The sequence below is a fragment of the Pteropus alecto genome, unplaced genomic scaffold (genome assembly GCF_000325575.1).
Source record: "Pteropus alecto unplaced genomic scaffold, ASM32557v1 scaffold155, whole genome shotgun sequence".
NCBI classification, from domain to species: domain Eukaryota; kingdom Metazoa; phylum Chordata; class Mammalia; order Chiroptera; family Pteropodidae; genus Pteropus; species Pteropus alecto.
In genome coordinates, this window is record NW_006438113.1 from 16,830,754 (window position 1) to 16,902,842 (window position 72,089).

The 72,089-nt window shown below is 33.6% G+C and overlaps 1 protein-coding gene and 3 pseudogenes across 2 annotated transcripts in view; 3 read left to right on the forward strand and 1 right to left on the reverse strand.

Moving 5' to 3' along the window:
- Positions 1 to 4,263, forward strand: part of CTNNA3 (catenin alpha 3) — a 1,378,877-nt gene extending 1,374,614 nt beyond the window's left edge. For both annotated transcript variants that reach the window (XM_006915590.2, XM_006915591.2), the window contains exon 18: positions 2,791 to 4,263. In XM_006915590.2, the coding sequence (XP_006915652.1) occupies positions 2,791 to 3,078 (288 nt within the window). In that variant the 3' untranslated portion in view covers positions 3,079 to 4,263. The remainder of the gene's footprint in view (positions 1 to 2,790) is intronic.
- Positions 4,264 to 38,795: 34,532 nt separating this feature from the next.
- On the reverse strand, positions 38,796 to 38,914 carry LOC112482777 (annotated as a pseudogene).
- A 20,423-nt stretch (positions 38,915 to 59,337) lies between these two features.
- Positions 59,338 to 59,453, forward strand: LOC112482771 (annotated as a pseudogene).
- Positions 59,454 to 68,381: 8,928 nt separating this feature from the next.
- On the forward strand, positions 68,382 to 68,500 carry LOC112482748 (annotated as a pseudogene).
- Positions 68,501 to 72,089: the final 3,589 nt, after the last annotated feature.

Consider the following 72,089-nt stretch of genomic DNA (forward strand, 5'->3'; position numbering starts at 1 on the left):
ATGGTTAAGTATTTCAAGTTATATTTACCTAGAAGAATTTTCCATTGAAAGTGATTTGTAATGGTAAAAGAATTTTTGGACCTGAGTTTAATAGTCTGATTACCAAATTTTTCAAGTAAATTAACATTCTGTCTTGTACAGATATGTTTGTGAAACTCAGAAAACTTTGTTCAATAAGTTGAACACAGAGACCCTACTCAAATTTGCCTTCATTTTCATAGAAAGGATTCTATTGAATCTTTCTTTTGAAGGATTTTTTCATCAAAGTAGAACTGAGTAAGGAGACTTAAAATAATTTTTTACAGACATAGAATTATGTGGTTATTCTTCATCAGTAGGTCTGAACCACTGCTTGCTTGGGCCTCCAATAAAATCCTCTACCATTTATTAGGCTTGTCTGTGCCCATTGCTTGTCTGGCTTGTGATTTGGCTAATAGCAGTGAGTTATGCATCTTAGTGCACAGTGTTCTTAAACCTCAAAGATCCTCATAGAATGTCTTAAAGCTTTCCTCCTGAAATAATGGTATTCTTGTAGCAATTGTCCTCATGTGTCTGCAAAACTAGTCTTCATGCTCCCCTAGAGGGATCATTTGTCCTGTTTTTCTGTTTTTTTGTTTTCTTTGAGTCCCCCAGAGGAGAAGTTTTACTACAGCTATTTAGGATTTTAAAATGAAAAGATTTGCCAGATGCTAGCATAGCAGATCACAGTGACATTGGCAGAGCTATGTTGGCTGATTCGATGAGGAAAGAAGACAAGCCAGTAGCCAGTTTCCATATTTTATGGCATGGATGAAACTTAAACATCTCCTTTAGAGACCACTGGTTTATATATACCACTTATATGGTAAAATCAAAAAGAAGTAAAATAAATACAGTCTATACATGATAAGGTTACAGAGTCAAAAGGAAGGAAAAAGAATATAAGTTTTAGGGTGAGAAAGCCAAAGCCACTGGTGGAATCCTGGATGATAGCAGGTCATTAGGACCGTCTGTAGAATTTATGATAGCACAGAGACCCCGGAATAAACCAAATATTTTCATATTTGAAAGTGAAACTTACCAAATATCCTCAATATTAGCCATGCAAATTCATCATTCTGAAAATTTTCTTCTTCCTACGGTGAGATTGGAAACAACGTCAGAATCTAAGTGGGCTCCAGGAAGTTTTTAATGAAAATTGTTAATTATTAAAGATTTTAACCTACAATCTGTCCATGGAGTAATATTAATAACAAATTGTGTTATTCTATTCAAAATCTATTTTTTCTTTTAGTTGTGTACAGATTCATAATGTCTAAGTGTCCTTTGAAATACATATGAGTGCTTCATGAAATCCTTTTTAATGTTTATAAAACATTTGTCATTCCTGTCACACATACAGATTTTACATTCTGGCTTCAATAAGTAAAAAGACTTAAAGATGTGTAGTTGCCAAGTATTACTACCATTCGAATTACACATTTTTTGATATTACCTTTTCAAGGATTTCAGGCTTGGCATATAGTGGAGCTAATTAAATTTTTTTCCTAGGAAGCAGCCAGCTAGACCACTGCCCCAGGCACAAAACCGTTTACTATTTTTTTTTTGCTCATTTATTCTGTATGTGAGATGAGACTCCTCAAACTGCAAAGGTAGAATACTCAGGCCAGGCAGCGACTGATGGATTTTAGTTACTACAGGGCTGGTGTTTGAGTCTCAACCCTGACAACACATATCACAGAGAGGTGACAGGAGAGGCACATCTTCCACTATGAGTTGGTTGTAGATGACAATCTGTCAAACTAAAATAATGGAAGAGGCATTAGTTGAAAAAAACAAATCGACTTGGCTTAGCTCTAAGGTATTTTGCAAGATTCCAGGAATACCATCCCATTTTTCCTTGAGATTATTTTGTGAACAACCCCCAAATCATAACAATTTAAAAAAAGGATCATTTCTTTTAGTAATGTTATTGATACATCTTCATAATTAAGCAATCCTATGTCTTCTTAAAAAACAAAATGATATTTAATAATAATCAACTATTTGGCAGTCACTCTAGTAGGTTCATTACACATTTAACTCCAATAAACATTTTTTTTCCAATTTAATATCTGAGGAAACCAGCATAAAAATGGTTAAGTGGTATGCCCAAGTTACCAAACAGCAGGCTTGGAATTTAAACCCAACTTTGACTGAAAAGCCTTGGCTTTTTCTATTTTATCAACCTGCATGATAGATTTAAAAGTTCAGTATTTATTGAAGAGACTCTTTTAGGTAAAATTATTTTGGAAATATTAATGAAAGTAAGTAGTATATATGCATGTATACATTCATATGTGTGTATGATAATTAAACTATGAATAACCTGAGAGGAAGAATTTTCAGTTGTTGTTCTTGTAAAATTACTAAAACATAATATAGCTTTTATTGTGGACAGTGATGTCTTATAGAAAGGACTCAGTATCATATCTGCAAATAGGAGGTCCATTACAAAGAAAGCAATGACCATCTGAACCTTAAAATATTATATAGAATTTATAGAATCTATTTCACTGAAAACCAAGAGAAAGAAATTAATTTCTCTAAGATATTATCTTAGAAGACAAAGTATGGATCTATTTGTGTATAAACTAAATACTCAAAGATAGATGGATGGATTAATGTAATTATACATTGATATATAAAATGTGGATTAACTCATTTCTGGTGCAAACAAACAAAGTGACTCCTTTTGGTTTTAATAACATTAAATCTCTTTAGATTCCTGGTTGCATTCTTGAATAATAGCTCCTTTTTTTTCCCTTACAGTTGGACAGCGTCACCTCCCTAATCCAAGCAGCCAAAAATTTAATGAATGCTGTAGTGCAAACAGTGAAAATGTCTTACATTGCCTCAACCAAGATCATCCGAATTCAGAGTCCTGCTGGGCCTCGGCACCCAGTTGTGATGTGGAGAATGAAGGCTCCTGCAAAAAAACCCTTAATTAAAAGGGAGAAGCCAGAAGAAACTTGTGCAGCTGTTAGACGAGGCTCGGCAAAGAAAAAAATCCACCCAGTACAGGTCATGAGTGAATTTAGAGGAAGACATGTCTACTGAAACCACTGTTCTACTTGTGTCTATATTACAAAGTCCTGGCTAAACACACTCCTTTAATTTTACACTTAATTAGTGCTGAAAGTTCAAAAGCTTTTAGAGTTAACCCACAAGTAATGTAAATCATTAGAGGGTGAACCAACCTCTGCAACATATATTTGGGATCATGTCATTGTCATTCTATATGCCAGCACCTAATAAGTAATCAATATATGCTTGTTGAATGAATTAAAACTTCAGGTGTCATTCAGCCTTTCTCATCACAGAGAATATCTTACATTCATTACCAAATGAACAGAGGAGACTCTAGTGAGTCTTCTTCATCTGTAATAGTTTGAGTACATTCTTCTTTTTAATTTTGAATTAAAACATTGACGTGAGCTTTTTACTTGGTTTTCAATGGAAACAAAACCTCATAAAATATTTTCCTGTTTAATTTCCATACTTTCTTTACCTGACCTGACCTGACCTGACCTGACAGAAATGTGTAGTTTCTGCTGTAGGAAAAAGAAATATCAGTCTCTAAATATCTGTATCTATTTTTAACTGATTAGGTTAACATCCATCAGAAACTAACTAAGCTTGAGCAGTCCAGCAACTTCCTAGATTTTTAAAGTCAGCCTCAGTTATTAATAAAGCAATTTATTAACTTTATAAAGATTATGATGAGTTTAATGAGTTTAGGGTTCCATTGTGTTTAGCAGTTTTGCACATTGAGTGTTGGGTTTAAATGGGTGCATCAGAAGTCTTATGTGGTGGAAGAGTTATCACTCACTTGGGGAAATGGGATATCTAACTATATCCCTGAGTGAGTTATGCCAACAGATGTGTAAGCAGTTCTGCATGACTCTAAAAATCAATTTGTACCAGCTTGCAATTGTAATTAAAAGGAAAAGGCCAGTTTGGAAAACCTTTGGTATTGAGTAAAATGTAACTGTGTAAATTATACCATTGAACTATGCAGCAGAGTTAATGGCAATGAAACTGGAGTGTTTTAATAACATCTTTTTAAATAAAAGTCATCGAGGTCATTTTATAACTGCTCACTATGCACAATCCCAAGCACTGTGCTCATACCAAATTTGTAATGAACTTCATAATAGTCTCAGATTCTAGTACATTGCTCCTCTTTCTCTCCCTCACGCATGCGCACTCTCCCTCTCTTTCTCTCCCTCCCTCCCTCTCTCTCCCTCCCTCTCTCTCCCTCCCTCTCCCCGCCCCCTCTCTCACACTCTTTGGAAGAGGTAAATTACAGTTTCACATTTTCTCAAACATAGAGTTCCCATTCACAGGATTTTAAACACGCATTCCCTAGTCTACTTTATCAAAATGATTCTATAATTGTAACTGAACTCTGTATGACATTGCCATTAGCAAATTGTTCCAACAACCATGTCGACTCAGTTTGATGAAGTAAAAGTCAAATATGTGGCACCAATTAATGTTAGGAGGACCAGTGTGGGTAAAAGAATGTGTGAATGGTATTTTGAGTAAAATGGTATGGGAAAAGCATTTATTTAATAAGTTGGTATTAATTTTGGAAAAATGTGAATTTCTTTTTATTCTAATGAATTATTTTTTTCTTCCAAATTCTGGGTTTCCTGGACTCAGCATATAAACTTCCTAGGAAATAAAAGCAATAAGCTCCTCTCTCTTCTGCCTATGCACTGACCCACAATAATTATTCTAGACAGAATCCACTCCCCGAAAGAGAAGGCAGAACAAAAAGAAATTAGGAAATCCAGATAACTTGATTTTCCAGAACTATCTAGAAAAATAAGGCAAAATAAGGATTTTTTTGTTGTTGAAATGCCACTATTGTTTTCTGTTCTAACATTAAACAGAAGTGCAAATGTATAATTTAGTCGAGAAAGTAAAATTTAAAATATCACCAACTACTAGACGTATATCTTAGTTCCTAAAGCCACATGCTCAAAAAGCATAAGAGTCTTATTTAGAAAATCTTCTGTTCGTTTGATCCTACATCAGCTTTCCACAAGTTGGAATTTAGAATTGGATGCCAAAAGAACAGAAATAACTTGAAATTATAAAATTACCAAATAATGTTTTTATTTAAAAAAAAAAAAAAAAGACTATACCCAAAAAGAGATGTGAGCAAGGCCTCCTTTTCAAAGTAGATAGATTTCCAGCTTATCTCAAAGTAAATAACTGAAACAAAACTAATAAAAAAAAAATTCACTTGGAGAATATCCCAGGAGTAAAATCTTCTGTAGTAATCAAAGGTACAATAAGAACAGGAGGCATAGATCTGAGAAAGACATCTGTCCACCTGTGTGAATTCCTGCAGTGGGCAACATTTCAAGATTTAGACCAATTCAAACCTGCTAATAATATAAGTGCTTATACACACAAAAATATTAGCAGCCAATATATTAACAAATATTTGCATTATAAAACATAGTTGAATATATCTAATCAGTAAGTATAAATATATTAGATATATTTATATTTAAGGCTTTCTTCTATAAGAGAATGACAGAAATTTAATTAGAGTGATGACTTGGTGGCCCCTCTATACATCTTTTGAAATCACATCACAGAGATTGGTGCTTCTTCCGATGATACATTTGCTTTATCCTGCTAATCAAAACTCATCTTTCTCTATTAGTGACATCAATTTATGTAGAGCGAAAAAAACATCCTTGAGAGGGAGGAGAGGGTTTAGATCACCTAAAAGGATAGTTCCATCCTGCTTAGCCACCAGCATTAACTGTCAAACATTAGACTGAAATCAGAATAATAACTTAGAAAATATCCATGGAATCATAATCCACCAAAAACCCTTCTAATTAGAAAAACTGGAAGGTTTTCATTAGATAAGAAAGGTGAGAAATGTAAATCTCTCTCTTTTATTTATCAAACGTGAAAAGTATTGCATTAAAATATTTGTTTCTTTCTAATGGAATTCTTGGGTACAATTCAATGAATGAGTCAGGAAAAAAATTCAAGTCCTAAATGTCTAAATTAATTTGCCAATTATCCCCTTTCTGTTTGTCTTGTGACATGAGTAAAAACTATGAATATATTAGAGAATACAATATTCTTAAATGTGCCTCTGGCTTTGCAAATCTCTTAATTTACCAGTATTAAAATAAATATATATCCCCTGTAAAATTCCTTCTGTTTAAGGGGTAAGAATCTCCATAGTTACACAGAAAGGCCCACTTTTTCAGTCTGTCTTCCTTGCATATTTAACAGTTTCAAAGAAGTCAGTTTTCAAGTCGTACTATAGCAAGATGGCTAAAATTGTGAACATATAGTTAAGTGCTCAATTTGGTCCTCAAACCCAATAATTTATAATACTCAAATTCAATAATGAGTGGCTGAAATGATTACTATATGAGATGGAGAAACTATTTCAGTGACTTTCTACCCCTTCACTTTTAGGATAGTCATCTCATTTTACCCATCCCTGGTCTAGGTAACCTCTAAACTGCTGATACTTTTCTACCAGAACAATGTATAGTCAGATCTGCTCATCACAATAAGTTGTCTCCAATTAATGTCCTTTCTTCTTGGTTCATGCACCAAAAGTATCTCTCTCCCAGCTCTCATCTTCTTAGGTGTCATTGCTACATACAAACTAATAAATATATTCTACAGTGTTCTAGTTAAAACTATGAATTTTAATTCCCGACAGCATTATTCCTTGATTGTTTCAAGTCCGGAGAACATTCTTATTCTTTCTGGTGTCAAATGCATACTTCCATGCTAGGAATTGTGGTTCCTGTGGGACAGATTTCTGTATGGTAGTGTCAGAAAGAGTAGGATGAGATCTGAGACTTTTCTTTGTGATATTTATCATTCTCTGGTGAACTCATTGCAGAATTGCCATCCTGTTTCAGTATCATTTTAACTAATTCTTTAGGTCAACAGAGCAGGCACCAGAATATCAAGTTGAATGAAATCTGTGCTTTCCTTTGTCAGCTTGTTTTCTGCTCAAACCACCTGCCTATTACATCGTTAGGAATCAAACAACCATTTTTCAGTATGGAAAGTCAGAACTATTAGTTTGACTTGGTCAGAAAATTTAAGAACATCGAGTGAAAGATTGCAATGTGCATATTATTTTAATAATTCATTTTAAGTAAACTAGGAAAATTTCTGTAATCCAAGAAATGCATATTCATATATCATTTTTATTTATATATCACAAACCAGAAATCAATACTTAAGTGAAAATTCTATAGCATTTCTTTTGTCATTTCTCTTTGCCCTTACCATTATGATCTTTAGCGTTAGTACTTTGCATGTAACAACCAAATAAACAAGGCAGGCCTAATGACAAAAGCATCTACACACAAAGTAGTTTAAAGCTTTTATTTCTGCCCTTTGGATCTAATGAGGATGTTGATAATTCAGGTGTATGCAACTGAAGATGTCCTTATCAAGGCCGTAATACATCCTAGATATCTGAATGAGAGAGGTAAGAAAAATTAAAATATTAAATGCAATGCTTTTGCCATTTTTAACCAAATCACACAAACAAGAAACAATTTCTATTAAAGCAAAAGAATAGTTTACAACATTAATCATTTTACATGTGAATATTTTTTTTTTCCTACCAGGATAGATAGGATCTATTCCTAAACACTTCAAAAGAAGATAATACTAATTGAGAAAAATATTTCCAAATGGAACCCAACCTTACCAGAATTCTGTCTACAGGCAATAGATGATTTGTAGAGCTGACCTTTATGTGTATCTTGGAATGAGATGTCTCATGGCTGCAGGCTAGCTTGTGGCATCCAGTGATCCCCATTGGTTTATGGGAACAAACACAAGGATTAACTTTCGAAATGAGGTTGACAAGTTGGAGAAAAAACAGTAAATACAGAACATTTCTAAAGAAATATGGGTAAGAAAGTGGCAGAGGTAGGATTGAGAGTAAGAAAGGTAGTTGTTGAAGCAGGCACCTTTTATGGCCAGAGGAAGGAAGAGTCTTTGTTTCTATGAGGATTAGGGAGCTTCCTCTTGAGGAAGATTCTAAGGATAAGATGGGGCAGTTGTCTTTGGTGGTTTGGGTGAGGTCATGTTGGATGCAGGAGGATGAACTATGTAACAGTTGAGAATGATTTAGTGATACTGTTTGCAAAATGAGAAATAGAAATTCAGCCAGTGTTCTAGGCTGATACTGGGTAAATTTTCCCCAATGTCAGAACTAATCAAGATAATCATACATTCACATATTTAACAAATATTTATTGATCAACTGTGATGTTCCAGGCACTGCTGGAGGATAACAAAACAATGATCCTTCCCTTTATGTGCCAGTTCTGTGTTAAATACTCTTACCTTATTTAATTCTCTCAAAAACTCAAAGGGATAAACATTACTAGCTCTATTCCATAGATAAGGAAACTGAAGCTTAAAGAGGATAAAAATCTTGCTCAAAAACTCACTGACTTTAAAATTGAGTTTCTTGCATTCTAGAATCTAAACTGTTAGCTATCACACAATCCAGACTTCCTGGAAATGAGATTGGATTTTTCAGTTGAAAATGACATACAAATTTAAAATGCTGGCTGGCTTTCTATATAAGAGCAAAAAAAATTGAAACTTTAAAAAGTTATTATTGATCCATACCTTATTCAAAACAGATAAAAGACAGATACATAATTAGCTGCATATTCTCACCTCTAATAACTGACTGTAAATTATCCAATATACAAAGAAATATTTTATCTATGTGATCTAAAATAAGATGAAAACCCTTTTATTAATAAATTACTTTTATTACCATAGAGGAGAAATACTCAACAAGAATGCCTGTTGAAACTCATCTTCAGCATTGATTGGTGAAAAACATTTGTTGGCATCATTTCTTTCCTTTTTTATTACTAATTTGTGTTTGTGGGATTTTAAAGGTATGGATCTCTGGGAAGTGTTCATCAAAGATTATTGAAATACACTACAGTTTCCTTGTATTTCAAACTAACTCCAATAATAGCAAATATATGTTTCCTTCTTTATGGAGATCACAAATGTATGCAGTGTATGCCTGACTGCAGGTGACTTTAGTCCTTTAAGTTTATATGATCCTTCTTCTTGGAGCCAGCTGAAGACTATACTTTTTTTTCTTGTCCATGTTACTGGATAGGCTTCTCTATCTCCTGCCTGGGGGATGGGTGGGTGATTAAATGACTTCCTAATCTGCCTTACAGTGGAGCCACAGGTATTTCATCAAACTAGGAATATGTTTATTTGCAGTCTTCACTTTTAGGTACCTTGCAGTCATGATGGTGCCCGTTCCCAACTATAAGAAAAGGAAGCGGTAAAGAATGAAATTCTCTTTGAAAAAAGGCTGTTTTTTTAAACATCATCTCTAAAAATCTCTTCAGTGTAAGATATACAAAAGGCATTTAAATGGTTTTAACAGAATGGTTTCTGTATTTTCATTTTCAATGAGATGTTTTCTATTTCTAAAATTTTTTTTACCTTTGCATTTTCAGGAAGAATGCTTACTTTTAGTTCTGGTTCTTTAGTTTTGAAGTCAGGTAGCATCTCTTTAAATATTGTAAAGCCCCCTTTTAATAATTAAATCAAAATTCAAAAGCCTACAGATAACTTTTTTTTTTTTCTATTTAAATAGCCATATGTTACGCAGTCTCAAGTCAATCCTCAGCATGTCATACCAGTTTCTCATTTTTGTGACTTATCTGAATCTCTCTGTAGTAGTCACTGGTAGTCTAGCTTGGACTAATGGATTTCCTTGACCTAGGCTTCCAACATGAAATTTGAATTAGAGTGTTGATTAATAAAGCAAAGAGCAAGTCTGTGGTAGTAGTTTATGCTCTCTGTTAAACAGAACTTTCCTTTTTCCTGAGGCTTTGAACCTAAAATTAATTTTAAAAATACCGTAGAGATAGCATGCCATTATTTGCCAAATTATGCCATTATAACTATTAAGTGTTGGTATACAGTATGTCCATGGGAATATAAACACGAGAATTTCAGCAACTGTCTTGCCAGGTCAAGCTGTCCTTTCTATTGGTTTTGAATTTTTTCCTTGTGTGGTACAATCCCTCTAAAGAAAATTTCATTGGGACTAAATGACAACATAATGATTTTTCTTCCACATCTATGGCTAACAAATCCCTGAAAACAGAAGTAGGCATATGTTATACCCAATTTAGCATCTAATAGTTGAGACTTAAAACAAAATTTTCTTGGACAAGTTGAGTGAGTAAATATGAGTTAAAATATCCAATGAAAGATTTCCTGCTTTCTATTTTGATTATGTTTTTAGTTCCACAGCAACTTGGCAAAAAAAATAATAATAATAATTACTTTTTGTTATGGACTTTAACAAGCAGCAACTTTGACAGCTTACACTTAGAGACATTGCTGAAGGCAGTATGAACATTATAATTTAGGATGAATGCAGATTTAAATTGAGACAGTCTGAGATAAAATAAAAGTAAGCAATTGATAATAGTCATGTTTACTGCAGCAATACCTTAGGAGCTTAATTTTAGTGGTGTTTGAAGTGTTTCAGACCACCTTGCTTTGTACATCTCATCCTGCTGTACAAAAGGCAGAGTGGGGCCAAGTGAAGGCGATGGGGAGGTCACTACTGTAATGAACAATTCAAAGCACTTTAATGGTTTGGCTATAGATAAACTTTGGCAAAAACACTTGTGGATCTTTCTGTTCCATATTTATCCTTAAAGTCAATTTCACTAATCAATAAAAAGGAATTATTTATCCAAGAATAGAAAAACTCTTTGATACCTTTATGGCATTGACATAGAAGCCCAAATACTCTTTGAGGTTCTGTATCTTCTGGTGTGTGTTTAACTAAATTAATGATTTTTTTTTCATTGTGTTTTCAATTTATTTCACAGATGTAACACTGGTTTTGTTTTGAAGTTCTACATAGTATCATTGAAACAATATTTTATTTCAACTAATGTCACTCTGTAGTATATTAATACTCTGCTAAACTGATAATTAAACCATGTATGTTAAAGCAATAAAAATGAAAAGATTGGTTATGCATTTGATGTTTACCTTCAGTGGTATGTGTTCTGGGTGGAGCAAAGAAAAGAAGGTTAATAAATTGTTGAGTAGTCTAACCAGGTGCTTCTAGGTATCGCTTTCATTTTCACTGTCCTTCAGTTATACATAATACAATTCAGGGAGGGTGCTTTTAGAAACTACTGTATGCACACAAGTAACATGAACACATTCGATATAATTAAATTCTTAGTTTAAATGAACATTTTTGGGGGGTCCTATAGGGCATCAGATTTCTGACTCTAATAGTCATGTCTATGTAGTGGAAGAATTGTTCTTTAGCATAGAACTTTATAAAAATAACCAATAATGAGGATTATTCACAATAATTATTGAAAATAATGAGACATCTGAGAATGTCTCAATATACACTCCATAGCGGGCATGGCATACCACTGCCTCTACCAATATTTCTGCATCAAAACATTGGTAAGTTCTGAAAATCCAACTTGGCTTCCTCATCTCTACATTGGCAATAATCTTTTTTCAGAGTGACTCCCACGGGGACAGTTTCTGGATACTCTTCCAGGCATACACACTGTTATCTCTTCTGAGACATTGTTCTCTTTCTCCAAGCCTCTTACTGCTTCAGAACACTTATCGCTAAATCTCAATTTGTCACTGTACTTTCTCAAAATGCAGTTTGTAAGTATAGAGTCTTTATCACTTAATTCATACGAAAGACCATATTTCACCACATTCAGTTCTGCCAGACACTAGCCGAGTCTTTGTTAATGAAAATGCCAGCATGGGGTTGCCTTTCTGTGTCAGTATTTCCTAAACCCCAGGAGCCCATAGTTGCTCTGGCAGCAGTATTCTCTCCTCGTAGACCTTGTTAGTCATGCTAGTTCTGGGGATGGAAGTGGAACTAAGAGCACTCTTGGCTAGAAGAGTCTGAGTTGATGCCCTGACATTTCCTGGGCAACACCATTAAACATCCCGTCCAAGAGCAGTAATTCAAGGCTCTAACTTTCAGTCACATATTCAATATCCTGTGGCTTGCAAGGGTAAAGCTGCTGTCCTTGATCGACAAGTAGCTCTGGCTTCCTGTCCTGTCTGAATCCCCTGTTTTTGAAGAGAAGAAATTGTTCCCTTGAGGTATGTGCTCAGGGAAGGGAGTTCTATGGAGTGTCAAATCCAAGAAAGATGGCAAGGGGAGGGGTGTGGATAGAGTGGATAATACTCAGGTTTATACCAAATTGCCCTTTTTTGTCTGGGTTATATGGAGAGAGCCTAGATGTATAGATCTGTGACTTTGAGGTGGAAGAAATGTCCTCACTCTGCCATCTTTCCTGTCTTCTCACCAGCCCCTCTAGTTGTTGGTGGTGAATGTTAGATGTGCAGATGAAGTCTACATGTCACTCCCTTTTATAACAGTAGAAAAGAGAAACTTCTAACCACTGGCAGACCACCACTTAGGCCAAAACCCAAGGGACAATATGGGCTATCCTTTTCCCTTAGTCGTATGCCCACTGCAGGCATTGATCCAGAGCACGTGTGGGCAGAGAACTAACAGAGGTTTGTTATTGTTTCACTTTATTCAGCTTCACAGGAAGCCTTTGCGACAGTGCTGGGGATCCACAGATAGGTTCTGGAATGTCTTCATCCTTCCATTAAATGCTTATAATATTCCCCTATACACTGGGATAGTTCATTATGTGGTAGTCACTCTGAGGCTTATTGCTCTGAGACTTGAATTTAGAACTCCCTAATGTTGTACCAGACCCCCATGCCAGAGAAATGTTTGAAATCCTTAGCTCTGTTATGCTCTAAACTCTTTGGAGCAGTGATCATATTCACTTTTCTATCTCTAACCCTAGCACAGTGATTGGCATAAGGGTAACTCAACTAATATTTTTGGAAATAATGAGCAAATTCATTGATGAGTTTATTTCAAATGAGTGAATAAAGAACTCCACTGCTCTGTGATTTAGTCCCTCTCTGAACTATCTAACCAGAAATTCTGAGAGTATGATAATTCTTAAGTTTGCAGAGGCTAGTGTCAGGGACAGAATTTGAAAACTCCTGATTTTCCCTGCCACTTTCCAAACCATCGTCAGTGACTTAGATAAATGAAAATCACTGGTGAGGAAATGCCGACAGGTATTTCTCACTCATTTGAATAAAACAAATGAGTGAAATAGTCAAAAATATTTCTTGAGGGACTGTTATATGCAAAGGTGTTATGAGTGATATAAAGAGTGTGAATGTTTGGAATGAAGAGTTAGGTTTATTGAGTTAATTAAAGTAAATAGCAGAGGAAGGAAAATTTAAATGCAGCTTATGACAATCTCACCCAGTATGCAAGAAAGCAGTGCAAATTTCAAGATTCAGGGGGAACTTTGTAGAGTTTCTTATAGGAGGGTATGGTTTAGCAGATTGGAGAAACATAACATTCTTGGGGGAAAGACATGGGCGAAGGCGCAAAGGGAGAATTGAGCATGTTACATTCAAGAATTGACTGGCTGGAGTGAAGTGTATTGAATGGCAACAGTGGGGTAGAAGCTTAGGAAGATAAAAGTCAGTTAGATCACAGAGACCTCAATGTCAGGCTAATGTGCTAAGGCTTTAATTTGTAGAGATAATATCAGTGTCACCTGGTAAGCAAGTTCTTTAATACAAGTAGTTATAAGATGACTAGTTAGTAAAATGCAGGATTGATAGGGTACTCAGGGTGAGAGAAGACATTAGAGGAAATTGGTTGCAATTATCTTGTATGATGTAAACAAATGCCTGTGTAAAATTATAGTATTAGGGATTAAAAAATATTCTCAAAATAAACTGGCAAACATCAAACAAACTGACAGTAATGATTGCATAAGAGAGATTAAGTGTCCAGTGTACTTTATCATATTAAATCTAAACAACTATTTAAAAAAATAATCATATATTCTTCAGTAGATAATGAATATGTGAATACGAATAATGTTTATTAAGTATTTGCCAAGTGCCAGGCATTGTGCTTAAACATGCTAGTTGCATTATCCTTCTCTGTTGTTCAACAGTTATTATATCCTACTCTCACTTTATAGTAAAGAAGGCAAAGGCCAATTTAAATAACGACAAAGGTCACCACGCTAGTGAGTGGCAGATATGGAATTTGAGCCCAGGGAGTCTGAGTTTAGTTTCCGTTCTCTTTAATATAAATGATTCTGCGAGAGTGAAACTAGTTTTATTTTTTACTATCTATTCTTATGGAAGACTTTTCATCAAATATCTGAACGTTCTCAGTTTCACCTGTGAGACGACCAGATATAAACAGACTTACATCTGTTAGTTTAAGTATTAATCGATTTTCTTAGTCTGATCAACTTCAGTCCTAGTGACGATCTGAAGAGTTAGATTACAAATGATACAGAAAGTAGAGTTCTAACCCTAGGTCACTTGGCTCAGTTTTCAAATATCCAGAAGGTTGAGAAAGACTACATAGTTTTTGCCCTACTCTTTGGTAAATGTAAAAACAAGAGACACCCACAACATTCAGTGCTTCTTCCAAATTTTTTTGATGTATCCCTGACCATAAAGTAAGGCACTCAGAAAATGAGACATAGTAACTAAACAGCAATCACAAGTCGTAAGTTCTAAAACTTTGAATATATTTTTTCTTTGTACAATTTAATAATCCATGTTTATTTTTAAAAAATATATAGTTCATTTTATTATAAAGGCAATTTCATATTACCCTGTAAAATAATGATGATCAAGTAGGTAGTTTTACGTTTATCCTGTGCCTTCACATACACTATGAGATCTACTGAGATGGCCATATCTGATTTGAGAAGTGCAGAAATAGCTCAGATGTGACTCTGGGTGGCAAGATGGCATCATGGCCCAGAGCATGGACTCTGGCATCACCCTGACTGGTTTGCATCTTGGCTTTAGTATTATCAGTACCAGCCTTCTTGGGCAAGTTGCTAAACCTTTTGTTATCTCAAAATTCTCATTCATAAAATAGAGATGACATTTCAGAGTTAAATAAACAAAACAATGGTGTGTTTTATAATCAATGCCTCTCAGATCCATGAATTATGATAAATTTACTATATAGGACTATTATGAGTATTGAATGAATTATAGTCCATACAGTATTTTGAATGCTGCCTGACAGAACATAAACACAATACAAATTTTAATTATTGTTATAATATATACAACTTACAATCTTCAAAATTAAAACGATACAGACTTCTGAAAGTTTCTTTATAGGGAGAACACCTGGAGCTAGAAAGTGTGAGCCAATTTATATTAACTCAGTCAACAGATATTGAAGACCCATGGGAAGGATATTCTAGGGATGCAACAGTAAAAACATTCTTTCCTCTTAGAGACTAGCAGAGGAGATAGGAGTTAATTAAATAATGTGTTCAAAAGTACCAATATATATCTTAGATAATTCCCACAAAGGAGAGGCACACAGGTGCCATGAACCTAAAATTCGGGCCTTTGGGTTAATTAGGGAAATCTAGAAAGGCTGGTCTGATGAAGTGAGACTTAAGCTGAAATCAGAAGAATGAATAGAATTTACTTGGTGAGATGGAATGGAAAGAGCGTAATAAGCAGAGTATGAAACTTTCATGGAGGAGGAGCCCTGCACACACACTGCACTGAAAGCAGGCTTGGGGAGAGCCTGGAAGTCAAGTCAGCTTGTGGGGAGAGGAAGTCAGAGGAACAGCCAGGTACCAGTTGGCCATGTGGGGAATATAATTGAAGGACAAGGCAAATTCTGCCCTTATAATTCCCCAAAGGGAAAACAAGGCAAGAGGCAGGACCTTGCCATTGTGTCTCCTCGAGGAAGCTTTACCAATGCTCAGAGCCCTTCTTCCACCCTCATGCCAGCCTGACACATTGTTTTCTTGGGAGGGAAAAATGGTCCTAATTTGCATTTTATAACCAATAAAGTACATGGCCTTCTATTTCTGCCATTCACTTTGTATAATATGACAGAATAGTTCAAACCAAAGAGGAAGTACAATTCCTAAGCTACAAGTTGTCTGTGTGAGATGGGTTCTCTGTTTTGGATTTCTTCCTTGGCTCAGTGCTCTGTTCTATCCCTGCAATCTCCTCTGCTCGTCTCTGTACAAGGGTTCTCCTCTCACAGATGGCCTAGAAATACGATTTCTGGTAACCTTGTGAGAACACTTTATAGTCAGATCAAATTAGAGTTGTTTATCCTTAGAAAAAATTTATAGTGGGTGGTCCAAAAGGGAATGACTTATAGATCTTTATTATGAGGTATTTTAGGGGAAAATAGAAGAGAGAGAAGAATAAGAAGGAAGAGAAGATTTGTGGGAAATTTAGTCTTCCGTATATAATTTCCATTATATATAACCTTCATTATATATGTAAAATCTCCATTGCATGTAATCTTCATCTTATATATGATCTCCATTATATATAAATATATATAAAATCTTGATTATTTTTTGTGTGTATACATAGATACATTCTCAATTGATTATAAAAATGAAAATAACAAATAGCTCATAGATTTACAGTGCCCAGTTAGAGGATTAATCCTGGACTGTCCTTTATTGGAGGAATACTGAACAGTGGTTAAAGGAGCAAACTCTGAGAGTGATAACCCAAGTTTGAATTACTTAATATCTCTGTTATTATGTTTCCTAATCTGTTAAATAAATACATTTTAGATTTGTGAGAGAATTAAACAAATTAATATACAGGCATACTTAGGAGATATTGTGGGCGTGGTTCCAGACCACCACAATAAAGCGAGTCACAGGAATTTTTGTTTCCCCAGTGCATATAAAAGTTATATTTGTACTATACCGTAATCTGTTAAGTGTGCAAGAGTATTTAGTTTTAAAAAAATGTATATACCTTAATTTAAAAAATACTTTATTGCTGTAAAAGGCATCATTTGAATCTTAAGTGATTCGTAATCTTTTTGTTGATTTGAAGAGTCTTGCATCAGTGTTAATGTCTGCTGACTGATCATGTTGGTGGTTGATGAAAGTTAGGGTAACTTCGGCAATTTCTTTTTTATGTATATATTTTATATTTTCAATTACAGTTGACATACAATACTATATTAGTTTTAGGTGTACAACATAGAGATTACATATATATATATAACTTAGGAAGTGATCACCCCGATAAATCTATTACCCATCTGACACCATACAAAGTTATTACTATATTATTGACTATATTCCTTATGCTGTACTTTATATCCCCATGACTCTTTTGTTACTACGAATTTGTAATTCTTAATCTTTTCCCTTTTCTCACCCAGCACCCTAATTCTCCTCCCATCTGGCAACCATCAATATATTCTCTGAGTTTCTTTCTATGAGTTATCTATGAGTTTCTTTCTTGTTTGTTCATTTTTTTTCTGTTCTTTAGATTCCACATATAACAAAATCATATGGCATTTATCTTTCTCTGACATACTCCACTTAGCACAATACCCTCTATGTCCCTGCATGTTGTTGCAGATAGCAAGATTTTATTTCTTTTTTCGTGGTTGAGTAATACTCTATTGTATATATGTATCACCTCTTTTTATCTATTCATCTTTTGATAGACACCCAGGTTGCATCCATATCTTGGCAGTTGTAAATAATGCTACAATGACCATATGAATGCACATGTCTCTTAGAAGTAGTGTTTTGGGTTTATTATAAATACCCAGAAATGAGATTACAGGTCCTTCGTTGTATATTATTATAGCTTTTGTTTTAGAGTCCATTTTGCCTTGTGCAAGTCTTGCAACCCCAGCTTTTTTTCTTTCCCATTTCCATGAAATATCTTTTCCATCTCTTTACATTCAGTTTGTGTGTGTGTCTTTTGATCAAACTGAGTTTCTTGTAGGTAGCATATGTAAAGATCTTGTTTTCTCTTCCATTCACCCACCCTATGTCTTTTGATTGGAGCACTTAACCCATTTATATTTAAAGTAATTGTTAATAGATATGTAATTTTTATTATTTTATTATGCATATTTTTTATCTTTTTTTTTTTTTCTTTCTTCTTCTTAAAGAAGTCCCTTTAATATTTCTTGTAATACTGTCTTGTGTTGATAAACTCCTTTAGCTTTTTCTTGTCTGGGAAACTCTTTATCTGTTCTTGATAGCTTTGCAGTGGAGTTCAGAGTGAGCGAGTCTATCAGCAAATAAGTTTGTACATGGGCCTTTTAAGAGGAGGGCCTGGAACTCCAGCAGCCCTCTGTCTCAGCCACAATCCTCACTGGTTTTCACAGCCAGAATTTGTGGGGACTTCTCTTCCTGGCACTGGAACCCTGAGCTGGGGAGCCTCATGTGGAGCTGGCAGCCCCTCACTTCTTGGGAGAATCAATTGGCCTGTTCCATTTCTCCTCATCTCCTACCTGTCTCAATGTCACTTCTCAATGTAATTTTGTTTTGTTTCATTTTCTTCTGTATAGCCTTAGTCATACGACTTCTATTCAGCTATACTTCAGGCAATTCTCAATGATGGTTGTTTTGTAGTTTAGTTGTAATTATGATGTGGTAATGAGAGGAGGCAAGCAGTGTTTACCTCTTCACCATCTTAATCAGAATGTTGTGTCAATATATTAAAATAAGACAACAGTGACATTTGCCACATTGATTCTCTTCCATCAGCAAACAATTTCTCTGTAGTATTCAATGCTGTTTGAAAGCATTTTACCCACAGTAGAGCTTCTTTCAAAATTGGAGTCAATCTTTCAAACACTGGTGCTGCTTTACCAAATAAGTTTATGTAATATTTTAAATCCTTTGCTGCTTTACCTTGCATCTTTATGTTATGAAAATGCCTTTTTCCCTTAAACCTCATAAACCAACCTCTACTGGCTTCAAACTTTCTTCTTTAGCTTCCTCACCTTACTCAGCCTTCATAGAATTGAAGATAGAGCCTTGTTCTGGATCAGTCTTTGGCTTAAGGGAATGTTGTGGCTGGTTTGATCTTCTATTTAAACCACTGAAACTTTCTCCGTATCTGCAATTACGTTGTTTCACTTTCTTGTCATTCATGTGTTCACTGGAGTATCACTTTTAATTTCCTTCGTGAACTTTCTCGTTGAATTCACAACTTGTCTAACTATTTGGCACAAGAGGCCTATCTTTTGGCCTATTTTCGCTTTTGACATGCCTGCCTCACTAAGCATAATGATTTCTAGCTTTTGATTTAAAGTGAGAAACATGCGACTCTTCCTTTTACTGAACGCTGAGAAGCCATTGTAGAGTTATTATTTGTCCTGATTTCAGTGTTATTGTGTCTCAGGGAATAGGGAGACCTGGAGAAAGGGAGAGAGATTGGGGAATAGCGGATGTTGGTAGGGCAGTCAGAACACACACAACATTTATGAATTAAGTTTGCTGTCTCAAATGGGCATTGTTCGTGGTGCCCCCAAACAATTACCATAGTAACACCAAAGATCACTGATCACAGATCACCATAACGAATATAATCATGATGAAAATTTTGAAATATTTTAAGACTTACCAAAATGTTACACAGAGATACAAAGAGAGCAAACGCTGTAGAGAAAATGGAGCTGACAGACTTGTTCCAATGCAGGGTTGTCAATTCAAACTTTCAATTTGTAAAAAACACAATATCTACAAAGCAAAATGAAACGTAGCACAGTAAAAGAAGATATGACTATTTAAAAGCACTTAAAACACATTACGTATAGAAAACTCTATATATCTATTAACTTTTTTTATTATTATGGCTCAACCACGGGCACTGTGGACTCAATAAGAAGGTCTTTTGTTTTATGGCTGTTTCATTTTTATAACTAGCATCAATGAAGAAAAATTATTCAATTAGTCTGTTGTAATTTAGGAATATTTATTGTCCACATGCTAAATACAAAACAGTATGTTAGATGCTTTTAGGAATATAACTTCATTGACACCAGACTCTTTAAAGTAAATATTATTATAATCTCCATTTTATAGTTGAGAACACTAAGACTCAGAGTTTAAATAAATTACTCAAGATAAATGGTAAGTAGCAGAAGAGTAAGGTTTTCAGCACAGATGAGACATACTTTTAAAAGACTCTGTATAGCATCAATGATTAAGAGCTTGTCTTTGAATCAGGCTGGGTACCTCCTCAAATTCCTAAGTGAAGACAGGAAATTTATTTCATGTCTCTGAGCCTTATTTTTCTCCTCTGTAAATGGAGATACTAATAACTGCCTCTTAGAGTGGTTGTAACAATTAATTATGCACATAAAATTAATTATACTTATAAAATATTTAATGCAACACCTGGTCCATAGTAAGTGCACAATGAAAAGCAATTAACATAATTGTCAAATATATATTACATAGTGTATATTATAATACGTAAGGGGTGTTTGTATGTCATAAACCTATTTTGTCATCTCCTACTTTGCTAAAATCTCTTCTTGCTTGGCTAGAGTAGTAGTTTTATGGCCCTCGGCAGAGCTTCCAAAGTTATTGTAATCAACATGCTTTTACACATAATCTACTAATATGTAATCAAAACAATTCTAAAATGGAGTTCAAGTTTGTAGTTGACTTTTGATGAGAAACTGGTAGACAAAATTGTTCTGTTGCTGTTGAATAGTTGATATCTTGCTCTTCTGCTTTTTCTTTTTGTCTTCTTTGTCTTCTAATTGTCTTCTTTTCACATTTACATAAAAAAATGCAACAGCAGGTAGCATTATTATAGTCATCATTTTCATGATCATCAACCTCATCCCTACACCAGCCATTACAGAATAGATTACTCCACACAAGCTATGATGCTACATGTTTTATATACCTTATCCTGTTCCTCACAAAAATCCCACTAGCCAAATCAGGTAGTGAAAAAAAAATTGAGGATAACAGAGAGAATAAACTTACCCCATATGATTGTGACTAGTGATGTCATAGCAATAATATTCCAATGTATATATTTTAACTTTCAAATGCTGAAGGAAGTCTACATAAACTAGTATCTATGTCTTTCTAATAGCTGGATTTCTTAAAAGCAAAAAACTGTGTTTTTTATACTTTGTAAATATCCACAGTAGTGTTGGGTATTTAATGACTGTAGGTGGCAATGACATATTTGAACTATCCATTACCAAGCAGTTTATTGATTATGTTGTCCATACTTGCTGGGATTGTTTGGATGGCCCCAGTTCTCCCACTACTTCAGAACACCTGCAGCAAAGGCAGACATTTTAAGTGTTCACTGAATGTTAATTAAACAAATGAGTAAATGGATTATGTTATATTAAGTTCCCGCTGCACTGATATAGCTGCAGGATCTGTATATAAATGACACTTTTAAATAATTGGTGCAATTGAGAATGAATTAGCCAATTCTAGAGACATATAGCCTTAGTGTTCTCAAGACATAAGGAGAAAACACAATTCAAATACCATTAGGTCTTTTAACATGAGATCCCATAATTCTCAAATGTTCGGGGAGATCCAATAAAAAAGAGTGGGTACCAGAAAAACCATGGAAACACCTCTTTTTATTAGAACACACTTAAGTTTTGGATTACAATGTTACAGTGACAGAAGAATTCCAGTGAGTTTTACTAATGAGAAATATGATGATTGCTGAGGCCTCACTGAAGGCTCATGCCCTGAAAACACTTTAATTTTATGTTTCATTTTCCAAAGCTCAAATACATTCTTTTACAGGAAGAATGGACCCATCACAAACTTTGTAAAAACTACTGACTGTGAAAAAAAAAAACAACAAGTCTCCCTTTTTAGCTTTCAAAAAATAAGATAAAATTTTATTCTATGGACTCAAAATTATAAGTCACCATATTCTTGATCACAAATACCCAAGTGGTATTCCTTCCTCACTAGGTTCTCGAGAGAGCCATATGAAAGAGTATATGTGGAAGTGGTTTGGTAAAAGGAAAATATAGTCTTCACTTATAATAAATCTGATGAGTGTTTAAAGTCTGCCTAAGAGAGTATCACCACCTAGACTTCCTTTTTAGCTACAGAGCCCTGTTTTCAAATAATATCAAGTGTGACTTCAATATAAATGATAGATGAAATGTAAAGCTGCTTGAGTTAAAACCAAAAGGCCTTCACTTTGGGGCTTCCATCATCTCTCTGTTTTCTCAGAGGCAAGAGGATGCACAGAAGATAAGATACCCCAGATATAGGCCATGGTCTGTAACCTGGCAGCTATCTGCCTCTGTTTATAATTTAATTTGCCTGGGTTTTAAAACAATTTGAATTGGAATGCCTTTAGGAAGGTCAAACAATTCTTACCCCTAGCTACTCAGACTATCTTATATTGTAGTACCCAAGGATGATGCAAACATTTATTAATATATTTAAATTTGGGCACTTTTTAGACCTTTTGCAACTCCTATGCTTTTCAACTTGAATTACTATTAAAGTGGCTACTTTCTATTTTTCCTTCTGGAAAGGATTCAAAGGAAGGATAAAGATGAAGCTTTCTGGAAATGGATTTAAAAAAAAAAAAAAAAAGGTAGTAAAGCAGAGGAAAGTCCAGGAAATATACCTGAAGGACTTGCTCACTGAGTTTGTTCGGGGAGTTGTCTGTCTTCAGTACCTTGATTGAGAGAAAATAAGAACAGTCATAGGATACCACGTGATCCAATTAGTTTTCAGAAAAAACTCTGTCCCTTATCAACAGCATAGCTTACATCTAAATTTTGTTTATGCTATTATTGTTTCTTTATCATTCATCATCTCCTGAGAAATTCAGGATATTAGATACAGGAACAACCTGAAAATCTTTATACTGATTTTCTTCATTGCTTTTAACCCAAGGCTTTGTGGAGAATTGGTAGTTAGGTAATGTTTGCTGAGCACCTACTATATGACAGAAAGCATGACAGGGACTTGACACAGATTATCTTATTTGATCTTCATACTAGTATTATGTCCAATTCACTGAGGTTCCTAACTTGACTATGATCACAGAGTTGATACTTATCACGTCAAGGATTTAAATTCTCTTCGGCTCCATAGGTTGTGTTTTTCTTGCCACTTGAGTGAGTGTATCTTCTTAGCCCTTAGCACAAAAACTCCTCAAACTAACTTTAATTCTTCTTTTATCATCTTTCATTTTTCCAATTGGTTTTTCTTTTTTTCTGTTAATATTAATCACTTTTTTTTTTCTATCTATTTGTATGGGCATTTTCATTCATTTTGACAAATCAGCATCTAGACCTCTTTCAATATTTGGGGCTTCCACATTTTTTGAAGTTTGACATGAAAAACAATCTTCTTCTAAAGAGAGAGAGAACTTGTTTATCTAGACTTTCCTGAAGTTAGGCACAGACAGTATCTTTGGTTCTGGAACCCAGATACATGCATGTTGGTCTTTGTTTCAGAAGCTAAATGCAACAGAAACAAGGGCCTAAGTGTTTGCTTTCTGGTGGAGGTAGTGAAGGCAGAAGAATTTTCCACATCAAACCAAATTTAAGATGTGCATTTGACCTTTTCTCCCATCTGCTTAGCAAAACTTGGTTTTCCAGCTTTCCCATTGATTTGAGGTGCCCGATATATTTATATTAACTTATTTTAGACTTGACTTGTCCTGAGTCAGCTTCTGTTAAAACTTCTAATTTGGACAGATATAGTATTTTCATAGCCATTGCAGTCAATCAGTGGTAGTTATCTACAACAAAATCCACGTACCCTGAATACACACTACACATGCAGGAGCACATATATGCATACATACACACAGTATGCTGAAAGTCACCAGATTGCTAAATGAGCACCTAGACTTTACCGCCTAGACTTACTCAGTATTAAATGCCTACAAATACTATTATTGAAAAATTACATCAACTCAATATGCAAAAGATTATTGTGGCTCCATTTTATTTCTATGTGAAGTCTACTGCTAACTTTTGAGTCATTACCAGTCCTATTTCTTTACCAACAATCTCAATTTCTTAGTTTTTATAACCTAGAGAGTCATATGCCTAAAAACCTCTCTACTCTTGTCCGCCTTCGGATGCCTTTTTTTCCACTTCCTTTGCACATGATCTTTATATCATGGCCTCTTGATTCCCCTTAAAAAAAAATCTTACTCCAAGCTCACCTACTTGGGACTCCCAGTTCTACTAAACCCCAGCTTCTCAAGTATTTTGTTTATTTATGTTAGTGTTCAAATACATAATACTATCTACATAAAAATTTTAACTGAAAAAACATATATATAATCAATTCTTGATAAAGTGATGCCATAAGTTATAAAACTATTAAAATGTATTGTTTCTTTCTGTGCAAGTATTATACATCCCCATCTTGTTGAACTTGGAAGTGACCATTCAACTTACTTTGATAATGAAATGTGAGAAACAGTGTCTATTTCCAGGCATAAATGTGTCCTTTACCAGAGGCTTTTTTTTTTTTTTTTTTTAATGTTCTCTGTAACATAACTCCAGCCATGATCCAGAATAAGAACTGCTACATCAGCTTGGATATTGGAGTGAAGACAGCTTGTAGCTCTATATATAGAGCTATGCTTATACATGCATCTCCTGAACAAAAAACAATCCTTCCTTGTTGTAAGGCTCTGATATTTTAGTTTTGTGTATTACCTAACTATCCAATAGCAAAGTGTTTCACTCCTCAAAAAAGATAAAAATGTGGTCAAGCAAATAAAACTATTTAAAAATTATTCTTATTGACATGAAAATAAAGATGTTAAAACCGCAAGGCAAAAAAAGCAAAACACTAAAGTATGGAAGAAAAGTAAATTTTTACAGAGAAATAATGAAAAGAGAAAAATGTGCTACCCCAAATCCTGTAGTTAATTTGAGATCTAACTAGTTAATATGAGATCTATGCTACTGAAAAATGTAAGGGGTGAATACTTCAGTAGACTTTCATATTGTTTTAAAATGAAAAGTAAGTTGCAAACAAATCAATTTGTTTTAAAGAAACAAAGTAATTGTTTTCTTTGTCACTGTTCAAACAATCTGGATTCTCAAAAATTATTTAGAGATAAATTATTTTTCCATCACAATCAGATTTTACCTTTAAGCATTAAGGTTAAAAAAAAAGTCTTTGTCAGAAAGATATAAGTGATTTTATTAGTATTTATTTTTTAGGGGGGCGGTTTATTTTATTTATTTATTTTTAGAGATGGGGGAACTATGGTACTGACAAGAAACACCATTCTTATAGCAACAAGGTAGAAAAAGAGTGAAATTGTAATTCTCAGATCCCCAAAGAACTATGTATCAAATTCTAACCATTTCTACGAAAGCAGAAAGTAGGGGAAAAAAAATGTGTAAATAGAGGAAAGTGAGATTCCAACATGAATTATAAGAAAAACTTAAGTCTGCTTTTCAGTTTATTTTAAGAAGAAAACTCTGTTCAACTAGCTATTCTCTTCAGCGATGTCTAAATAACGAAAATGGTAGTCTAGACCAGTGGTCTCCAAACTTTTTAGCAACAGGGACCGGTGCTCCTATGAGACTCTAATGCCTGATGATCTGGGTGAAGTTGAGGCAGTGATGATAGTACTGGGGAGTGTCTGCAAATACAGATGAAACTTCGCTGGTTTGCTTACTCTCTCGCTGCTCACCTCCTGCTGTGTGGCCCGGTACCTAACTGTCCACTGACCATACCAATCTTTGGCCCAGGAGTTGGGGTCCCCTGGTCTAGACACAAGGAAATCATTATCTTCAGTATTAAACATCTGTTTTTCCATTTTTTTTCTAATTAATATAACTTAGGTCCAAAATTTGCAAAAATTGGGATAATTGAAAAAAATAAAAAAGAAAATGATTCTACTACCCAGAGATAACTTCTGATAATAAGTTGGTCTATATTCCTCAAATGTTTTATTTATTTCCATTCTCTTCTCTACTCCATTTCTTGAAGAAAAATGGTTATATATGATCTTTTGTAATCATTATTTTTCTTCTAACAAAATATCATGGGTAATATTTTAATGTATGACAATATAGTTTTACAACATCAATGTATATAACTGCATAATCTATTATATATTTAAACTACCATCTATAGATTGACTTGCCCCACGAATTTGGAAAAGAATGCTTAACTTTAAATTTTGAAGAGCCAAATGAATTCATCCTCCGTTTCAAAGTAGTTGTTTGAGCATATTTTGAGGACAGTTCAATCATGGCTTTCCTTTTTTTTCCTTTTTCTTTTTCTTTTTTAACCTGGTATTAGGAACACAAGGATAAACTGAACAAATATGTTGTTTTGATCATTTACTCATTTACTCTTTTATTCAAGAAATGTTTATTGAGTGCCTTCTGTTAGTTGTGTGCTATTCTAGGTGTTAGAGATAATATATTTTATTATTTGTTTGCAATAAATACAATGATAAAGTTTTATTTTCAATGTGGCTGTCAGGGAGAGATAGGCAATAACAAATATTTTAAATGTTGATATCTGAGAGAGGAGTCAAGAAGGAAAAAGAGAGAGATGTGCCTATTTGAGAGAAGAACATTCTAGGAAAATAAAGAAGCAATGCAAAGGTGCAGAGATAGAAGCTTACTTGGCATGGAAGCCAGTAAAGTTGAGGTGGGGAGTGAATGACAAGACTGAAAGAGATGAGGTCTAGGATATTAGACTGTACAGAGTGTTGTAAGACTCTAGCTTTTTGTCCTGATTAAGAAATAATTCACCAAAGATTTTGGTGAATTAATTTGACTTATATTTAAAAAGATCTCTCTGAGTACAGTGCTAAGAATAGACTGAAAAAAGACAAGGGCAGAAGCAGAAAGGCAAGTTGGAGGATTAGTTTAATAATCCACATTAGACACTATGGTGTTTGGACCAGGTGAGAAAAAAGAATTGCTGATAGGATTTGATGATGGTTCACTTGTGCATAGTGAATGCATTATATAACACAAGTATCATCTCAAGTTCTTTGGCCTGAGCATCTGAAAGGTCGAACTGCCAGTTTACTGCTTTCAAAAGGCAATAAGAAAGAAGGTAGATAAGGCTAAAGGGGGTCAAATATATAGTGATGGAAAGAAATTTGACTTTGGGTGGTGAATAACACGATGCCATATACAGATGATTTATTATTGAATTATATACTTGAAATCTATATAATTTTAATAACCAATGTCACTGTAATAAATTTAATTTAAAAATACACATATACACACAAAATATTTTTTAAAAGGGGCAATAGGAGAAGAATTCAGGGTAAAGATCAATGGTTCAAATTAGGACTATATTTAATTTGAAGTAAGACAGGCTAAAAATATAATTTTGATATTCATCAGAATATCAATAGAGTTTAATACCATAAGATAGAATGAGATTCCCAAACAAGCAAATATAGTTTGAGAACATTGAGCCATCAGCCCTTCATCTTTGGAAGTTGTAGAGATGAGCCAAAACCAGACAACAATGAAAATGATGTCTAGAGAGAGAGAGAGAGAGAAGAAATTGTGGTGTCTTGAAAGCTAAATGAAGAATGTTTTCTAATCTAAATATGGAGGGATAATAACATGTATTAATTTTCCTAATAAATTAAAAACTATGACTACAGAGAAAATTAATTCCCACTATGTAATAAAGTGAAGACATTAATTAAATAAACATAAATTGAGTACCTGCTGAATATCAAACTCTCTGTTATTAGTATGGAAAACCAGACATGGATAATATCTGGTTCCTGCTCTCAAAAATCTTAAAATTGGGAGTCATAAATAGATATCTTAAAAAAAAGAAAAAAGATATAGAGGACAAAATGTGACAGTGACTAGTTGAAAGTGAGAAAAAAAGTTATCCCTCAACCTTGGAAAGGATGCATGGTTTAAAATAGATTGATCTAAGAAGGCTATATTAAAATGTCGAGTTATGGTTTATAGTCTTAGGAATTTAGACAGTTGGAAGAACAAAGGAATATGAGTTTAGTCATAAAGATCAGTGTAAACAAAAGCAGAGAGCGTTAACACACACAACACACTCACGGAACAGTGCAGAGGAGCTATGTTAAACTTTCCCCTTTCTTCATTCCTGATTCACTCTTGAGTCCTTTCTCATTTTTGTCACAAGCCACATTTGAGTTAATGGCAATAAAGTAGGATGTGATCCAAGAAGAAATTTATGTAGTAACGGTCATTCTGAAAGTTATTGATAGCCTTATCAATGTTGTGACTGTATTAAAACCAGGGAACAGAACTCAACCACCACAAGAAGTGGAGTCTTTTACAACAGTGTCTTTGAGATTTATTACAATAATTTTTAATTTTCTCAAATATTCTTAACCTGTGATATGAGATCTTTGGTTTGAGAAACCTTATTATTTAAAGCAATATTCAACTCAACCATATCTGAAACATAGAAACATCTACCTAAATGAGATTTCCCCTGAAGCTTCACTAAAAAAATTATCTATTTCAGAGACTGGCTTTGCAAGGTAACTCAGAGAAAATTTTTGTCTCCATTTTCCATTCTGCTTCCTTCTGATTTCTCCTTGCCTCTGTTATTATAAAGAGATTATACTTATTTGGATAGAGATACCACATATAGATTGTACCAAGAGTGATATCACCTGAGGGGAGGCCCTGCTACTGAACAACTAAAGCCCTGCATATTGTTCATGTGGCCATTGGATGTCATCATTGTTCTGTGTAACCTCCTGAGTAGTTTTGTGGCAGGGAACATTATGATTTAAAGGCAGCAATATGTTTATGGCTTTGATGGCATATTGGTATACCTCTCAGTTAAACGGACTGGAAATAGTAACAAAATTCATTTTTATTAGGCAGTATTTTAAGGTATCCAGTAATAATGCTTTCTATAAAAAGCAATTTACATACCCTGAGGCAGAAAATGCGAATTTGACAGACTGTCTTGAGATTAAGCCAGTTATTAATGCAAATAGATCAAATAATAAAATAATATGGCCAGAGCTTTTACTACTTTATTTCTGGTGATTGCCTTGATCTGGGATATATGATGCCATTTCCAGAAATGTGATTCTTAGTGTTGAACATTTTGGGAAATGCAGGTACATCCAAAATGTGTTTTTTCCCCCCTGTTAGTTTTAAACTTTTCTAAAGGTGTACTAGAAAAAGAAGGAAAAAGGTAAACATCTAGCTTGAATAGATACTATATTTCAGGTAAAAAGTTTAATCAACTCATGGATATTTTTTTTGAGCTATTAGAGAATATTAATGTTTTCAAAAGCTATAACTTTACATTATTTTAGAATTATACAAAATAATGCATTATGGTATTGGTATAAAATAATTCAAACAATATTGAAGTATTTAAACTAAAAATCAAACATTTTCTTTAACCAGATACAACCACTATTTTCCTCTCATCTACACATCCTATATGTTCCTTTTCTTTTTAGAGGAGGCTATTGTTAAATGTTTGTGTATGTCCTTTAGGATCTTTTCATAAATATATTTGTATATTTTTCTATAGAAATTTAAAGTTATTGTTTAAGGCATTAAAATATTAGCTTGTAATAGTTATTGCAATGTAAGTGCAGTCGGTCTATTGGCAGAGAGTGAGTAGAAAAATGATATTAAGTTTATCTTCACCTCATGTCTTGGTTACTTAGGCTCGGAAATAAGATTTATAGTGTTATTAGACTTTATAAAGAAACACACAAGTTATCCCTTCAGGTCTCTCAAGGTCTTTATAAGTAGCAGAGATATATATAAATACAGGAGATTCAAGTTAACATTGACCTTTGGTTGGCCAGGAAGAATTTACTTTATATTCATTAGGGAGTGATAGCATATTAGTGGAGTAATACATTTTGATTTCTTTTCCTCACTTCCATTGATATTAGATTTCTTTTTAATTGTTATTACACTTTTGTTGAGCTAAAAGGCTTTAATGAAGACTAAGTATCTCTGATTCGTATTTTTTTTTCAGTAAATAAACCATTAGATTACACATAGAAGGTCAACAGGGAACGAAGTTACACAATCCTGCTCTGCCTTGAACAGTATCTGTTGTAAGAGATTCACAATGTAACAAGTGCTATCTCTAGTTAGAGAAAAAAATAACAATGTATAAACAAAAAATATACAATATTTTTTGAGTTTGAATATTCTCAAAGGAAAGGAAGGTGACATTTTAAAACTATTTTTTTCCCAAAACATTGAGAAATGGATTGGATATATTAATTATATATTTATAACATTTAACTTTTTTTCAGTCATAAATTGTTATTTCTGAATATTTTGTGCAAAGAGAAAAGGACACAGGTATGGGGGAAAAAAGCTCAAGAGAAAAGAGAAAGGATATTGAGTTTATTCATTCTGGAGAGAAGCAACTTGGAGAGCAAAGTAAATATGTTCTTCACACAACTGGAGACTTCCCGGAGAGAGAGAGAGAGTTGCTATTGGGAGCAAGGTTTCTTCCAACATGACCTTTGCTGGCCAGGAGGACAATTAAAGGAAGACACGTACTTATTTCATAATTAACTAAGGACAAGGGATCCACTTTGAAATTTTGCTTAGAGACCTACAAAGAAAATTTTCAACCGTCAACACTGATAACAGAAGAAGAGGAAAAACACTTTTATCCCAATATGAAAAATTCTGGTTATAGACCATGGTTTAAAAATTTATCTGAATAACAGAGAGAAAGAAGTTGTACAAAAACAAGACAAATTGAATGATTGCATCAGTCTAGGGTGGTTTGGTAACAAGAATGAATTTTTTCTTAAAGTCTTACCATGTCAATAACTTGATACCAATATTATTTCAAACAACTGAAAATGGAGAACTAATAGTTAATTATGGGAAGAAATAGGTGGGTTGCCTGAATACTAATATCTGTTGACAACCTTCTCAATGTCCGTTCCATTCTGATGCACTTAAATAAGTTTCACTCTGACATGTTTTGCCAGCTGACCAGCATCCCACTGCATAACTTTGACTGTGGACCTCCTGGCACCATGTACCTGAACTGCAGATAAGAGATGTCTTTCTCAGAGCTTACTGGTTGTATCAGTAAGGATGATTCACTGAGCTCTCTTCTGAGAGAAGAATGAAGATACTATAAGCCAAGAATGGTTATAGAGCATATGGTTATTATCATTTTATAGGTGAGAAGACTGAGATTTAGTGAGTAGACTACTATGAATTCACTACACAAATTTTCTAGATGTCTCAAAGTAAACAACGCTTGCTATTAGTCACAGAAAGTTGTTGGAATGAATTGCAACACATTTTCCATTTTCTCATTTAGTAACCAGAGAACTTATTCCACAACAGTTTGCCATTTGTCACTGTTCCACCATTATTATAATATTTAGTATAATCATAATAACCAATTAGGCCTTAGCCTATGCAGTCAGCAATGTAGAATTGGAAAGCTAGAGATATATCCCATCACACTATCCTTCTCCTTTGCCCAAACATATGTTTTAAAGTTGAAGTAACTTTAACATGAAAAAAAAAAAGTGTGTATTTTGAGAATGAGTATGCCAACTCTAATCTTGAGGTTTCTTTTTAGACCAACTGTTTTGTTGGTTAATGTTTTAATGAGACATTAACAGACATATTTTCTGAAAATAATATCTTATCTATAATCAACTTTCTCCATTGAAAAACATCACAAACTTCTATACTTTTGCCCTGCTGAAACAGATGGCAAGCCAACTGTCAACAACATTTTTTTTTTCAAAGCACAGAAAAGGAGGCAGAAGAAGAATAAAGGATGCTTGTTCTTTGTTATATGTCTTAATTATATTTCCAAAGTAATTTTTTTTCATGTTGAAAAGATAGTACTGTAAGATTCCTAGAACTCAAAATGAGAAACACTGCTTAACAGAATTAAAGATGAACTTGCTAACCATTTGAAGAGTCTAATTTAACTAATTAGCGAGTTTTGCAGCTATCTACTTTCCCCTTCATCTATTCAGTTTTAACTTGAAAACATTTTTCCCCAGAGATTCTCAATGATTTTATGCATCCTGATGTTTGATTACCACTGTGACTCTAAACTTCTAGATTAATAGCTTTCAACTTGAGTTTCTTAATGACCTAAAGTTTAATGAAAGATCCTCAGTGCTATATCAGGGGACAAGAGGAAGACCAAGAAGGAGGAGGAGCACTACATTATTTGTCTTTGATGAAAACAACTCATTTTTATGTTTTATAAATTTTGTTAAAATTCAAATATGAACAGTACAAACCAAATGGCTCTATCCTTTTTAACTTTCCATCATTGTAGTTAATTTTCCTTTTGGTTTGCCATGAGACATATGTAATATACAATATCTTTCATTTGATGAGGGAAAATAAAGGAGCATTTAGTTTCTTTACCCATTTGAGGAAAAAGAGACAAGGCCAACAATATTCTCCTAGGGTTGGTGTGGTACTGAAAAAAGGAATCAAAGAGGAGACTCTCTTTGGAAGAGAGAGTACAAATCTAAGAAATAATTAAGACTACTTTTAGCAATCTTGTCCTAGAATTTGTCCTCCAGAAAAAATCGGTATGACCAAGCCTTCGAAATGTTTACACTATGTTCTGTTTTAAAAAGACCACGGTAAAGGGATGCATTATGAGTTGAGATGTGGAGGCTAAAGAAATGCATTAAAAAATTAGTCTAGGCAATAAAATGTAAAATCTCTTAATAATTGCTCAAGTTAAAAAAGAAAAAAAAAAAAGAATTTACAGAACGGAAAGGCCAGAGGCCTGAAATAATATGAGAGAATTTTACAATTGGGTTGTAAAAGGTAGTAAATACATGTGTAAAGAGAACATTAAAAAAATCCAGGTGGGGATGAAGCATGTTCTCTCCTTTTCATACTAGAGATTTCCTTCATGCTCAAGAATATTGCAATAATGGAGAGAGATTAAATTCAACTCCTCTGAAACAAAGAGTGGGAGAGTTTTTAAAGGCTGAGGTGAGCTAATGGAAAAATACTGGAAGATGTTATGGGAGAAAGTTAGTTAATATGATTAGAACATTTGTGTTGGCTAATTGGTGCTGATCTAAGTTAGGCTCCTACTCCCCCACATAGACTGGGAGATAGGGGTCATATCTTTCTTGATTACATTTTAAAGAGATGGCTCCCAGGTCCTTGACAAAGGTTTATGTAGGTTATAAAAGGGTTGTGAGAATATTTACACCTTGTAGGGACAGAGAAAGGATTTACAATCACATTTTCTTAAGTGCACTAAGAAAAAGTAAGTCAAGAGCTTAAAGTCAGGAAGAAAGCTGTCTAAAGTTTAATCACACTGAGGGGATCTTTAAGCCCTCTTGGTTACCCTTAAGACTAAAGTAGCCAGAAAAAGTGTTATTTTTCTGACCCATAGTATCTCAAACTTGCTTCTCATAGATTGAAAATGTGTGTTTATTTGTCTGTCTTTTCAACTAGACTAGCATTTCTATTTCTGTCAACTATTCCAATATTAAATGGTGAACTTATATTTCTCAAAAGTATGTTAATCAATAATGAGTGTTTTGACTACATTAAGTAATGGGGAGGAGGTGAAGGAAGTGACTTCTTAGAGAGCACCAGAGCACCAGCAAACAAGGTGATGGCAAAAGCCAAGAACTCCATCATGTCTCAGCTTTTCTCAACCAGACTGTGTTGAACCACAGAGATTGTGGATAGGGATACTCAGCCAGTATTCTCTCAGTTTAATTTTTAGGGTACTTTTTCTCCCCCCAAAACAAATGTGCAACTTGACTTCCACAAACTTCAAGAAAGGAAAAACCACAAAGATACATTTTGGACACAAAAAAGTGTTAGGGACATCCTTTGGAGATTTTCCTAGAATGTTTACCTTGTAGAAAAATAAATACACAAAGTTCTTTGTTGTATATTTAAGAGCAAACTGCTCTTTATGGAATACACTGAAAGCCTGATATTAAGTAAAAAGAGAATATGGTTTACAAACTTGATAGAGTGGAAAATGCAATGGGCATGGTGCAGGGGTAGTTAGTGAGTGGGTAAGGAATGGGCGAATGCATAGTTAAGTGGGTAGAAGATACAACATTTTAAACACAGTTTGGGTAGAGAGTTTTTTAATGTATTTCTTGTAGGGAATTTTATTGCAAGATTTTTTTTTTACCACATTGAATAATTAAAATATTTAAGACCTGAATCAAATAAGATATTAAATATGGTTATAGTTGAACTTTAATTTTCCAGTTATTGAATTCATTCAAAGTAGATTTTCATAATGAAATTGAGGTCATGAAATTTGGTGATAAGAAATTCAAATTAACAACAAAATGTAGATTCTACTTCCAAAAATATAGTTTTTCTTTGACATCTCTTGTTCTTTTTTTTTTTTTAATGTCACTTGAAGTGGAATCACTGAGTATCCTACTCAGTAATAGATGTAGCTGGCTTCTGTACAAAAAGATAGAATTGATTTGTCTGTCTATTGCAGCATAATTCATTTTTCAGTTTAAATCCAGCTTCCCCATAATGTGGTTTCCTGAAGCTTCTCAGGGAACCATTGGTCCATAACAGTAGAGTGCTTCATTTGGATAAGCTGTGAGTCATCTTACCCAGAAACTCAAGATTAGACTCTTATATTTTAAAGACCAGAAGATGTAAGAAAATGCAGGGTCATATGACCTCAGAAGTTTTTTTTTCCATATTAATGTTTAGATTAATAGATTTCCATAAATAGATTTCTACCTACATATTTTCAAAGATATGTGGGTTTAACCTTGATTATAATTGTACGATCATTGTCATTGTCCAAGAACACTTAAACACTCGTGTTCTGATACTTAAAATAATCTATGTGGACCTAGAGGGAATAGTAGCAATATGATTTTCCAGGTTTAAAGTTCTGGTATGTTCTGAGGGAGTATCAAAAATGTATAAACTCACTTGACAAATATAGAAGAAATCATGTAATTGAAATGGCTTAGAGAACAAGGGAGTGAGTGAGCTTTTTCACTTATCTAAGATATTTGGTGATTATATTTTCAGTGGTGTTATTCTGACTCAAAATTGAGCGTTGGGGTAAAGAATAATGTTTCTTCTAATGATGAGTAGGGTGACTTTCAATTAGGGTATCATAAGCCTGGAGTAGAGTCTATCAACAGATTCAAAGTAGATTAAAATGAGCATCTATTAAAACTACTTTTGATGACATAATATTATAAAATAAATTAAACATCATTTTATCTCATTACAGACATTCCTCTTACTCTGTTCTGATTTAGAGAGCAGAAATTGAGTTAAATTAGTGGGAATGACATCAGCAAGATAGCAGATTAGGAAGTTCCAACCCTCATCCTCCCACAGAAGCACTAATTTAATAACTATAAAAACCGAATACATTTATGAAATTCCAGAATCAAGTTAAGAAGTTTTAGTACCCTAGATGACTACAAAACTGACAATAGCCACATTAAAATGGATAAGAACAGTTTCATTTTACCTGTGGGAGTCCTTCCCCTTAGTCAGAGTAGCTCCGCACCAAGAGAAATCTCAACCTGCAATTTCTCCCTGGAGTGGGGAAAGAGAGAGAGAGGTGAGCATCCAATCTCAGGGCACTGGCAAAGAGACCTGCTATGGTCTCATCTCACCCAGAATGCAGAGAGAACTTGCATAGTTCTAACACCCTAAACAGCTAAAAACAAAGCAAAGGAGCAGGCAGCTTTCAGCAGTTGATGTGGCTCTGCAAAACTGAAAGAAGGTACATAGTCTTGAGAATTCTCATTTAGGAGAAGTGGAACTTCAACCTAATGTCCTAGAATTTTAGTGCACTGTCCTAAGGAAAAGGGGAGGGTGGCTTTGGTAGTAGCATGGCTCTGTGATATTAGAATACATTCAATTCTGAATTTTGTACATCAAGAGGAAAGGAGAGGAGTTGAATGTTAAAAGGGGCAGGTGGCTTATCATGGCCAACACACCTCTATCTTACTGGCAAAAGGCACACAACCTTAAGACTTCTGTCCCACAAGGAAAGGAGAGGAGTAAAACATGCACATCCACAAAAAAGATTCAAGAAACTACCAGAAACTTTAGCAAGGCTAATTGGTGAAGGTCTTTCTTTGTTTGAGTCAGTCTATAAAGTCTCAGACATGTGTGTTTCTTCAAATGCACAGTCACCAACACAAAGCTAGTATTAATAATGACAATCACACATTTATGTGGCTGTTACTGTGCTAAGATGTTTTATATTAATAAAGTCATTAATAATAACAATTCCAATAGAAGTGTTTATTATTTTTAATCTCTAATATGTAGCTAAAAATACTGAAATTTACCCAGATTAATGATCCTAACTAATAAGGACTAAAGTAGAGCCCACAGAGGTAACAAGCCTCAGTAGCAATAGGACATAGTAAATGTTCAGGATTATAATTATTTATTTATTTATTTATTTATTATATTTTTTACCATTTTATTTTCCTCTTTATCCCTGCCCCCTCTCTCCTGGTAACCTCTAGTCCATTGTCCATGTCCATGAGTCTCTGCTTATTTGTCTTGTTCATTTGTTGCTTTTAGGTTTATATACCACTTATATGATATCATGTGATTGCCAATCTTTTCTGTCTGGCTTATTTCGCTTAGTATGATTATTTCAAGGTCCATCCATGTTGTTGCAAATGGCAGTATTTCATTTCTTCTTATGGTTGAGCAATATTCCATTGTATATATGTACCACAGCTTCTTTAGCCAATCATCTATCGTAGGACACTTAAGTTACTTCCATACAGGATTATAATTTTTTAAAGGGCCTTCTTTCAAGGTGAACTCCACATGCTTTAAGCTGGGCCTCAGCCTTTTCCAAATTTAATAAGCCAATCTGCGTATTTTAAAGGCCCAGAACTGAGCATAATTCCTCAGAGTGAGGAGGCTGGCCAGATGTCAAGCTATTTTCTTTTCTCTTTTTTTCACATAATGAACATAAAGTGGTTATTAGGTGTGGTGATTAAAAAAAAAAAAATGATTGCTGGATTTTTTTTTGATCTCCCTTCAATCCCACTACCATTCGCTCTGTCCACCACTGGATTTGCTAGACTCTGGAAAGTTATCTGTTACTCATGCAGTAGGCTAAAGATTATTATATAATTCAAATTTCCTGTAAGTTTTGTAAATTATCTGTGACTTTCTGGAACAATTCCAGTGATGAAGATATGACTTTAGTCAGTATATTGGGTTGAGTTATATTCCTCACAGATCTTTCTATGACTTTGATTTCTCATAGATTTTTCTTTACCTGGGCTGCTGCATGACTGTCCTACTCTATAATGTTCTAAATCTTCTTTGAAAATGCTGAGACATCTGTTCAACATGGAGCCTGAATAATAGGTTGCAGACATTCCTAATATCACTTTAGTGTCCCTTTGTGCCATTGTCCATCAGTTGATTGGGGTTCTACTTCTGTCAAAACTATAAAAAGAAAATAGCAGACAGTTAATTTCTCCTCTTTTTTCTCATCCTCTAATGCTTAAGGAGATAATGAAATGAACATTTATTTTCAACTGAAGCTCAGTTGAAATGCTATGATATTTTTGGTGACTTCTCAAGAGAAATGGGAAATGAGTGCCACCTGTTTATGATTTGCAATTAGAGAGATGGCACTTCTCAGATGAATCCTACTTAAATGTCACATCTTTTATTTGGTGATGAGTTGTTCTCTAGGAGAGCAGTGGATGCCTAATTGCACGTGATGACCATGATTCACAAAATTCATTAGTTTTATCTGCCTTCACAGTTAATGCATGACAGCCCTGTCTGTTTGGACCAGGGGTTCATGCAGATATTAAGAAGGCCTCAAAAAAGAGATTGGTTGCATTGTCGGTAGGTGAATTATATTAAGGAGGGAAGGCTTTTTGACTCTTGCTCTCCTTTTCTCTCCCAATGAATGAATGGTTAGGCTATTTTTAGATTCCTTTTATTCCTTTAGCTTATTTCATCTTCATCTCTGAGTTGGAGATGACAGAAGAGGTGTACCTAGCTTTAATTGATCCTTTTGTAATGCTTTCCTGAGAATTGGTTCTCATCTCTCTGCATCTACTCAATCAATTCACTACTTATCCATAAATGCTTTTCCTTTGGAGTTTTGCATTTTGATACATAAAACAACAGTGACAAAACAAAAACACAAGAACAACAACAACAACAAGATTTCTTCAAAGTAAACTATGGCTTTCACAATTTTGGTCTCTAAAATGGGCCTTTGCTGCTTGCTTTTAAAGTCTAATGCTGAATGTTGATTTTTTCTCTTTGTCTTCCTTCTGTGACAATAATTATGTCTGAGATCTTGATGCTCAAGGCAGAAATGCAATAGGAAAGCATGGTGCACAAGAAAATTTTAAAAATTGCTTACTAATAGTTAAAATAATATTTTCATATACTATTAATGAACACTCAGGTAAAACTTACCTCTTTCTAAACTTTATTCTATGTCTATCATCAATTTAAAACACATATCTATATGTTATAATACTATAATCTCTAAAATTTTTTGCATCACTCTTGCAATGTTTCACTTTTTTTCTATATTTTTATTTTTCTTCAATTCCGTCTTATATTCTAACCTGAGTGTAGCTATATGGAAGATTAGGACAAGAATTTACATAGACTCTTCTTACTGAACTTTAGAAGTTATTCATCAACTTCTTTCTAGAGTTGAGAGGATAAAGATTTATCAATCTATCTATTGATTGATTGATTGATTGATTGATTTTAGGTGAGGCAACTCTTGGTTGACCTCACAGATTGCAAGGATGCAAGGACCTTGTCAGCTTGCAATCTCTTATCATTTTACTTTTTATGCTTATATTACCTAGTCTTCTTAGACGGTCTCCCCTCCAAGTACCAACCAGGTCCAACCCTTCTTAACTTCCAAGATCAGACGGGATTGGGAACATTCAGGGTAGCATGGCCGTAGACAAAGAGGATAAAGATTTAGTTGATGTCTACTATGCCAAATATATATTTTTAAATTTTTATTAGGTATAAACTATGTGCCAGAATGGGGCACTAGGATACAATGGTAAATAGACATAGAGCTTATGTCTTGAACTTTATACTCTGATATAAAGTATTTCTGAAATGCCATAGGCTGCCCCTTCATAAGTTTGGAACAATATTACACTGATGCTCTAATGTATATAGTGAACTAGAACAAAAATACTGAAAGAAATGTTTAAATGCTACTATTTATTTCAAAGTATAGGTAGGCTTTTATTATCTGGGTAAAGTGATAATTGGAAAGAACACCTACAACTGAACCAAATCAATGTCATGATGGATTAGAACCTTATTTCTAAGATGCTAATTCCCCAGTAAGGTTCCTTATTCCTCCAATTTTATACGAAAGCTGTAATATCTAGGCACTTGGGGCTTGAACTTTCTAATGTGATGAGAATCTAATTTTCTTTACAAACATTGCCAAGATCTGAATTTAAACCTCAATATTTCAGCCAGTAATCTATATCTAAACACCAGAGAATAATCCACAGCAATTCAGAATTAGGTAAAAGAAAACATTTCAAATAATGAGTGGATTTTTGCCAATATAAACCCAAAGTGATTATCTCCCTTGGCCTCTTAAATATTTAACCTACCCAATTATGCTGTAGCCACAGAATAAATTTAGTGAAAAGCCAAATGATTATGTGTGGGTCATAACTATAAAGTAATGGTACTTGTTTATTGTAAGACTTTTGAGAATTTTACTTCAGTTTGTTTTTTTTTTTAAAACGAGAATTAGAATTTATTTGGCATGACATAATGAATTTAGAAGATTTTGATCACGAATTACTTTTCTCCCACTTCTGTAAAGATGGGATTTAATACTTCTATAAGAATATTTTTGCCACACTCTGGCTGTATGAACCCAGGTAAATCACCTGCTTTTTCTGTGTCTTCAGTTGCTCAATAGAAAAACAAAGATATACTACTTAGTTCAATCTTACTGTCACAGATACTAAGATGATTAAAGGTCATGTGAAATGTCATTATAAGTTAGAAATTCTAAAAAATAGAAAGTGATGGTACAATGTAGAGTAGAATTTCCTTTTTGTGTGGACACGTGTTAAATAATATCAAGATAGGGATATGTAAAAGTTAATGTAATGAAGCTTCTGGTATCAGCTCCAACATATAAAGAATTTGGAAGATATCACTTTCATTCTTAAAACCTAATTTAAAATTTTTCTTAAAGTCACTGTAATCAAGATAGCATCCTACTGGCAAAAGAATAGATCGGTTGATCAATGAAACAGAAGAGAGAGCCCAAACAGACTCACAAGTATAGTCAACTAATTATTGATAATGGCACAACTGTATTCAGTAGAAAAAGAATCTTTTCAACAACTGGACTTCTCAATATACAAAACAATCAACCTAAACAAACACCTCATACCTTATACAAAATTTGACGTGAAAAGAGACCTAAATGCAAAATGCAAAATTATTAAGCTTTTAGAAGAAAACATAGGGGAAATATGCATGTAATTGGGTTTGAAGATGAATTACTGGTACTTAAAGTATGACCCATAAAAATAAAATGGTAAGTTGAACTTTAAATTTAAATTTTAAACTTTTTTTATTTAAAGAAAAAAATGCTTGCTTTAAAAAAAAAGAAAACATTAAGAGACTAAAAATACAAGCTACAAACTGAAAGTGTTTGCAAAACATATATTCAAATATTTGTATCCAGAATATAAAAAGAACTCTTAGTATTCAACTACAAAAAAACAATCTCAATAAGTAAATGAGTGAAAGCTCTGAATAGACACCTCACCTTTAAAATATACAGATGGACAAATGGTTATATGAAAAAATGTGCAACAAGTGTTACTATGGATATGCAAATTAAAACAACAAATACAACTGCAAATCTATTAGAATGTTAAATACTAAAACTTTGGCAATACCCAATGCTGAGAAACCAGAATTCCAGTCTTAACATTGATTAAGCATTTTTACTCCTAGCTATTTATTTATCGGACTAGAAAACACATTCACACAAAAACTCGTAAATAGTCAGAGAATTTTTGTTCATGCTTGCGAAACTATGAAAGAAATGATAAATTTCTTTAATAGTTTAATGACTCAGCAAACTGTGGAACTTCCACTCTGTGGAATTCCACTCAGTGAAGAAAAGGAATGCACTTTCAATTCATACAACAACATGAATAAATTTTCTATGTATATTTCTAAGTGAAAGAAGCCAATTTGAAAAGACTGTATATTGTAGGATTCCATTTATATAACACAATGGAAATGAGAAAACTGTACAGACATTTAGCAAAAGAGCTTACTGATATTCCTCAAAACTGTCAAGGTCATGAAAAATAATGAAAATCTGAGAAGTTGTCACAATCTAGAGAAGCCTAAGGAGACATGACAACTGCATGTAGTACCTGGATGCAGGCCTGGAACATAAAAAGGACATTAAGTAAAAACTAAGGAAATCTCAATAAAGTGGAATTCAGATAATAATAATGTATGAATATTGGTTTATTAGTGTGACAAATATACCATAGCAATAGGGAAAACTAAATTCAGGTACTTGGGAACTCTCTGTAATATTCTTGCAACTTTCCTGTAAATGAAAATCTAAAATAAAAATTAATCAATGACTTAAGAGAAAAGTTAATGTGATGGGACAAAAATTAACAAGTCATTAAGTCATGTCAACCAATATCATTGTCCTCATACCCATGCTAAATCTTAAGTAGGTTAAGAAATGATCATTATAAAATACAGACCCTAGGCAGAGCCCCAGTCTGATGTGGTAGGGAAATACTGAACTCTGAAACATCCTTCTTCCACAATGCTTTGTCCTTGCTCTTAGCCTCAGAACTTCTGTGGATGACTAAAGTTCTCACTCTGTACAACCAACGTTTGCAGATTATGAAGAATAGAAAAACATGTTTTCATGCCGCAATTGCTTGGTCTCTTTTCTAGGCCACTGCTGTATTTTGTGAGGTCAGGGGGCTTCTTATCTTTCAGGAGGCTGCCAGCACTGAATGCTGTATACTTCTCATCTGTGTTTCCCTTTGTCATCACTCTAACATAAGCTTTCAAATTTACTGTCTAGAAAAAACCTAAATATACTTAATGATTTTCATTTTTTGTCAATGTCTCCTTAGGAGGAAATGTTCTGTGTCAGAAATGTTGAGGCTGATACTAAATTTTGTTAATTCACACGCTTTACTGACACGACACTTATTTAGAGTGTGAAAGAACTGTCACATGTAAAGAGTATGTTCAACTGCAAAATTCTACAGGATTCTGTTAAAAATAGTCTAAGGGTGGAAATTCTTCTGATCTTGCCTGTCATATAAATTTACAAAGTTGCTATTTGTTAGAAACATGAAGTCTGCTATGAAAAAATACAGAAAGGACTTTGTGTTTACTCTTATGTTGGAATTTCAGCAAATTGTGTTTTATGTGAATAGTTCCCAAATGAAGTTTTGAAGAATTATTCATAGATAAATATTTTGCACTCTTTTTTCTGGGTTTTGGTAACATCAAATGGAAATGAGTCCCAGAGAATAAAAAGATAGAAAACACTCTGGGAGTGGGGTCATGGCCCTGGCCATGGGTCAAAGGAGACTGCTACCACCTACCCCTTTCTTGGAATGTTTCACAAAAATATCTTTTACTTACATTACTGTTGGGGGACCCCAGGACACTTAATCCCAAGTGTATTTCTTAATGATTAAGAAAGCACTAGGAGAGATCAAAAACCCATTCATAAATGCCTTACATTTGAACAGTACAGAATAGATTCTTATTTTTATATACATATCTTGATTCGTTATTACAAACTCATCTGGTGAGGTGATTCATACTATAATTTACACTTTACAGGAAAAGAAGTTAAATGAGACCTTTTCCCTTATCTTCTGCTGAGAAAAAAGTTTAGCACTCTATCAGGCACAATCATTCTTAGTTGGCCTTTACAGAGTGATAAAAACTGATGCCTTCAAGAAACCCTGTCGCAACTGTCACAAGTGGGTTGCTTATCAGCATACCAGAGAGCAAACAGTGTTTAAGATGGTGTCAATGTATTTCATTTTCCCTTATGTCTTTAAAAATGAGTACTCAATACATGATGAAAATCCAATATTTGAATAAGCAGAAAATTTTAACTTCCCTGTCCCTGCCTCCTCTTCTCCAAATAAAACAGTTAAGAGAGTGCTGATTGAATTATTGAAAACATCTTTTGACAAAAGCTTTAAGAATTGATGGTAATAGACAATCCTTGGATGAAGAATTCATGAAAATTATACTACCGAGGTTATTTAGTATATTTCTTAGCTTAATAAATTTGTTTGGAGGGGTATAAGATTTCATGACCAAAGAAATAGCTTTAATATCTTATTGACAAAAGCCTAGTGAATAAATCACAAGTGCATATGCTCAGTTCAATTTTGTTTTTAGTACTGAAACTTCAAGAAATATAATAATCGGATTGCTTCACTCAGTGCTGGAACAGGATATAAATACAGAGTAGCATGAAAGCACTATCAATGAAGCTACGGAAACTTGTTTGGAATGTCCCCATGTCATTTCACACCACATAAAATAAGTACAGCAGAATTCTGTTTCTTTTTACAAATCATTGACTCTATATTCCTAAAGTTCTCTAATGGCTAAAGTTTAAAAATATAGTAAACACCATTCCCATATTTTCTTATATAATAATTGAATAATCACACCTCACAATTTTGTGTTAATGTAATTTTTACATCTGAAATGTGTATCTAATGAACTGAGACTCTTGTTTTAGTCCTGAAAATTTTAAGTAAAACTTAAATTTATTTATATCCCGATTTGTTTCTGATCCTTAATTTAATGTAAATTAATTGTGTGACATTGGCAAAGTTATCTATCTACTTACAAACTCACTTTATATATGAAGATATACTGTCACTGAATAGTCTTGTTTCATGAAAAGATATGCTACCCTTGGACTAAGGTTAAGAGCAAGACTCCTACATAGCATCCCTTCATTACCTGATTCTTTATCACAAGTCTGTAGGGTATAACTTGAGGAAAATGCTGTGTCAACAATGTGGAATGGGCTCTTAAAAAGCAAACAAACAAACAAACAAAAAAACAACTATAAGATCGCTCAGGCTCTTTAATATCCTATGCTACTTTTTGAATCAGAAAGAGAGCATAGAGGAGAAACTTCTCCTAAATCAAATCATTCAAATGTCTCAAGTGTTTCAAGTAGCATATTTCAGGACTAGTGTTCATAGAACATGTTTGGAAATGTGCTTTGTTGTCAGTGGTCCCTAATCCAGGCTGCTTATTGGAATCACTTTGGTAATTTTAAATCACTGATCCTGTTCCCACTCCCACAAATTCTAATGTAGCTTGGTAAAAATGTGACTTGAATATCAGATTTTAAAAAATCTTTGCCAATTGTTCTCTTGCGCACAAAAGATTGAGAACAAAGTCTATCTTCTCATCCTTCCCTTCAGTTTCAAAAGGGCTTTCCTCATTCCCTCTAAAGTTTACTGTGTCTCTTGAACCCAGAATCATCCCTTCCTGTCCTCTTTATTTACACCTCCCCCTTCCCCCCCAAAAAACTGCTTTAATTTTCAGTACCAGATATTGGAAAATCAGATAGATTTTTGATAATATCAATCTACAAGACCAAACCAAGAATCCTCTTTTTACTAAGTACCCTTTCTTCCTTTTTGCAGGTCATAGGTAGTTTTACTATCTTATTCTTTGCTTGATTCTTCTGTGTTTTGTTTTTTTTTTCAAGCACATGCAATTCTGCTCCATCATGTAAAAATCTTCACAATGTCTCTCATTTTCTTGCACAATCAAACTTTTGAATGAAGCATGCACTTTTTCTGTCTCTATTTTATCACTCTCTTTAAACCTTGCCATCTAGTTTTCATTCCTAATTTTATTTCCAATATTTTTTCTTTTTCACACATACCCTGTAATCCTGCCTCTATCCTCTGTCTTCTGATTCTCTTTTTTATTACATTAATATATAATTTTTTTTTCAGGCAAGGCAATCCTTGGTTGACCTCATAGATTGCAAGGACCTTGTCAGCTTATAATCCCTTATTTTTTATATTTTATATGCCTACAGCAACCTAGGTCTTCCTAGGTTACTTTAATATACTTTGGATCATGCTTTTTCCTTGATACTTTTTTGAAAAACTATTAAAATTTATTTATTTTATTATTTTTTTATTTCTACAACCTATTCTTATTGTTTCTGAACAATTTTACTAATTGTGGATGTTTATTAAAAAGAAAGTTCTTAGTCTGACAACACTTGCATCTAAACATTGAAATGCACTAGTTTCATACTTATGTTTCCTTTGGAATATAATTTTCCTTTCTCTCAAAATGATAGATTATAGGAATAAACACTTTTAGACTCTCTTTCCATCTAATTAATTTAGTATTTTCACAGAGAGATAAGAGTTTACTCTTATTATTAAGCATCTGATATTTATTCTAGGAGCTGCAGATTGCTGCATTAAGAAGACAGTGAGAGCTCATCTATTCCTTCTTTGTGCTCCATCTATTGCCAGCAATTATGTGATGAAGTAGGTCTGAAATCTTCAATGTCATCAACTATAATATCTCTACAGATGCAATTCTTTCCACCAATGGTGATTGAGTTCTAAAACTTGGGAGACAGTAAGAAGCCCTTTACTTTGATTGTTGATCCAAACTACATTTTCCAATTTAACTTGATCAGATGATCTTGTTCTTTTAGAGTAGTTAGCCATTGATATTTGCTTGACCAGTCTAAAACTAATGTATCGGTCCCCAATTTTTATCCATTCCGAACATAGTTCATTGGGTTTATTATTTATTGGTTATAATGCAAAGCAAGGAGAAATGAGTATGAGACTGACTCTTATACCTCCCCCTACCACTATATAATATTGAGGAATTGTCAAGAAATCCATAGGAATAAGCATAGACACTGATTTTAGTTTAATAAAAGTTCTGTGTATGGAATCAGGTGTTGGTACAGCTGCTGTAACTGGCTTTAGCAGTCCTAGGCCAAGCAAGAAATAAACTATAGGTTCAGTAGCTTCTTAAACTGTTACCACAGATGTAACAACTATAGGCCTGAATGTTCTGCAGGCTATATTGTCAGAAAATTTTTTGGTTAATTTCCAGGTAAAGCTTACTTCAAAGCAAGCAGAACGTTACTATATAGGCTCTTTAAGCATAGTCAGCTGGAGCGAATTGTTTTACTTGTTTTGTATTCTCTACTTTTATTATGCCCTCACCTGAATGCAGATAATTATTTTCAATCACACGCACATGGCCTAAATTTTATTCTGTTTATTTCATAAGCTCTGATTATACTTATTTAATTCAGAGAGCTAGACTACAGGTTAATTATATGAAAATAATAAGTTTCATTAACAAGCAGATAAAAATGAATGAAGATCCTTATTATATGGAAATATGTCATTTTTTTAGTGTAAAGTGGAGGAAAAATTCAATGTAATTCTATGAAAATAAAATCTATGAAAAAAATGAAAAAAAGACAAACCCAGATCTAGGTGCCGTTTTTTCAGTGAACAATGAATATTATCAATTGAAATCCAAAAATGATCTTGCCAACCAAAGAACATGGAAAAAAGAAAGAAAAATGAAGTCAGGCACGTAGTTGTCCTGATGGAAGGAAGTTATTTTATCTTGAGAAAGATTGAGATCTTAGAGACCAGAGTATGTATGCCTGTATGTATATATGTATTTATGTATCTACCTACCTACGTATTGATAGATAGTTCGATAGATTGATTGACCAATCTATCTATAATCTATTTATAGAATATGAAAAGGAGATCTGTTTTATAGATTGATCTAAGAAGAATAGGAGGTAATTTAGCTGCAATTGGCTAGGATGGTCACTGGAGCTAAAAGCAAACAAACAAAAAACTAATGAAACATAAAGAGAGAATCTCTGATGCCAAATCGATTAATGCCTCCGGAGTAGCTGAGACCTGAAAATTTGTAGAGAAGAGTCCTCCTTAAGTTATTAATCAGAAATCAGTTATATTGAAAAGGGGTCAAATATATGGTGAAGGAAAGAGATTTGACCGTGAGTGGTGAACTACTAATTTGTACTTCTTCATCTCTTCACCTTTTTCACCCAGTCCCCAAAACTCCCTCTCCTCTGGCAATCACCAGTCTACTCTCCGTATCTGTGAGTCTGTTTTCGTTTTGTGTGTTCGTTTATTTTTTTTCCTTAGATTTCACTGTAAGTGAAATCATATGGTATTTATCTTTGTCTGTCTGACTTTTTTACTCAGCATAATATCCTCTAGATCCATCCATGTCATTGCAAATGGTATGAGTCTTTTGTAGTGAGACATAAAAGAATGAGTTTTGAATCTTTCAAAAGCATACACTGTTCAGATAAATTTTATCACTTTTTCACCCATAAATGCTTGATTTTTACTTCTTTTGCCATCTCAAGCTGTTATTTTGAATATATTTAATTTCCCAGGTTATGCTCTCTTAATAACTCTATTACTTTAAAACACATTTAATCATTATAAAATTATTACACATTGATTTTCCAGGTATTTTCTATTCAAATTTGTCCAAATATTGAGCCATCTTGTAGTTAATTAAATCATTGAGGAGCTGTTTTCCTTCTTTTATATATTTTATTTATTTATAAAACAACAAGGATTTCTTTTTTTCTAATTAAATTTTTTTGGGTAACATTGATTAATAAAATTATACATGTTTCAAATGTGCAATTTAACAAACATAGAAAGAATGTCAGAAATAGAAAAGTGCCTTTTGGTAAACAGTACAGTAATCATTGTTTCAAATAAGAATCATCACTGTATTCTAAAATTAGTGAGCAAAAATATGATAAACAAGATATTTGCTTAGTCTCAAAATATCTTCCCACAATATATTTAATAATAGAAGAAAAAATATTAACTTTACAGTGGAATAACCTGGCACACATCACTTTAGCCAATTACTAAAGCTAGCATCACTAAAAATGACACATATTTAATATAAAGTGCCTCCTGATGTGATATAGGAAGGTCATAGCTCGGAACATTACTCTGTGGCATTCTTGTTAAAAACACATTACCTTTATTTAGTCACGAGGAAAAATCAGCCAAACTCAAACTGTGGACATTCTACAAAATAATTGTGCAGTATTACTCAAAAAGTGCCAATTCCATGAAAGATGGAGAAAGACTGAGGAACTGCCACAGTTTGGGGACAACTAGATACAATGTGAGGTCCTGGACTAGATCCTGGACCAGCAAAAAACATTTGTGAAACAGTGCAATTTGAAAAAAGCTCTGTAGTTTAGTTAATAAAATCATATTAATTTTATGTCCTTGTTTAGATAATTGGTCTGTTGTTATAGAAGATATTAACATTCACGGAAGACAAATGCCTGGAATATGGGGATTCATTGTACAATTTTTGCAACGTTTTGAATTAATGTTAAAATACAAATATAAAATTAATAGATATCTCTTTGGACTATTCACTGCATCCAGAATCCATCTCAAGAAACCAAAAAGAATAGATGACAGAAGTTTGATATCAGAGAGCAGAAATTTGTTAACATTTTTGTCAGCAATTGAAAATACTTGCAAATTTGTTTATTTTCACATGACAGTATATTTACTATTTCTATCATCTACTTAAAATTACTTCCTTTTTAGTGTAATTTTATTCTAAAATAATTTTCCATCAGGGTCTTGAACCTGCAAATGTGCAATAAGCCCAGTTGAAATGCTATAACAGTATGTAATTAAAACTTGTTTTTAGAAATTAAAAGGAATAGTTTTTATGCACTGTTGAAACCTCTTTGACTAACTCTTATCAAGCCTTTAGATGTTTTGCATAAGGAGTTTATGAATTCATACTTATGGCATAATTAGCCATAAAATAATTGGTTATTATAGATATATTAGCCAACTCTTCTATCCCTAATGCTAATATGACATCTATGAGAAGAAATTATAAATCTAAACATAATAAATGCTTTCCCCAAATTGTTCATACTAAGGAACCATATTTGATGTAAGCTTTAAAAAGTTACTTTTCCAATTCCTTTCAACTTTGCTTGAATCTTTTTGGGGCTTGTCCCATGCCCTCATGATGACTTGGTTGTTATTTTTATGACTTTCTAATAAATTTTCCTGTGATCTGATTGCTGGTAGCGAAAAAAAATAATCACTTTTTTTTACAGATAAAGTTAAGAATTCTGTGTTCTGTGACTATTGCTTGCATTCATATACAACTTCTTAAAGCTGAACTTCCTTCACATTCTAATTCTTCTGAAGATGTTTCATGATCACCTTTATACTTACTAATTTATAGATTGTTTATGGTGTTATGGCAATTGTAATCCTGTCCCCATTAAAACAGAGGCATATTTGTACTTATTCATCTTAGCTTATTACCTGTCAATGAATTTTTTACTCATATCGTCTGGTTTTACATAGAACACCACCAGGTTAATATATATATTATTCACTTTATCATTCAGGATTGTCTCTTGCTGCGAGTAATAATAATAATAATAATAATAATAATAATAATAATAAGGAGGAGGAGGAAGAGGAAGAGGAGGAGGCGATAGAGGAGGAGTCGGAGTAGGTGAAGAAGGAAGAGATATAAGGGAGATAATAAATAATGAATTTACTTCCCTCCCTCAAAGGTATTTAATTTGTCTGTTTTAAATAAATTAAAGAATGAAAAAGCCAGTCCCTGTGGCTATGTCTTTGATGTCAATGAAGATACCACTCAATCCTTAGGCAATTAAAGAAATGGGATTCATAAAATGGTAGAAGTCAGAGCTCTAGAAAATGCAAACATTTCCCATCATATTAAAGATACAAATTTAGTTTAAGTTGAAAAAAACAAGGCACCTACAAAAATGTTTATGGCATATTAGGTAATAAATTTACTAGTGCAATTATAGACTAATAATGTTTGCTCTATGGGTCAGCATGAGAATTCATGAAGCATTTCTCTGTTTTGAAGTTGAAGGTAACAAGTAAGATGGTTTTAGCTTTCTGAAGTTACCTGCAATGCATTTTCTCACAATTTGAAAGAAGATTTTGATTTGGACTAGTGTGAAAGCACATTTTGAAGCAAAAAATGGCCTTCAGGTTTGAAACAACCAAATTTAGACTGACTCTTACATGTTTTTTATGTAAGCTTTATTGATATGTCATTTTTATCCTATAAACTTGTGCATAAAAAAGACTTTAATGTAAGAATAAAAACATGTTAGCCATATTTTAACAGTTCAATAAAAAGGTAATGCTGAGTTAATTTTTTAGTAGGTGTATTATTTTAACAGGAAAAAAGAAACATATTTCCCCTGACTAATTATTATTTACTCTTTTTTTTAATGCTCTGTATGTTATGACCTCCAACTAGATTCATGTTTTTATATTCTTATAAGTTTATTTCTCTCTGTGAAATATCTAGACATGTTTCCTTGGGGCATCTCCCATAAGAGATGGCAGAGAGTATATTTTTTAGTGTTTTATTCCTTTTTTATTCTATCATCTACTAAGGAAATTACACCCAGTGTCCAATAAACTATTAAGCTTCCACATTTGGTTTAAATAATAATATTAAAGTAAAAGAGGTTAAGAAATAATTTAACATTATTTATCTTTACCATAATTTCTGTGGGGGAAACAATATTTTCATCATTCAAACTGTTATTACATATGAATGTATTTCTAAGAATAATAGGTCTGCTTAATGCTTTTGATTAATAATAATATTTACTGAGTATTCACTGTATTTGGGGAACTGTCATAAGCATATTTCTTAAATTATTTCATGTAATCATCACAAAAAACACACTAGAAGTTCTATTTACAAAAAACGTAACAGAGAAATAAATAACTTGTTAAGGTTTGATTACCCTCTGTCATCTCTCCTTCTCTATCATATTTTTTAAATCTCAATACTATCCCCCAGGGGGAAACTAAAAACAACTGCATCTCTTTATTTCCTTACCAAAAATGTTTTCTGATGCTTTACTGGCAGCCAGCTCTCAGGTATACTGGTATCATTTTTTATATTAATCACTTTATGAAGAACTTCTGTAAATGAAGAGAGTTCATTCCCCAGGAGGAAATTTGGAATCCAGTTACTAATATTGTTTACATTGTAGTACTCAAAACACAAATTAATAGAAAAAGGTAAATTATCCAATGATTTGACCAATGTCATAAAAATTTTAACTTGCTCCATGTAATAGTTTTAGATTCAAATCAGAATGTTGCAACACAAAAGGTCAAAAGTGCTCTTAAGGGAAGGATATTTTTGTTTCAGTGGCCTCATGAGTTCTAGCACTCTGCCATTAGCTATAACTGACATATAGTCAGTTCTCTTTTCAGTCATGTCTTTAGAGGCTCAATATGGCAACTAAATTACATAAAAACAGATTTTTTAAAGGTGTACATCGTGATGATTTAATATATGCATACATTGAAAAATGATTACCCCACAATCAATTAATTCATCACTTCCCATAGTTCCCCTCATTTTTGTTTTTGTTTTTGTTTTTGTTTTTGGTGACAATACAAGATTTATTCTTGTAGCAAATTTCAGATATACATGCAATATTACTAACTGTAGTCACCATGCTGTATGTTAGAATTAGTGACATGTTTTTGGACTCAGGAACTTCCTTAAGTTCCTACTCTCTATCTTCTGCTGAGTCATTGTACTCTTTCATTGACAATTCACTTCGTAATTTTGTTTTTCCCCCCGATTTTGCTTTTGGGGTTTAAATTCCTAACCTAAATTAAACAATCTAGTTTTTTGATAAGCAATTCATTTGTACCTGGATTGGCTTTTCAATTAATTCTATGGAAATGATGGTCTGCTTTCAGGCAATTTCCAAAAATCACTCAGAGACTCTGCTTTATGCATGCTTCTCTAGATATCTATTTCTTGGTCGCTATGGTTACATAGCTTTGAGTAAAGACCACTGATCATTCCTTCTCCTTCACAGGCCCCTGCCCTGTCTTCCATTCTTAGTCTATTCTTATTCATTCTCTGCACATTCATAGGCAATTTTAGTCCTTTTTATGATTATGAGTTTGATTTCTATGCTAATAACTCTCAGACCTATATCTGCAGCTCTTTTTATTTCAGCCTATATACCCAATTGTCTGTTGCAAATATCCAGCTAGATTGTTATAGGCATTCATCCTTAATCAAGATTCAAATCAGGTTTCAGCTCTTAGAAGATGACTGTATTCAATACTGAAGCTTTATTAACTGTCATCCACTGTACTCCTATTATGTCTTATGAACACCTTTGCCAAACTGTAGTGAGTCATGGTTATTTGTTTCATCTGTTAATCTCTTACGGGATTGCAAGTTCTCTGTGGGGCAGAAACTTTGGCTGAATCGAGCTTGCATTTCCAGCCTCAGGTAGAGTTTCTGCAATATTTTAGGTAACAGATAAATATAAGTAGTTTATTAGAAAGTTCAGGCCTTTGAACAATGAACTAGTTTTCCTTGGAAGATAAAGTGTGTTGCAGTTAAATTTTAGACAACTACTTTCCAGAGAAAATATAGACCTGGATTATGCATAAAATTGGAAGTTAGACTATATAAACTATAAGATCTATTTTATGCCTGAAACTTTATAAATCTATGATCCTGTAATGCTTTGAAAAAAAATTACGTAAAATATAAAAGTTAACTTTTTTTGGCATTGTATCCAAAGTTTCTAATTAATAATTGTGCCAGTACTAAATGCACTACTTAATTGCTTAGAAATCAAATTACATTAACACTAGCAAAAGCTATTGAAAATTGGCACAAGTACCATCAACAGATGAAGTATCATTTAAATTAAATGCTTCATTTATTTCATTATTTTAAAGTCATCATATGAGTTTAGAGTAAATGAACACATAACTTATGACAATTTACTTTTGGCAAATATTTGGGTCTTCTAGGGACAGAATCTGAGTGCATTTATTATGAAATATTGAAGAGCAACCTCCAATTTGGCTTTATCCTTAATGTGTTTTACTATGTTGACAAAGCAGGATATTTGAGTTTATTACAAATTGAGAAAAGTGAGGTGGACATATTTTCGTGCTGAGGCAAAATGCAAACTCAAATTCAATGGCTAGAATTTATATCTATTTTAAAGAAGAAAAATAAAAATTCAGTTATTTGCTTAATGTCATAGCAAGGAAATGACAGGAATTCATGTCTTTTTTATTTATGTCATTATTTATGTATTTATGACTATTTCTCTTCAGTTGAATGTTTGTTTCTGAAAGGATTCTGTTAGGCCATATAGCCACAAAGGAGACCACACCTTTGTGGTTTTCTGCACATGAGTGAGTGTTAGCATGTATGTGGGTGGGGTGGAAGTGAGTATTATGAGGTCGAAATATTAGGTGGATATACCACAGGTAATAAACTGATGGATAGAGAAGATGGTCAGAGTTTGATTTTTTAAAAGAAGATTAGTGTCTGTTCTTACAATTTAGCTTCTTGTTTTTCTCTATCCCTTCTCAGCAACATAAGATATTGGCTTCCTATCACATCAGAAATGTAACAGAGAGAAAGCTCTCACACTAAAGACAGAGAGTAAAGGACTATGCTCTCTGAAACATTTGTAGACCCTCAAATTGCCTCTGAGTTTAATTGCCTTGGATCTATAACTACTTCAACTCCAGGACCATTTTACAAGTTCCTATGGACTTTCAAGGGTAACCAGGTAATTGTGACTTAAGATGTAATCTTCTGAAACTTCAAGGTTTGAATTTTGCCCAATAGTAGTTCTGGAGCTAACCGAAGAGCCCTGAGCCCAGCAAAATCACATCATGTGGATAGGATTACCCAAACCCTCTCAATTCTCTTAAAGATTATGAAGATTACTTCATTTTCTCAGCATTCATCTTCCTTTTGTTTTCATCTTCTCCTTCTTAGACATAGAAAATTGGACTAATGTAAACTCAGAAGTATCTCAACCACAGGCAAAACAACATTCATGAGGGATTCAAGTTGATTCATAGGGACTGTTATTCTATAGTTATAGTTTTACTCAAAGTCTCATTCTTTTGTACATGTGCATATTATATTTCCAGATAATACTTTCACAATTAATATTTTCTTCATGTAAGCTTGACTACAAAAGTTGTTTTGAGAAATTACTTTGTCACTGGAATGTTCAATACTGCATCTCTTTTCATCCACAAATGCACATATACTATAGCTAGTTAGGCATTCTAATGACTGTGTTTCTCTAACTGTAAGAAAGGCATCTTTTCTCCATTTAATTAATCAAGCTGAACTCCATTTCAAGGGGATGAATTGTATCATCATGAGGTTTCAATAAATTATAAATCTTTCAATGGTTAAAGGCAACAACATTTCCTAAGCTTAACATAATGGAATTGGGCTAATTCATTCAGAGTTGCATTCGCTGGGACTGAGATATGCTTGCCCTCAGGCAAGTGGCATGAATTACTAGACATTTCTTACAGAGAAAGAACAAGGTAGAATTAGATATCCCTTTCCAAGTTCCGACTTAATGTTTTTGCTCTAGATCTTTAATAATCGCTAATACAAATTGTCATATAGGGATAAATATTGAAGTTGAGTTTTCAGCTGATAGAAAATATATACTGAAACACTATCTAGATATTGAGAGAAGAGTCAATGACATAGACAAAGCGGATTACCTTCTGAGAGACTAAATATTTGGTTAATATATTTTCTTTAAAAATCCATTGTTTTCCTTCATTGAAAGAAGCCAAGTCAGCACCGAATTTGGAGTGCAGGTCATGTCGAAACATTATAGTGTGATGCCATAATAATTCATATAATTTGAGAGTTTAAATCTTCCTCACAATCTCTGAAGCAACTGGGATTTGAGACATAATCAACTTCTATATAACCTATCGGAATGTTTAACTCTACAACTACTACAATGGTTAACTACTACAATGGCTATCTGGATTGGATAATTTAATATTTGTATTTCTGACTAGTCACTTGAAAACTTGAAAATGCATAACTTGAAGTAGCTTGTCGTTTTTTGGGGGGGTGTAGATATACATTGTGTATGAAGAGAAGACAGTGGGAGCTTAGTCACTGCTTAATATTCTCATGTTAATGTGACTTTATATCCTCCATTATTATTCATCGGGATCTGAAGGAATATCTTGAATTTTCTGTTTACTAAAATTAAAATTTTTATTGCATTTAATAAGAGACATTATATTTGATAATCTGTGAATTGTCAAAAGATATTCACTTCAAATTCAATGGCCTCCTATACAATATATAAAATTATAAAATAAATATCAACATATTACAGACAGAACATTAATTTGGTACAAGAAGACCATGATTCAACTCAGCTTCAGTACTCTTAAAATGTGTTCCATGGAACAAATGCTATTTCTTCAAGAGGGTAGAAACCTGAATGCCATTTCTTGACATGTCTTTCTCCCTTATCTCCCACATCATTGCTAGGTCCTGAAAATTCTCTTTTCTTTTCCAGCTTTATTGAGATATAACTGACATGTAACATTGTATGTTTGAGGTGTACAATGTGCTAATTTTATACACATATATTGCAAAACAACTACCACCATAGCATTGACTAACATTTACATCATGTCACATAATTACCATTTAATTTTTTTGTGGCAAGAACAGTTAAGGTCTATTCTCTTACTAATGTTCAAGTATATAATACAGGATTATTAACTATAATTGCCATGCTGTACATGAGGTCCCCAGAATTTATTCATCCATAATGGAAGTTTGCACTCTTAGACCAGCATCTCCTGATCTCTCCCACCTGCAGCCCCTGAAAACCACCATTCTAGTTTCTATAAGTTCAGCTTTATTACCATATAAGTAATGCCATGCAGTATTTATTGACTCTGTATTCCTTTGACATACCCTCAATCATGTGTGTGTGTGTGTGTGTGCATGTGTGTGTTTTCTTACTCTGGCACTACATGATGTTCCAGTCTCATTTTGTGTATTTTCTGCCCCAATTCTAAAACACTATTTCTCTGAGGAGTGTGGCTTCTTTTAATGAAGAATTCTATCCATTTTATTGATCTTGATTATAACCAAGATCAGGGGGTGAAGTTACTGAGGCACAGTTGCTTCTAGGTCCACTCTACTGACAGAGCAAAGAAGTAGATGTATTATACTAACCTATGTGTATACATGTTGTAGCCACTCTACAGAAACAGACTCTATTCCTAGCCAAACTTTGGTTTGGATGTTGAGAATGATCAATCCACATATATACTAAAAGGTATGAAGATATTTATTATTTCACACAATGAGGCTTTCTGGGGAGGGCAAGGTGGCTCCCAAGCAAATCTAAAAGTGACTTAAGATAACAAGTAATGAAGACTGGCTTGGGGTTTTATGATGGTTAGTGGATGTAGGTAAGGTATCCTGCACATGGTTGAACTTCCTAGAACTTGCCAGAGAGGAAATGTCTGGATTTTTTTAACAGCTTACACAGATGTAGGGCAGAAGAGGCATATGTAGGAATAAACTCATATTCTCTTAATATAGATACATATGGTTACACATAAATATATTAATCTATCTGTATTAAGAGAATGAGTTCATTCTGATGTTCCTAATCGATTACCACGTGCATAGTTCCAGCACCCTCTCCTTTTTTATCTTTAAACTCCCAACTCAGCAGTGAGAATCCTGACTCCCATCAACTGCCATATATTTAATTCATTGTTCTGTTCCCATATATATGTATAATGGCTTCAGAATTGTTAACAACTGCAACCATGAGAAACAACTGTATCAACTAGAATACAGTGCTAATGTGTATTTCTTTTTGTCTTAGGTTTTGTTTTATAATATTTACTCATTTCCAAAGTTTCTTAGACTAGAACCTTATTCCCATACCCACATTAGTGAGATTGTTTCAAAAAGCTTCATGTTTGCTGTTGCAGTACATACAAAATATTTTCACTGTACTAAAAGAATCTATTGTGTTTTACCAATTCAATTTTCTCCTCACACACAATCCCTGTTTACTATCTCTATAGTTTTGTCTTTTTTACGTCATATCATATAGTGTTTAGACTTTTCATACTATCTTTTTCTACTTAGTAATATTAATTTAAGACTCATCTATAACTACTTGCGGCTTTATACATCACTTATTTTTATTACTGAATAATGTTCCATTAATCTAATGTGCCACATTTAGTTCATCTATTCAACTATTAATGAACATATCGGTTGTTTCTAGTTTTTGGTGATTATGACTAATGTTTTCATAACCATTTACAGATAGGCATTATGGTTTTTAATTTTCCTTTCTTGCAATCTTTATCTGATTTTGGTATCGGGTAATGCTGGCCTCATAGAATAAATTAGGAAGTGTTGCTTCTGCTTCCATTTTCTGGAAGGCATTGTAGAGAATTGGTATCATGTCTTGCTTAATAGTTTTCAGAGAATTCCCTAGTGATAAGTACCACATGGATCTGATAATTTCTTATTGGAGGTTATAGATTATTTTGCCGTGTTTTTCAAGAAATTGGCTTACTTCATGTATGTTACCAAATTTGTGGGCATTAAATTGTTCATAGTGTTCTTTATATCATTTAAATTTCCATTGAAACAAAACACTAAAACGTCTCTCCTCTTAATTATGGTATTAGTAATTTTAATCTATTCGCTTTTTCTTGCTTATTCTAGCTAAAAGTTCACTCATTTTATTGATCTCTTTAAAGAATCATATTTTTGTTTTATTATTTTTTCCTCTTTTTGATTTTACTTATTTCTGTTCTAAATTTTATTATTTTTTTCTTCTTCTTGGTTTAAATTTAATTTGCTTTTCCAGTTTTCTAAAACAGAAATTTTATTTATTGATTTTAGATGTTTAAAAAATTCTAATATATGTATTTAATGCTAAGTTCTTTAAGCACTCCATTCCACAAATTTTGTAGATTACACTGCAATTTTATTTAGTTCAAATAGTTAAAAAAATTTATCTTGAGACTTCTTTTCCATAGATTTGTTAGATGAGTGTTGTATATTTTCTAAATATTTGAGGATTTCCCAGCTATATTTATTTTATTAATTTTTTGTTTAATTCCATTATAATGTGAGAACATACTTGTACTATTTCTAGTCTCTTAAATTTGTGAATGTGTGTTTTATGGCCCAGAATATGGCTTACTTTGGTGAAAGTTTCATTCAGCTACAGAAGAACCAAGGGAAGACTTCCTGCAGAGAATTTATCTCAGTTCACCTTGAGCATCAAAGTAGGAGAATCAAAATAAATATTTTTTATTTTGACCTGGTAAGAATCTGGCTTTCATTCAGCATCAGAGGTGCTGGGTATTATTGGGTTAAAATCTGTTGATAGGAATCTGTTTGATTTGTCCCTCAGTGAACTGGTCCATCTCACAAAAAGATTTTCTGGTTGCCACTAAGTAATAACCTCTCCCCAGGGAAGCCTTCTCTTCCCCGAGCTTCCAGACACCAACATCCTTCCATATGTTCTGCTTTAGTTGGATGCAGCATCTTATAAATGAAACTTATGTTGATTTTATTGTTATTGCTGGCCAGAACATGTTTATGCTTATTGAATTTCTGCCTGCATGCTCTATCAATAAATAATAATGGATATGTCTTGTTTATTCTTAGAGATCTATCAGTTTTTGACTCATGCATTTTTACACTTTATTTTTAGGTGTGTATTGTTAGGTATGAATTTTTATGTCTCTTTGAGAATTGGCCCCTTTAAGTAGTATCACTCTTTATCCTTCACAGTTTTACTTATTTTGAATTATGCTTTGTCTGCAATTAATATAGCTATTCCACTAGATTCTGAATAGAGAGAGTTAGGATGGTATTTCTTTCCTCTTCCATTTACTTTTAATGTATTAAAGGCTTCATGTTTAAATTAGGTTTCTTGTAGACAACATATATCTGGGCCTTTTCTATGTAGTCTCAAAAATTTGTCTTTTAATTGAGGTACTTAGGCCATTTGTGTTTAAATTGTTATTTTTACTATATTTGAATTAATATACACTGTGTCTGTAACTGTTTATTTGTTGTTAGAGGTTTCTTTTTCTGATTTCTCAGGTTTAATTGAAAATTTTATATAATTTCATTTTATCTTTTCTCTTAGCGTAACAATTATATTTCTTTAAAGAATAATGGTTTCCCTAGATTTACCGTTTATGTTTTAAGATAATCAGATTCTAGGACCTGATTCCATAGTGTAGCAGTTAGCACATCTGCTTTCCATGCAGAAGGTCCTGGGTTCATACCCCAATGGAGCCATGATCTACCGCCATGCCACCCTGAACAAGCCTGATGTCTGATCTCAGAAGCTAAGCAGGGTTGAGCCTGATTAGTACTTGGATGAGAGACCACCTAGGAAGACCAGGTGCTGTAGGTAGTAATAATATTAAATAATTAAAAAAAATAATCAGATTCTATCTTCAAAAAATACTACCTCACTTCATAAATAGTATAGATACTTTATAACAGTATATATTCCCAATTACTCCCCTTGCCCCTTGTGATATTGCTGTCATTTTTTTTTTTATTTATTTATATGCCATAATCACTTAATATACCATGCCCCAAACTTTCTCTTGTTCTCCAGAAATACTACTCGATTAGTCTTCAAATATCTTAAACTTCTTTGTGATTCAGATGATTCTATTTGATGAGCTATTTCCACTTGTGCACTCTCTGCCTCCTCTTATCTTGGTATTGTAGTCATTCTTTAGCTTTTAGCTTAAATTTCCCTCCCTTTAGTATTAGGAAGCTTCCCTGCTCTTCCAGACTATCCAAGATTGCCCTGTATATACACACTCATAGTACTTTCTTATTTCTACTGTTGTGATACTTATTGAGATTATAATCAATTAAGTATTTATATAAGTTCTATATCCATTACTAGGATTTAATATCCATAAGAGCAGTTATTATTTCTCTCTTGTTACTTGCTTATCCCAGAATTTCTGGCACTTAGTAAGTATAACATAAATGTTTATGGAATAAATAGATGTTGAGGGATGATTTATAGTTTAAAATGTTTAGGAAGCAGTATTTTCTACATTGGAATACTTCTTTGAGTATCTAGTATGCTAGACCTCTGTTAAAGAATAAGATTATTGGAGAACTCTTCAAATAATTTAACCAAACTCTTTTTCAAGAACATATAACAACAACTGATAGGGCACTATTATTGTAAAGTATACCTTTAGAGAAATGCTCCCTTAGCCCTAATGCACTTTTCTTAAGCAGGTCTAAATTAAGAATGGACTAACTATGGCCTATGGGCCAAATTTGGCCCACCATCTTTTTTGTACAGTCTATGAACTAAGAATCATTTTCTACATATCTAAATGATAAAAAAGTCTAAAAATGAATATTTCATGATGTTTAAATTATGAAATTAAATTAAATTTTAATTTCAGTGACCACAAATAGAGACTTTAGGACATAAAAATTCCTATTTTTTAGGCATCGTCTTGATTTTTTTTGTGCTACAACAGCTAGGTTGAGTAGTTGTGACAGAGATTGTATGGTTCATAAGTCGTATTTATTATCTGGCCTTTCACAGAAAAAGTTGATCACTCCTGGTCTAAGTCATAAATAAAGACGAGATGTTTAAGGGTTATCATCCAGTTCCAATAGTCACAACTATCAAATATTACCATTCCAACTGGGAATAAAACATAGACTTGGGTACAATTAATGTATTTTATAAAAACTAGAAGTAAGTAAAATAATGTATAGAAAGAGCACAGTTCTGATAGTTATATGACCCAAGTTTGAGTTCTGGTTTTCTCCCAAATTTAATAATATGGGGGGAGTTATATACTGGAGGGAGTTAATGGTTGGGGGAGTTTCGTTTTTTTTAAAAAAAATAAGTTTCTTTTTTTAAAAAAAACAAGAATATTCATGTGAATATTCTTTACACAGAAATAAAATCATATATTCAGAAAAAAAATGGGCTAACTTTAAGTAAGTCACTATAACTGTCCTAAGTTGTTGCGTTTGTTTTTACAAAAACATGAAAAAAAAATTCTTACTAAAGTTTCCATTTGGGAGAAAGATTCCCAAACTATCACTCTGGAAGTGTAATTAAGTCCCTCGTCGTTTGTCCATGTTATTGACTATCACCCTGGGAAATGGCAGTGTTTTTGTCTACATTGACTTTCAAATACCTTACCCATAAAACATTAGTAAGGTCTTGCGGTGGCTGTGGTTATTGGACTCATCCCTAGCTTCAGGCTAGAACCTATCCAAAGGAATGCCAGCCAAGTCTACAGTAGACAGGCATGGCAATGTCTTCTGTATTTTTTGTTTGCTTGCTCTTTTGTTTTTGAAGTTTTTGTTACTATTTTTGTCTTTTCCTACTACATCTGATCATGATGTTTCAGAGGTTGTTTTCTTTGCACGGGGAGAGGTGTAGTATATGTGTGTACAAAGGCTTGAGAGTATTTATTCATAAAATAGAAAATGTTTTCAGTGAAGCCAAATTGTATGGTGAGTATGAGGCATTAACTGAGACATCACCTAGTTTAAATCTGCTTATGCCACATGGGTCTAAGTTATGGCCCTTCCAGTTATCTAAGTTTTTATCACAGCCAAAATATGGACCCAGGGCTGTATATGCAGAGCTGTTCTTACTCTGTTTTTAAGCCATGAAACAAAAGAATAGTAGTAGGATGACAGATTTTTGTGTTGTGATTTTTGAAACTATGGAGCCAAAATTCCATATAGCACAAATTAACCTCAAAATGAGAGATATTTTTTTTTCTTTTACAAGAGAGCTTTATCTTAGGATAGAATCTAATTATCAGCTATTTTTTGTTCAATAGAAGAAAAAATATCTGAGTTTCTCTGGGGAGAAATTGAAAAATATGCTGCTTTAAAGCATGCCCTTTCATGAAAAGGGAGTTCATGTAAGTAGTATATTTTGGCATCACTTAACAAACAAACAAGCAAACAAACACAAGATTTGTACAGATAAATTTAGTAGCATTCTTTGAAATGGTATTTCTAAATATGAAAATTTGAATGAAATACAAAGGGAATTGCGGGTTGTTTTACCAAACATAAAGAAAGAGATCTAGGTGTTTTACATATGGGATTTCAGTGAATTCTCACAACATCACAATTTAATAGGTATTATTATCTCCATTTTATAGGTTCAAACACTAAATTTAAGAATTTTTATGTATAAGAAATTTAACTTCATTGTGACAGAACTAGGATTAAAATCTGAATTTGTCAATATTCAAAAGCTTTCTTTGAAACTACCGTCATGGAAACTCAGATTTGTAGTCAAATAAATAAAAATATCACTTTAAATATCATTGAGACCAATTTTGACTTTCAGACCTAACAGAACCACTATTAAATAAATTGCATGTGCTACATAGACTATAATAGCCATATTTTGGTTTCTAGGTGGTGAGGTATGGTAGTGGTGGTGGAAAGTGAGGCCAGGGAATATAGTTGAGGAATTAAGAAAACAACTTAAAAATCTTTAGAATGTAAGTACAAACCCTATGTCAGGAAGGAGAGCATCATATTGACATGCTAACACATGAAATGTCAAGGTAATTGATGAACGATCTATATTTTAGGCAATTTGAATCTCTGAAAATGAACCAAATAATTGGGAATGATTAAGAATAAGATCTACATGGAATGTGAATTGATATCTCAGACCTCTGTTGAGTTGAACCAAAGTAACAAAGCTGTTTAATCACTAGATGAGGGTGATGCAGGACAAGGCCAATTCCCCTGAGTGGAGATTCAAGTCCTGCTCTGGGAGAGAGGGCTTTTGACTGAGCGCAGGAAAGAGTTCAAGCACATGCCAGAATTAGAGTCAAAAGGGAAGTTTATTAGAGCAGTGATAACACTCCATAGAGCAGAGATAACACTCCAGAGAACAGAGCCTGATCTCTACTCAGAGACAAAGAGTGAGAGAGCCAAGAATGACAGAGAGACAGAGAGAAAACACTGAGAGAAAAGACAAACCAAAAGAGACAGATCGTGAGTTTTCGGGGAATTCAGTTTATATATCATTCTTAGTTTCTATGAGCTATAGTACAAAGACTTCGTTTAGCTATTTTCCTTTCATAGTATGGGAAGACAGTGTGAAAGTAAGGGTGTGTAGTGTGAAAGGCATAGGTATGTAGTAAGAAAGCCTGCTTGCAACCTCCAGTCTTTGTTTAATAGGTTCTCCATGGTTTTTGGCCACAGAAAATGAATGGTTGTGTTTACTTTGTGTAGGGTACAACTTAAAGACTTAATTTTCCCTTTGCAGTATGGATACATGATTTTTTAATAATCTCAGCAAGAATCTTCTTTTCTTCTGTAGGTTTCAGAGATCTGTAAGCAGCACATTATGGGCTCTGAATATAGCTTGATTTAACATTTAGTTCTCATACCTTCTCTCTACATTAAGAGTGTTCCAATGACGACTTCTTAAGTCGATCTGGAATTTGATTGCTATGTAGGTACATTTCTTATACTATCATCCAAACACAAATTTTGTTTCTTGCGAGCTTTTTATATCATGGCTTGTATTTTACACAGCTAATGTAAATTATATAATTATCTTCAACAACATTACTGCTGGATACTATACAAATATTTAAAAATAATTGTACTTTAATTTAGCTTAAATTAAAAACCATTTGCCTTTGATTAAATTACACATACAGATTGCTAAATGATAGCATATAAAAATGTGCTTGCTACTTATTTAGAATTATGAGTAGGCACATAGTTTTGTTTGCTGGCATTTCCATCTTTGTGTACATACATATACATTTAAGGACTATAAAAGAGAAACCACAAATTGGTGACACAAATAAGACATAAATTATTTTCATTGTAAACTATTACTGCAACAATAAAAAGGAAGTTTTATGACACAATTTTGTCATTAATATGAAGTTAAAAAGTTAAAAATTTATGTATTAGGAAGCTCCCTCAACTAAATTGTGAAACAATACAGTCTAACAGCTTTGAAAGAGCTATTAGAGTGCATTGTATAAAAAATATGCATTCTAAAAGTCCCTAAAAAAGTATTTTTATAATTGGAGCTATTATAGCATATACTAAAAAAGAATCACCAGCTTAAAATATTCTCATTAGAGAGCCTGGAAGTTACATGCGAGCAACCCAATCTTGAGTTTTTGAGGTGGTTGAGAAAAACAATTTAGATGTTCTTGTGAGCTTCTCTGTAATATCCCTAAATATGACTTCTATTTTGGAATAAAAATGCAGTGTATACTTGTGATGATTATCAAACAAGAATTATAAGATTGCATTGAAATCAAATCATATCCTATGAATTGTGTTAAGCTGTTTTAGAATTAAAAAAAATTAAAATAGGGGGAAAATCTGAGCTTTTATAAACACTAAAAATGAATGGCTGTCTGATTTCATTTAATTGATATTCATGTATAAAGACAGAGATGAGGCATTATTCTATATGCTGTGTGGTAGATTTGAGAATAACAAACAGCCTTTGCGCTCAAGTGGTATTGTTACTATTCTTATTATTCTTATTTATTATGTTCATTGTGGACTGGGGAAAAAGAAATTCTATTTAGAAATGTTAATTAACTATACAGAACAAAAGCACAATAAATATAATGCTGCTTAATTGCCTAATGAATGGTAAGTCATTAATGCTATCACATCAGATTTATTTATTATGTGTAAATAAATCTCCAAGAGTTAGATTGATTTTGCCAGTTTTCATTCAATGTCAGTTTCCAGAAGATTTTATTGTAAAGGGAGTTTTCATTTGCATAGACAGAGGACAAAAATAATACTGGTTCAGTAGATAATTTATAAACAAGCAGGCCAAATTACAGCAAATACCACTTGGCTTAAGATGATAATAATGTGATAAATACTGTCTTTTCCCCTATCCTTCTCAAGAAGGAGAACTTAGTGGAAACAACTTAGAAATTGTTTCAATAAAAACATAAGAAATTTATTATTTTCCTTCCAATCAGAAAAGGGGAATTTGCACAAGAGGATTTAAAGACTATCTCAATTTGCTAGTGTAAAAGTAACCAATATAGCCTAAGTAACTTCAATTATCTCATAAAATATTCTTAGGCATTTTCATACCATATTATTTTCAGATACTGAAGTACCCACTAATACAATATAAGAATGTTTAAATACATGGTTCTCAGTAAAGAACTAATTTTAAAAAAAATCCTATGTCAATAACAACACAATCATGACTACTTTCTCAATCACCATGTTTTTGGCTTCTATTAATTTCCTTATCTAGCTCACTGATTCAACATATACCATTGGCAGCAAATTAGCACAAAAGTTAAAATTATGTAGGCATGTTGACAATTCAAAACTGAGAAGAGAAGGATTCATTAGGGGAAATATGTCACCTGCATTGTTCAACCAATTATATAAAGAAAAAATGTAAATAATGTACATACATAATGTTAGTATACTTTAGCTGACAATTTGCCTTGACAAATATTAAAATCCTTAGAGGATTTACCTAGGCAATAGTTTTTATATATTTATATTTTTGAATTTAACAAAATAATAAACATGATAAATATAAGTAATTGTTGAATGAGTGTTGGTTATGTGCTAGTCACGGTGCTAACTGATTTATATGATACTAGAAAGAATCTAGAGGAGCTCATGAGTTAAGCAACAAACCTTAAATACACAGCTGACCAATAATGGAATAAACAGTTATATTTTATTTTAAAAATATCATTAACTTCAAATTTATTACTCTGCTTATATGTGTTGGTTTATTCTACTAGAATGTCCCTTAATTCCATTCCACCTCCATATCTGCTTATAAAAGTCTTATCTGTAATTCAAGGTAAGTTCAAACTACTGTTCCCCTAAGAAGCCTTTCTAAGTCCCTTCACTCAGAAATATCTCCACCACTCCAAACTTCTATAATAGAAAGATACATTTTTATTGAGCATTCATTACACTCTACCCTGTTATTAAATTATTCATACAAGTATCTCTTTACTCTAATTGGATTATAATACCAAGAGGACAAGAATTATTATTCTGTTATACCGAATCCTGCACAAACCCTATTAAAATGAGCATTTATGGAAGTAACTTTACTTCCATAAATATAATCTACTTTTCTTAGAGTTTAATAAAATTTAAATTGCACCTTCATGATAACTTCTCATTCAATAAAAATCCATGCACTATAGAATATAATGAGTCTACTTTAATAAAACAGTTAAATAGAAAAAAATAGGTATCATGATGGATAATAATGTCAATTAGGCACCATGCTAGTTAATGTAAAAGAGATTTATTAAATTGAAACAAAATTACTTTGTTTCCCCAGTGTTCCATTATTTAGAAAAATAAAATCAACAACCAGGTATGATATTTACTGTAATAATAAAAGAATTCAGATAATTAATTTTATTTTATTTTTAAGCATGTTTCATTAATTGAAAAGTCATTGAAAAAGAAAGGCATAAGTATTAACAAGAAAGATTTTAAAAATGTCCATAATGTAAATTATCCATTTCAAAGTAATTACATAAAGGTTATATATGGGAAGAGGTCTCATTGGGGAAGGGGAATTGGAGTCCTATAAAACCAGTGATTAAATGTTAATATATTTCCTTTTTGTGTATTTATATTGATATTGACTACTTCTGTAAGCAATGATTTAGTGAATTTCATTTTATTTCTGATAAATACTAGAAAGAGACCAGAAATAATAGAAATGTTCTCATATACCTAAATTCCATATTTTCTGAAAAAGCCGATGGAATTTGTTACTTGTAAAACTTTATGACATTTGTAATAATTCTTGCTGTTCAGACTGTTTTTATTAAAGCATTCGCACTTCCTTGTGAAACAAAATTTAATGCGTCAGAAAACTGTTTATATCGTTCTCTTGAAAGCTTAAAGAGATAAAATGTCCATATCACAGCTCTCCTTCATCTCTTTCTTTTATAATTGCTACAAAGAAAGGGCATATATTTGGTACACAAAACCAATCAGTAGATATGTTGTTGTTGCTGTTGATAATGATGATTTTAAAGATGGCAAATGAGTACACTAAGAGATTTGTATCTTTTAACATATTCCAGCCAGAACATTCTCATGTAACCTTTCTATATTTAAAATATAAAGATGAAGATAATGTCAATTCAACAATACATGCATAGCTCACCACAGACACTAAATGCAGAAACAAATGTCTTACATGTCGAAAGAGCTGACTCTAAATAACTGACATGTGGGTAGCTCATCTCTGAAGTTGGTAATTTGACACAGGCAAAGCAGAACACCAGGGTGTAAATTAAACTATTACATCTACTTCGTTTGTGTGTTATTAAACTATTGTTCCTACATACTTCTTTGTTTATTATACTACTAAATGAATTTAAAAATATATAATATTTACCTACCAAGGTTATTTTTGACCTCTGAAAGTTATTTTCTACACTTTTTTTTTTAATTTTAAAGTTTCATTTATTTTTTGCCTACATTATTTGATGGATGTATGACTTCTTTTAAATATTTTTTTTTATTTTTCAATTATAGTTGGCATACAATAGTATATTAGTTGCAGGTGTACAACATAGTGATTAGATATCTATATAACTCAAAGTGATCACCCCAATAAATCTAGTATCCATCTGACATTACATAATTATAATAATATTATTGACTACATTTTTTATACTATACTTTATATCTCCATGACTACTTTGTAACTACCATTTTGTACTTCTTAATCCTTTCCTACTTTTCTTTTTCTTCACCTATTCCTCTACTCCCCCTCTCTGGTAACTCTCAATATGTTCTCTGTATCTATGAGTTTGTTTCTGTTTTTTGTTGTTGTCATTGTTGTTTATTTTGTTCTTTAAGTTCTACATGTAAGTGAAATCATATGGCACTTATCTTTCTGTATCTGACTTACTCCACTTAGCATAATACCCTCTAGATCCATCATGAAATATCTTTTTCCATCTCTTTACTTTCAGTTTACGTGTGTCTTTTAATCTGAAGTAAATCTCTTGTAGGCAGCATATGTAAGAATCATATTTTCTTATCCATTTAGCCATCCTATCTTTTGATTAGAGCATTTATTATTTTTCATTTGAAGTACTTATTGATAGATATGTAATTATTGCAATTTTTTATTCATATTTTTGATACATATTTTTTCTTCTTCTTAAAGAAGTCCCTCCAACATTTCTTGTAATACTGGCTTGGTGGTGATGACTACTTTAGCTTCTTTTTGTTTTGGAAGCTCTTTACCTGTCCTTAGATTCTAAATCATAAATTTGCTGGGGTCTACAGCCATGCTACTCTGAACAAGCTCAATCTCGTCTGATCTCAGAAGCTAAGCAAGGTCAGGCCTAGTTAGTACTTGGATGGGAAACCACCTAGGAAGACCAGGTACTGTAGACATAAAAAATAAAAAATAATAATAATAAAAAATTAAGGGGTTGTAAGCTGACAAGGTCCTTGTAATCTGTGAGGTCAACCAAGGGCTGCCTCACCTAAAAAAAAATTAAAAATAAATTTAAAAATAATAAAATAAATAAATTTGCTGGGTAGAGTAATCTTGGTTGAAGGTCCTGGCTTTTCATCATGTTGAATATTTTGTGCCAAGCCCTTCTGGTCAGCAAAGTTTCTGTTGAGAAATTAGATGACAGTCTATGGAGGCACCCTTGTAAGTAACTAACTGCTTTTCTATTGCTGCTTTTAAGATTCTCTCTTTGTATTTAGCCTTTGGCATTTTAATTGTGATGTATCTTGGTGTGGGCCTCCTTTGGCTCATCTCGTTTGGGACTCTCTGCACTTCTTGGTCTTGTATATTGCCTTCACCAGGTTAGGAAACTTTTCAGTCATTATTCCTTGAAATATGTTTTTTAATTCCTGGCTTTCTCTCTCTTCTCCTTCTGATAGATATCCCCAGGATGTGAATGATGTCACACTTGATGTTATCTCAGAGGCCTCTTGAATCATTCTCATTTTTTTTTTTTTTGGATGATTTTTTTCTTGTTGATGTTCTGATTCAATATCCTCTGCTACCCCATTCTTCATGTCACTGATTCGATCCTCCGCTTCATCCAATTTGTTGATTCTCTCTAATGTACTCTTCATCTCAGATATTGTATTCTTCATTTCAGCTGGTTCCTTCTTATGTTTTCCATCCTCATTTTTATGTTTTCTATCTCTTTGTTAAAGTTCTCACTGAGTTCACCCACTCTTCCTTTAAATTAATTGAGCATCTTTATAACCAGTGTTTTGAACTCTGCATCTGATAGATTGCTTGTCTTCATTTTATTTAACTCTTTTTCTGGAGCTTTGTTCTTTTCTTTCATGTGGGACATGTTTCTTTGTATCCCTATTTTGGCTGCCTTCCTGTGTTTGTTTCTATGTATTAGGTAGAACTCCTAATTCTCCCAATCTTTATAGAGTGGCTTTATATAGTAGGTGTCCTGTGGTACCCAGTGGTACAGTCTTCCCTGGTCACCTGTGTGAGGTGCTCAAAGTGTGTCCCTTGTGTAGATTGTGTGTTCCCTCCTGATGTAGTTGAGACATGGTTGCTGTTTGCACTTCAATGGGAAGAATTTACCCTTGGGCTGATTGGTTGTGAAGACTGGCCAGTGAGAGGCTGACCCTATGGAGCAGGATTCACGTTAGCAGGGCTCAGGTGCCTGCCCGGTCTACCCGTGGGTGTGTCCTCCTTAGATGCAGCTCTGGGTGATGCTCCAGCTCTAGTCCTGGTGGACAGTCCTGGGTGTGTCAGCTCAGGTGCCTCCTGAGAGGGGTCCAGCTGCAGTCCAAGTTCAACCATAGCCTGTGTACTTTTCAAGCCACCTGGTAAGAGTCACCAAGCAATCCACAGATGGCTGCCACTCATGTTGTGTATATAGGTGACTCAAGAGGCCAAGCTAGAAACTGAGGCTGGCTGCCACTAGTACCAGGCTTGAGGCTGCTCAGCAAGAGATACAGGGCACACGGAGGCCAAATTCTGCTTCTTTGGGTTTTGTGAGCCTTTGACAGATTTTAAGAAAGTCCACAGCATGAGCCAAGACAGGCCATATGTATGGAATAAACTACTGGAGGCAGCTTGGGTGGGCCCACGAGTTGAGAGAGGGGGAGTGTCAGGGAATCCCATGGGCAGAGAGACCTGTGTTATCTAGGTCCATGGTGTTTCAGATATGGCAGTCGCCTATGTCTGCACACTGGGATCGTGGTGGGTTCAACAGAGGAACAGTGGATACCGCCAGCACTTCTGTCCAGGAGAAAGCCTCCCCTCCAGCCCTCGCCCTGAAGCCTGATGCTCAGTGTCTCCCTGCATGTCCCTGGCACCCCTCAAGCAGCTGACCCTGCGCTGGACCTCAGAGAAGGTGAGTCCATCAGCAAATAAATCCATGCACAGGCCTTTTAAAAGGAACATTTGTGACTCCCACAGCCTTCCATCTCACTCAGCCACAACCTCCACTGGTTTTCACAGCCAGCGGTTGTAGGGACTTCTCTTCCCAGCACTGGAACCCTGGGCTGGAGAGCCCAGTGCAGAACTAGGACACCTGTTCCTCAGGGAGGAGAGGAGTCTCAGCAGCCAAGATAACCCTCTCAATTCTTAACTGCCACACACAGTTGTGGGACTGGGCCATTTTGCATCTCAGTCCCTCTTACCAGCCTCGAGGTAAGCTCTTATGTATGTCCTCAGTTGTATGACTTCTGTTCAGCCAGACCTCAGAAGACTTCCAGTGCAGATTGCTCTGTAGTTTCATTATAATTCTGGTGTGGTCACGAGAGGAAGCACACACAGCCTCTACTTTTATGCCATCTTGGCTGGTTCTCCTCTACACATTTTAAGAAAGAAACAAAGAATTCTACACATAATATATGCATGAATGTACAAGGTGGAGACCAACTTCTCTTAAAAACATATGGCCAGTTTCCTTCAAATTTCCCATGAAATTGTCTATAGTAGAGAAAATAAATATACGATAAGAGCTAATTCTTCATATGGAATTAGTATTTATCTAGTATTTATTTATATCTCCTATTTATCTTTCATATGGAGGGATTTTTTATGTTATCCCAATGATAGGTCAAAAGTTTAAATTAATTGAGAGATGATACCTTATCTACTGATTGAAGCAAAATGGTATAACTAAGAGATAACCATGAGAGAGCCTTAGATAATTCCACTGAGAACTAATTGCATAACAGCAAAAAAGTCTGCTTATAAGAAGAGCTGCCTCTCAGAAGATGTGGGGACTAGATGAAATAATTATTCTGATGCACAATTGTACAGTTAACCAACTCAGAACATAATTCCTTCACATACTCAGAAGATTGCTAGCTGCCCGACCAGTAGCCAAGGTATACAGAAACTTTCAGTAGTGCTTACTCCCAAGGACACTTTCTGCTGCTCGCATAGATGTTACCTTCTCCTGTAATCAAGTAGCACATCTTGCTCCCATTCATCTGGGAAGATGGTTGCTCCCCCAATGAGATAACCCCTCCCTTTGCTTATGTGCATACAAACTCTGCTTGCCCTTGGTCAGCATCAGCCTTTTCCTACAGCTCTGACTGGCCATGGCTGAAGCTTCCTTGCTTCGTGAGTAATAAACTGCATTTTTTACCCTATATGGTGCTCCTGGTGGTTTTTCCAGAATATCCAAACCCAGGTGCAAGTTCCAGGCCTGGTGCTCCTGCATTACAACAGTATCATACAAACTTAGAAGAAGAATGAAAGTTCCAACAAGAAAATATTTGTCAAGTACTTATTATATACAAGTGTTTGATATATCTCTTAAAGAGATGTAAGTTTGATGCGAAAGAAAACTAATACTAGTATAATATGGTGAGTGCAATGACTGGGCTAGGCTTCAAGTGCAATGGGAGCACAGGCATGAGAAAGGAGAAATCTGACTACAGGAGGTAAGTGGGAGCCCAAGGGAACTAGATTTTTGGAACTGTTTCTCATTTCATATTTGAATTTCAAAAGGGATTGATTTTTTTCGGTGACTAA